This window comes from Gadus morhua, chromosome 16, assembly GCF_902167405.1.
Source record: "Gadus morhua chromosome 16, gadMor3.0, whole genome shotgun sequence".
Taxonomy (NCBI): domain Eukaryota; kingdom Metazoa; phylum Chordata; class Actinopteri; order Gadiformes; family Gadidae; genus Gadus; species Gadus morhua.
This window is the reverse complement of record NC_044063.1, coordinates 25,168,890-25,240,454: the sequence shown is the minus strand read 5'-3', so window position 1 is coordinate 25,240,454 and position 71,565 is coordinate 25,168,890. Positions and strand designations below refer to the sequence as shown.

Below are 71,565 nucleotides of genomic sequence, written 5' to 3'. Positions count from 1 at the left end.
TATGGCAAAGGTAGGTTTTTCCCTATCCAAGCAGTGGCACGCCAACCAGCAAACATTTCCTCGACCTGCGTCGAGGTGTAGGCCTATAAGTCTAATATACGCCGGGTCACAACGTTACTTTATTTCAAACATTTGTCGGCATGAAAACATATAGGCCTAGGGAAATGGTGATTTAGAGGACAGCTTGTTTGACACTTTTGTAACTGTGGCTCCCTCTCACTCCTTTCCACTGTGTATTTATATCGATTGAACCAGAGGATGTAACGATAACTCCATGAAAATAAAGGCTCGATGGCTATAATAATTTAAATATAATTAACTTATAAAGCGTGTTACAAGACACCAAGATGATCTGGCTGGCTGACTAAAAAGGCACTGTCTTTGGAACTTATAACACAGGAGGTCTGGCTTGCCGACGAAAAAGCATTGCGATCATAAAAGCGTGACCATCTGACAAAAGCAGAAATACGGTAATAAATGGATTCGATCCGACAACTTCCTGCCTAGTCCCTACAGGTCAAGCGTCTCTATCAAATGGGCCACGGGAACCACACATTTACAATTGCATTTACTAATATATATATCTAAATGACGCTACAACTAACGCCAAATGAGAGGAGAAATTCTCAAAGCAGATCTGTGCTGAACTGATTTGGTCTGCTTGTCTTGGTCAGCGATTGGGCGCAAACACTTCAAATGCATTGGCTGAGAGAAAAGAAGGGCGGAGATTATTAGCATACTAGAGGAACGCCGTATTTTACGCGCGTTTTGATGTTCAAAACGCGCGTATTTTACGCGCGCTCTTGAAAGGCTTAAATTGCGGCGTAAAAAGCGGCGCTTTTTTGCGCATGACGGCGTAAAATACGCAGTTTTTCTACATTTTACGGCGTATTTTACGGCGTAATGAAGGTGATACGCGTCTAAATGATGCCGCTTTATGGCGGGGATGGCTTGCCATACGGTTCAACGCTTCCAACGCGTCAACGCGCCAACGCAGCTAGATGAGTCCATGTCCATGCAAGTGAACGGAGCGTTCCCTCTTCGTCATAACTATCAAACCAAACATCCTTCATCATTCACCGGGCGAACATTATGAAAGTAAAATGCACATTTCTCGCTAAAAATGTTTCCATAAACGCATTTAATGGCGTAACTATGTTACTATTTCCACCCAGAATAAAGATAGTTGTCGGCCGTGGCTGCGCTGGAGTCCGAGGTAGGAAACACAAACGCCGCCGTGTTTGGGTGATAGAGTTTAGATCGGGTTAGATTAAATAATCTCTGATATAAATAACAATAATCGGGTTGAATAACTTCACATGGTGTGTCTGGTGTGTTTCCAGCATTCGTAGTGTTGATCAGCAGAGAAATAGTCCGCCAAGACGTTGAGGTTGCTCAGCATCCAGAGACTCTGTCCATGCAAGTGAACGGAGCGTTCCCTCTCCGTCATAACTATCAAACCAAACATCCTTCACATTCACCGAGCGAACATTATGAAAGTAAAATGCACATTTCTCGCTAAAAATGTTTCCATAAACGCATTTAATGGCGTAACTATGTTACTATTTCCACCCAGAATAAAGATAGTTGTCGGCCGTGGCTGCGCTGGAGTCCGAGGTAGGAAACACAAACGCCGCCGTGTTTGGGTGATAGAGCTTAGATCGGGTTAGATTAAATAATCTCTGATATAAATAACAATAATCGGGTTGAATAACTTTACATGGTGTGTCTGGTGTGTTTCCAGCATTCGTAGTGTTGATCAGCAGAGAAATAGTCCGCCAAGACGTTGAGGTTGCTTAGCAACCAGAGACTCTGTCCATGCAAGTGAACGGAGCGTTCCCTCTCCGTCATAACTATCAAACCAAACATCCTTCACATTCACCGAGCGAACATTATGAAAGTAAAATGCACATTTCTCGCTAAAAATGTTTCCATAAACGCTTTTAATAGCGTAACTATGTTACTATTTCCACCCAGAATAAAGAAAGATGTCGGCCGTATGCTTCTGTCCAAGCTCACTACTCTCTGCCAGTGACGTCGGGTCAAGCTCAACGCTGATTGGCTATCGCGGCCAAGCGTCACGCGTTGGAGGGTTGAAAGTTCAGATTTCTGAACTCCGGGCGTTGGCGCGTTGGGCGCGTCCGACGCTTCATCGCATGTAACGCGTCTACGCAAGTGCCCCTGACTGCAGCCCGCAGATCGAGGAGGAGCTAAATGTGGGCGGGGTTAAACGTTTAACCCCGCCCACATTAAAGGACCGCGCAGTATCATACGTTCTCCCGCTTTCGAGCGGAGGAGCTAAATGTGGGCGGGTCTAAACGTTTAACCCATGTTTTTTTCCTCTCGGGCGCCATCTGGTGGCGGAGATCCGGCAGCACATTCTCAAACATCAATACAGCACAGCACAGCACAATGACTTACGGTACGGCCACACCAACCGCGTTGCTCGCGTTAGGGGCGTTGAAAATCGGCATTTTTGCATAGGGAACCATTGGTCTAGGCGCGGTACACGCGTTGAAGCGTTGCGTTGGGGGCGTTAGGCGCGGCAGTTGCACGTAATTACGCACGTAAACGCAGTAACGCGCCCAACGCACCAACGCCCGGAGTTCAGAAAATTGAACTTTCAACGCTCCAACGCGTGACGCTTAGCCGCGGTAGCCAATCAGCGTGGAGCTTGACCCGACGTCACTGGCAGAGAGTAGTGAGTTTGCACAGAAGCATACGGCCGACATCTTTCTTTATTCTGGGTGGAAATAGTAACAAAGTTACGCCATTAAATGCGTTTATGGAAACATTTCTAGCGAGAAATGTGCATTTTACTTTCATAATGTTCGCTCGTTGAATGTGAAGGATGTTTGGTTTGATAGTTATGACGAAGAGGGAACGCTCCATTCACTTGCATGGACAGAGTCTCTGGTTGCTAAGCAACCTCAACGTCTTGGCGGACTGCTTCTCTGCTGATCAACACTGCGAATGCTGGAAACACACCAGACACACCATGTGAAGTTATTTAACCCGATTATTGTTATTTATATCCGAGATTATTTAATCTAACCCGATCTAAACTCTATCACCCAAACACGGCGGCGTTTGGGTTTCCTACCTCGGACTCCAGCGCAGCCACGGCCGACATTTGTCTTTATTCTGGGTGGAAATAGTTACATAGTTACGCCATTAAATGCGTTTATGGAAACATTTTTAGCGAGAAATGTGCATTTTACTTTCATAATGTTCGCTCAGTGAATGTGAAGGATGTTTGGTTTGATAGTTATGACGAAGAGGGAACGCTCCGTTCACTTGCATGGACATGGACTCATCTAGCTGCGTTGGCGCGTTGACGCGTTGGAAGCGTTGAACCACCACACACTGGTCAAGCGTCAGGTTAGGCGCGTTACTCGCGTTGTCCAACGCGAGTAACGCGGTTGGTGTGGCCGCACCATTACCAGTAATATGGAAAAGGGTTCATGCATTTGATAGACTTAGACATTCCTACTTTTAACTTGTCATTTCAAATGTCTTTTTTAGTATAGACACATATTATTTCGTACACTCGTACACAATTATATTAGCTAAGTCAAATAAACCAAAGACAGAAGCGGGAGAACGTATTTCCCTCTGGTCCATGATACTGCGCGGAATTTTCCTTAAATGTGGGCTGGCTTAAAGGTTTAAGCCCGCCCACATTTAACTCCTCCACTCGAAAGCGGGAGAACGTATGATACTGCGCGGAATTGTCCTTATATGTGGGCGGGGTTAAACGTTTAACCCCGCCCACATTTAGCTCCTCCTTGATCTGCGGGCTGCAGTCAGGGGTTACTCCGTCTACGCGCCTATACCAATGGTTCCCTATGCAAAAATGCCGAATTTTGACGCCCCTAAAGGTGCGGCCACACCAACCGCGTTACTCGCGTTGGACAACGCGAGTAACGCGCCTAACCTGACGCTTGACCAGTGTGTGGTGGTTCAACGCTTCCAACGCGTCAACGCGCCAACGCAGCTAGATGAGTCCATGTCCATGCAAGTGAACGGAGCGTTCCCTCTTCGTCATAACTATCAAACCAAACATCCTTCACATTCACTGAGCGAACATTATGAAAGTAAAATGCACATTTCTCGCTAAAAATGCTTCCATAAACGCATTTAATGGCGTAACTATGTAACTATTTCCACCCAGAATAAAGAAAAATGTCGGCAGTGGCTGCGCTGGAGTCCGAGGTAGGAAACCCAAACGCCGCCGTGTTTGGGTGATAGAGTTTAGATCGGGTTAGATTAAATAATCTCGGATATAAATAACAATAATCGGGTTAAATAACTTCACATGGTGTGTCTGGTGTGTTTCCAGCATTCGTAGTGTTGATCAGCAGAGAAGCAGTCCGCCAAGACGTTGAGGTTGCTTAGCAACCAGAGACTCTGTCCATGCAAGTGAACGGAGCGTTCCCTCTTCGTCATAACTATCAAACCAAACATCCTTCACATTCACCGAGCGAACATTATGAAAGTAAAATGCACATTTCTCGCTAGAAATGTTTCCATAAACGCATTTAATGGCGTAACTATGTTACTATTTCCACCCAGAAAAAAGGAAGATGTCGGCCGTATGCTTCTGTGCAAGCTCACTACTCTCTGCCAGTGACGTCGGGTCAAGCTCCACGCTGATTGGCTACCGCGGCTAAGCGTCACGCGTTGGAGCGTTGAAAGTTCAATTTTCTGAACTCCGGGCGTTGGTGCGATGGGCGCGTTGCTGCGTTTACGTGCGTAATTACGTGCAACTGCCGCGCCTAACGCCCCCAACGCAACGCTTCAACGCTTCAACGCGTGTACCGCGCCTAAACCAATGGTTCCCTATGCAAAAATGCCGATTTTCAACGCCCCTAACGCGAGCAACGCGTTTGGTGTGGCCGTAGCATAACGCGAGTAACGCGTTTGGTGTGGCCGTACCGTTATAGCGTTTTATGGCGATTCCATAGGCCGCCGCTAGATGCCAGTAATGTACATGCAGTTGCGTTAGAGAAGTGGGTCCATAACAATTTAAGCCAATAATAACTTAAGTGTACAAAATTGTGTGCCTCCCAATGAGGCATTAGAGTAAATCAAAATTCAACATTTTGATTAATAAGGAAGTTGCATATAATCAGGTTACAATTTGTCCGCGCCACTGGAAGCCACCGGGCTTAGACATGATCATTATCTGTAGCTTTATCCTGGACAACAGCAATACAATTACCGGTATCTTACATGTGTATGCCAATAAACAGTACCTGGAGCGAGATAGTAAATAACATCACAAGAATAACAGGTATAAAAGCAAGGACAATAAAACATTTTGCTTTGAAGAAGTTTGGAAAAAGCAACATCTGAAAGTCCCAGACTCTAATTCAATTCAATAAAAAATGCTTTATTGACATGAGAAACAAAAGTGTACAATGCCAAAGCAGGTGAACAATAGAGAAGTCAAAATGTAAAACGTTCAATACAAAATATATATGCATATCAGATATTACACTATTAAATAAAGACAAGCAGCCTATCTCCTAAACAGATACATTAAAGAAACACTGTACACACAGTATTAACAATATTTGGAGGACGTGTGCAAAAAGGTGAAAATGCGAGTCCAGTGGGATTTCTCTCTTGCCAATAACGCTCAATCTGAACCCCCATTCCGGGCGTCCAGCGTGGGACGGGGTCAGGTCAGCTTGCCGCGCCCCATGGATGAATCAGGCGTCCAGAGTGGGACGGGGTCAGGTCAGATAGCCACGCCCCGTGAATGACGTAGGCGGAAGTAACGCGCCCCCCTGAGCTCATCCAAACAAACAGCGACGCTGCTCACATTGGAGGGATTGGGTTTTGGTTTGGGACAAAAACAATACAGCTCTGTATTGCAATTCTATTATTTCAATATACAGGACGGAATAATCAAGGTAATCACTGCAGTCGGCTAATTATTCGTGAATGTATACACGTAGAAACTGTCTTTTTTAGGAATGCAGTAAGTTACTTACATCACCTAGTGTAACAATTGCGTTAGCTAGTCTGTCAAGCTAGCGTGTAGTCAAATATAATTAATCTAAAAGAAAAACGCATTTGACGTTTAGAATATTTACCTTTAGTACTCATGTAAGCCTACTACTCCTGCAAGTACCATAATGGGACAAGAGAAGATGAGGATGAAATTGAGCTTCAATATGCATCATAACAACTTTCCTCTAAAGTCATGTCTTCATAAAGCAGATGCTTCATGATCCATCACTATAGAGTAGCCAACAAGCTGCAAACATTGAGGATATAAAACCCAACAAAAACCGAAAGTTCACAATAAAAATAATGATAATATGATATATGATCATAATAACGATGAATGATGCACCTTTGTTGCCCAGATGTCCAGAGAGCAGTCACTGGTGCAGCGGGCCAGGAAGGCTTTCCAGACTGGGAAGAGCAAACCTCTGGAATACCGTCTGCACCAGCTCAGGTGTCTGCACCGCTTCATCACCGAGAGACGCAGGGACATAGCAGACGCCCTCAAGAAGGATCTGTGCAAGGTGGGCCGTGTTCCTAACCACAGGACACACTAAACCATTGCCAAAGGCTTAAAAATAATACACTTTTTAAAAAGAGTGCTGATTTATTCGGGATTATCTGTGCAATGCATTTGTAGAAAATGATGTGCTCTGACATTCAAAATTCACAACTGAGAAGCATTTTTAAAGGTCATCAATCGCAGTCAGACACTCGTCTCAATTTTGGCTTTACGATTAGACATACACTTCTGCACTCCTGAGCATAGAGGCACATTGCACTGTATTGTAGTCCTGCAAACAGCCTGAACATTTGACAGCATTCTTCAGAATAAGAATGTGACCTCACTTTAGATCTGTGAGCTGGGCAGAGCCAACTTTTGCGGTTCTGGTTCTAGAGGTAAATAACAATTCCTACTTCATGGGAAAGATGACTACTAGGCCCAAGGAGCATTTTCATCAAAATGGACCAATATCCAAAATCAAATTGTTTTTTACCCATCCTGGTTCCAAGGTATTCTCTCTCGTCAGAAGACATGGAACAGGGCGCTCCAAATTTGTTATTGGTGAGAGCAACTTCCGAGCATTCTCTTGCTCAATTAACAATCTTGGACTGCATTTGTAAAATAGAATTAAAGCCTGCATAATTCGGTTTCTTTACTCCGTTTTAGATCATAACAAAAATAGATTTCTTGCAAGACAATGCAAGCAAAAATACGTTTTCTGTTGAGCTTTGGTAACTGTGTACAAGGCATTTTTACATTATTATTGACATTTTGTAGAATAAAGGATTTAGCTTTTAATCAGGATTAGGCAAGATTCAGCTCAACTGAAATGGGATGGCAACCGCTGAGTTGGGCTGTTGTTTAACCAGAAGCTCCAAAGTTCAAGCCTGATTGGTTATCATTTAAGACAAAAGGTTAAACTAGCTTGGGAACCAGAGGAATCTGCAAGCTCATGTTTGATTTGCTCTAGCAGATGCATCTGGCCCCACTCCCATTCAGACAGAAGTAAAGCACATCTAGTCTGAGTCTTGCCAATCACAAACATTTATCTTACATGGGCCAGCCAGGTAAGATATTATTACTGTACAGACGGACTCTGTAGAGGCATTTTTGTAACCAACCAAGATGGCTACCCATAATGTGGATTGGTATATGTTTGGTAGCTTAGTGCTACGTCACATTTCTTTTGACTGGTTTTAAGGCTATCCAAATCCATCCAGAGGTTCAATACTACTAGGTCTGGTGAGGTCAAGCTACTGATAAGAACCTGTACTCAATGGTGAGCCAAAGACATAGCATTCCTCTAAGTAAAAGGAGACCTATTCAAAACAAAAATTGGAGTGGGAGGATTCCTAATTCACATTTCTCCCACACCTTGTATAGGCCTACATGTAGTTCCTTCCATTGGTTTGAAAATGCCCCTGTTACAGATCATCACAATTATATCATATTATGTGTATTGCAATAATCTCTGAAGCCACTAAATGCTGTACTGGTGTAGTAGCACTGTTTGTTTTTTAAGGCCACATTTTTCCATAATATCAACCTGCAGGGGTAACAATGTTAAGTATGTCAAATTAAATATATAGCACCTTCAAAGGAACAAGTCACATAGTTGTTTACAACATTAGAATAAATACAATATAGCACCATTTGTCTGCTTCATATATATATATACAGTATATATATATTGTGGTAATCCGGCACGGTGAGCGAACCACCACCTCCCGAAACAGGACACAACTTTGCTGGGCAAAAGCCAAAAAGGCATGTTTAATCCAAAATCAAACAAAGTCTCATACTTTAAATAATGCAGCAACGAAAAATCCTGGGAGGAATCAACGGTCCTATCCCCCGTGGGTGGAATCCCGTCACCCACAAGGACCAGTCTCTCCGTACAGGTGCTCCAGGGCTGGGAGATCCCCGAATGAGTGGAGAAGCAGGCTATTTAAGCCCTGCTTCTCCACCTGTTCCTCAGGTGCTCTGCATGTTCTTAATTGGCCCGGGCAGAGTTGCCACAATATAGAGAGGACCGGTAACCTGCACTTTACTACATGATAACACGTTAGGGCCCTTCCCCCCTCTAGAGTGACAATGGCACTGAGCTGTTCGAGACGATGTCGTTGGAGGGAGAGATCAACCTGGCAGTGGAGCGGCTGGCGGAGTGGGCAGCCCCGAAGCCCGTAGAGAAGAACCTTCTCACCATAGCAGACGAGGTGTACATCCAGCCAGAGCCCCTGGGAGTGGTGCTGATCATAGGGGCCTGGAACTACCCCTGGGCCATCACCCTCCAGCCCCTAGTGGGGGCCATCGCCGCTGGTGAGGCCCTCCCTGTCCACTAGTCATTAAAGGTCCCATGACATGCTATTTTATGTATTCTTTAACATAGGTATTAGTGGGCAACTAACACAGTATTCAAAGACGTTCCTGAAATTCAGCCGTGGTGCAGAGTTACAGCCACTCCGAGCCAGTCGCACATTGAGCTTCCCCCAAATGCGCTGTTTCGGTGGGCGTGTCAAGGAGGAGGGTGGGGGTGTGGCCCTGAGCAGCTTGCAGCCACGTGCGGTACCATGCGCTCTGTTTACAGTGGATGTATCGCAATGGCGAGGCGCACACAGCCTTTAGCCGTGTTCTGTAAATATTCTAGAACACACGGGAGTCCTGGAGCTCTATATCTAAATATTATCATATAGCCTACACAGATATCTATATCATATAGCCTAATATATATTATCACGGCCAAAAGCTGTGTGAGCCGATATTATGAATCTCAAACGACCGCGTTGGGTTCTCCGACGTTCCTGGTTCTTCAACGTCCACATCAATGTGAATACACACACTGTAACGCAAGTGTTGTACACTTCCTTGTTATTTGGATAACCGTTCTGCTGTTGGTGTGATGGCGCATAACACGTCGGACTCTCGTCTCTGGTATTTCTACAACGAGACTCGTATTGGGGGTTATCTCAGCCAAAGTTGAGAATGAATTGGGGGGAAGGAACTTTGGCTTTGACTCCCTCAAGAACATGAACCACGACATGGAGGAGAAAGGGATTGTTGGCGGCGAATGTCTCCCGCTTGAGCCCCGCTGAGGGACCACCACCGGAGGCGGAGGTGCCTAAGCGCTGCCCGGCAACAATCCCTTTCTCCTCCTTGTCGTGGTTCATGTTCTTGACTTGAGGGAGTCAAAGCCAAAGTTCTTTCCCCCCAATTCATTCTCAACCTTGGCTGAGATAATCCCCAATACGAGTCTCGTTGTAGAAATACCAGAGACGAGAGTCCGACGGGTTATGCCCCATCACACCAACAGCAGAACGGTTATCCAAATAACAAGGAAGTGTACAACACTTGCGTTACAGTCCTGGAGCTCTATATCTAAATAATATCATATAATACATAGATATCTATATCATATAACATATTGTGTGCGCCTCCAGACGATATTATGAATCACAAACAAATTTGTCGGGTTCTGCGACGTCTCTGGTTCTTCCACTTTCACATCAACCTGAAGTCGACTGAACCGCGCGCTGCCTGCTGCCGGCTGCCCGCTGCCGGGCGATGGTGCCTCGCGGCAACCGGCGGCATGTCACAGTTCATGTACTTCAGCGAGTCAAACCAAAGTTCCTTTCCCCCAATTCCTTCTCAACCATGGCTCAGATAACCCCCACGACAGTCTCGTTGTGGAAATACAAGACACGTCAAAGAACCGACAAGAAACACTTGCGTTACAGTGTGTGTATTCACACACACACGTGCCGCTCGCACGGTCGAGTCTCATTGGCGGGCCAACGACTCTGGGCGGGCCAGGCAGAGTAAGGGGAGGAGCTGAGATTCCTCATGACGTCATGAGCACAGACATTCCAAATCAGCGCGCTTGAGCCTCCGTTTTTTCAAAGGCGAGCAGAACAGCTAGTGCTCGTTTTACACCAAACGCAAGTTTTAGCCACTGGGGGACCATAGGCAGGCTAGGGGAACTCATATTTATGTTAGAAAACCTCACAAAGTGAGATTTTCATGTCATGGGACCTTTAAAGGACAATCTATTTATTTAACTTCTATTCAGTTTTAATTCCACTACATTCAGTGAATCAAACTATGTGGTGGTATAGAAAATGGATGCTGGTTCGTTAGGAGTATGTTGTTGCACTAATGATTCAGCTAAAGGGGTCAGACAAATCACAATGTTAGATAATATGATCAAAATGGTATCAAAATCATGAAAGGGTTCATGAGTGTGCAAGGTTAAGAGGCTTCATAACAGCAATAGACTGGAAACATAAATATTAACATGAAAAAATGAGTTTCATCCATTATTAATGATCCATGTGTTATTCTTTTTTTTTCTTTAGGTTTTCAAGGGTTACATTCAATAAAAGCTGTATTAGCATAATATCCACTATTTGTATACATTTTTGCTGAGGCTTCAAATCAATTCCTCCTTGATCAATTACGTATGCACTACGCCTTTAAGTACTACTAATGCCTCTCTTACTCCCTCTTTCTGTGTATGACAGGTAATGCAGCTGTGATAAAGCCATCAGAGGTCAGTTTCCACTCTGCGAAGGTCATGGAGGAACTGCTACCCCTCTACCTGGACAGAGTAGGAACAAGCTACCTTAACACTAACAACAGCAATTGGATGTCATTTTAATTCATAATTGAAAATGGGTTTTAAAGGTACCCCTTCAATGCAGTGTAAACGGTGCTCGTTGCCATGCATCTTCATTGCATGTATGGACACCACTTTGGTCTTTAATGGCTAACCCCTCTCCCCGCCCTCTCCCCACTCCCCCCACTAGGACCTGTATCCAGTGGTGACCGGCGGCGTGTCGGAGACTCAGGAGCTCCTGAAGCAGCGCTTTGACCACGTCTTCTACACCGGGAGCGGCTCGGTGGGCCGTCTGGTGATGGAGGCGGCATCCCGCCACCTCACCCCCGTCACCCTGGAGCTGGGAGGGAAGAGCCCCTGCTACATCGACAAGGACTGTGACCTCAGAGTCGCCTGCCGGTAACATCAATCAAAGTCCCCACATTGAATCACAGCATCTTTAACTCAGCAAAGACAATTCAAGGTGCTGTAGGTAAGATTGGGGACTTGTAATGAGAGGGAGAGAGAGAGCAGAAAAGAGTGTAAGAGAACAAGATTTTGAACTAAAAAACCAAGTGAACGTCTCCTAAGTTTCTCACAGGCAGGTGCAGTTTAACCAAATACTGATCGTTTCACAGCTCATTTCACTCAAAAATAGCTAGGATATCTGCCATTCCTAACAAGTTAAAATCAAATAGTAGCTCTTAAAACTTATCTGCCAAATCTTTTTGTAAGTAGGCATGCACGGCGCAGACCTTTTTAAGGTTTGTTTTTTTGTGATTTCTTGTGTTACAGCCGAATAACATGGGGGAAATTTGTTAACTGTGGTCAGACCTGCATCGCCCCGGACTACGTCCTGTGTGAACCCAGCATCCAGAGCAGAGTGGTGGAGGAAATGAGGAAGTGCATCAAGGTCATTCACTCAAATCGATGTGTTGTTAACACCACCATGTGTAGTCAGTGTTTGTCATGATCTCCATTGTCTTGGTAGATCTCCTCCATCTTGGCGCTTGTGTTTACAGCTATTTGTGTAATTAATGTATCAGTAGTTGTGTGCTATGTGTTTATGTTCATGTTTATATCCTGTGTTATTTTTTGCCAGGAAAAGCTTAATTTTTTTAGGCAATAAGGCATTAAAATTAAATAACCCTAATAAAAGTAGCAGACTATAAACCTAGGCCTCTTAGGCCTTGAACAATGCTTTTGCCACAAATGATCCCTGGCTCACTTCATGCCAGCTTTAATGAATCCAAGCCTTTTCCACAATCCACAGGAGTTTTATACAGACGATCCAAAGACCTTTGAGGACTATGGCCGCATTGTCAACCAGCGACACTTCAAACGGGTCATGGCACTCATGGAGGGCAACACCATTGCTATCGGTGGAGAAAGTGATGAGACCGAGTGCTATATAGGTATTTGGTTATCTCGTTTTTAGCCATTAGTTTAATCACTTAGAAACACACTGACGTGCGTTTGAAATTGGTGACTATCCATAACAACTCAGTCTAGTGATGAGCTTACATAATTTGATGTCCAGTTGTTATAATACAGCCCAATTAGCATTTGTCTTTCAAATGCAATGACTACACGATTATATCGTTCAATATCTCCCGTTGTTTTTGAAATCGTTGATAAATGCTAACACAATAAATTAGTAAATCTGCATGATTTACGATAGGCTGTGGTTTTAGAAAAGCCCAAGTATTGGTCTTCTATGCTTGCTAAGATCTTCTATGACGTGCCGCCCAGCTCCCACCATCTTGCGGGACGTGAAGGTGGAGTCCAAGGTGATGCAGGAGGAGATCTTTGGGCCGGTGTTGCCCATCATCACCGTGAGCGGCGTGGATGAGGCCATCCAGTTCATCAACGAGAGGGAGAAGCCCTTGGCCCTCTACATCTTCTCCCATGACAAAAAGGTCAACATCTGTTTTGTCTTTTGTCTTGTATGTCCTTTTGAGAGACTCGATTACAATTTTGAGAGTAATAGCCCAAATTCAAAACTTGGATTTAGATTGAAAGAAACTACAGCATTTGTTTGTTTGTGGGCATGTTGTATGCGCTTACCTGGGTAGGATAATTCAAAGAGACAGCTATGGGAGTTGCTAGACACTCGGGTAATGGATGTAAATGGTTGGCCAACTGCCCAATTTCCGAGCGCGTATTCAGTGCGAGAGTAGGCGAGTTTTACAAAGTAATCATGGCTGCTTTACATCCCGAAATCGACAATGTCAACAATTAATCTGGACTATTCAAACCGGCCAAATCCATGAAGAATTCTTCTGTGTTTTATTGTTCGTTTAACTTGTGTTGTCACTCTTGTTGCTTCGTTTAGCTGATCAAAAGGGTGATAGCGGAGACCTCCAGCGGGGGGGTGCTGGCCAACGACTGCCTGGTTCACTTTACCATCAGCGCATTGCCTTTTGGAGGAGTCGGTTAGTATTTGCTGTATACGGTGATACCCCGAGCATAAACATGTTACCATCAAAAACAGATGATATATTGATCTATCAACGTCAATTGATTATGAGACGGTATAGACCCTTCAGACAAGCAGCCGTACTCTGGAGAGTTTCCAAGGATTTCCTGCATGTGTCTTGTGTGAATGGGAACCGGGATGGATAATCTAGGAAATCGGCAGCGGCACTTTGAAGCTAATGACCTAGAAACATATCCGGATCATTGCGGAATGACCGAAAGCAGCTTCTTTTGTTTACAAACCAGCTCCTTTTTCAAGAATTACTGAATCCGAAATATTGTCATTCTCTCAGTCTGCAAGTTTTATAGTGACCGAGATCCTTAAGTGTTGCATTACCGCAACCTGTTGGACTTTCAGTTTTCCCCATCCATTCCTTAATATCTATGCCATGTGTGAAAGGTTGTAAGACTCAAACCTTCCATAACGTCGCTGCAAGTGTGACTTGTAAAAATCAACAGCACAGCCTGAAAGCTTATCCCACTCATCTACAGTGAAGTATGTTTGAAAGGGATTGAGTGTCTCTGACTCTAAAATGTCAGAATTTAATTTTTTGGGAAAACACTGAAATGCGTCGATCTGTCGTCATACTTTAAATCACAAGATGCCAGATTTGCTACTGTTATAATTCGGTTTGCACCCATTGTCTTTCACCCATTGCCTTTTGAGTGTGAAAATGTGTAAACACCAACACGACACTCTTGTTAATTCAACTTGTGAATCAGTTGAATCTCATGTGATTAAGCTGTTGCATGAGGTACATTGCATGATGACTCTGGGAGTGTTGATCACTTAATTCTCTGGGAATTAATCAAATAACCGAATTGACCTAGGGGGTTCAAATCATTTCCTTTATTTAGTTATGATCAGTTTATTATTGTACAAAAACCGACACCATTGTAAAAAAATGTCGCAATGTTTTTTTTCTTTTTTTTTTCAGGCAACAGCGGTATGGGCCGGTACCATGGCCAGCACAGCTTCAACCAGCTCAGCCACATGCGCAGCTGCCTCATCAAGAAGCTGAACATGGAGGGGGTGAACAGCATGCGCTACCCACCGCACACCTCCAAGAAGCTGAGCTGGGCTCGCTTCTTCATCCTCAAGCAGATCAACGTGGGCAGGCTGCGACGCCTGGCCATGCTCACCGTGTTCAGCGCCTTGGCTGCCTTCGTCGTGCAGGTACAGCACAGCCACGCCATGTGTTTCTCAGCCCTGTTGGCGACCGAACCGATGCTAAGTGATTTCATAAGGGCCTGCCTCGCAGAAGACAAGGGTGCATTTTACTCACTCAAAGGAAGTACAAGAAGACAAACAAACAATTATAAAGTATGATGGACTGCAGCGTAACTTTGTCTGTTCTAATCTATTTGGATGATTGGATGTAGCTACAAGCTATCCTAAAATGACTGAATAATCATTATAAACCATAATGATGATCCCAAATAGTTATTATGAATCATCATCTCAGATGCATAAGGCCAGTAAATGCATATGCACGTTTTCAGTATATTGAGTTTTAACTGGAATAAACTTTGGTCATAAAAGGCATGTTTACATTGCATAAAGAGATCATGACATGCATGATATGTGGTTAAATAGGTTTACACATTTGATTTGAAAAGTGTCGTTCGTCCAGCACAAACATATTAAACCACAGTGAATTTAAATGGGGGAGCATCAATTAGCTCTAAATTAAAAAATAGAATAAGTCTGACAATGTGATTTCCATAGCGATGAAAATCCCATTCCCGAACCCTGGCAGTCAGAGTGAATAGGCTGTGTCTCTGTTGATGTTGTGTGGCCTTTTAAATACATTGTCCCTTGGAGTCAGATAAGAGTGTACCTCCCAACACCCACAATGCTGCAGTCTTGTGCTCTGGCACAAGACTGGCATTGTCCCTTGCAAACAATGTGTGGTGTTGTCCTGGACATCTAACCACAAAATGCTCTGTGATCAGTCACCCTTTTGATTACCCAGCATGCCTCACTCGTGCCTGCTTAATAGGGCTATTGTTTTTTGTCTGGGATTTACCTTTTTTCGTCAACATCTACACTGTTGTCCGAATGAGATCCGTTTTGATAATTGCTGGTAACACAAGTACCGATAGAAAATGTTCTAAATCTAATTCACGTCTTCGGTTGTGTCACGTCACCTCTTTCCTACAGCGGTTCCTGCGATGAGCTGGCCCAACACTAGGCAGACAGTCCTTCAGGCCTTGGTTAGACCCTGTATTGGTGCCAAGGACGAACAGACCACTCTGGACATCAGCGACATCATCATGCAATGTCCTCATACGTTTGGTTCGTGGTTAGCAAGAGCCCCTCCTCCTTCGAGTGGATGTAAATGTAGTTTAATTAATACTTTTCATTGTGAAATATTCTGCCGTTTAACCTTTAATTAACCTGGCCATATACAATTTCATTTGAAGATGTTTTAAAGGTAACTGACACTAAACTGTACCTCCCTGTCCTAACTATGCTAATGAAATGTTCAGACTGGTCAGTAAAACTGCACAAATATATTCACTCTCAGCAATATAATGTATAATAAATTCCTATTTTCTGATTAAATATTATCATGTAATAAAAACGTTTGTATGTCTTAGCTTTTTGTGAGAGGGCCTACACAATATTTATTTGAGTACTGCCACTATACTGGTTATGCCTACTTATTAACAAACTCAAGGTTGGTGCAGTTATTACGGTTTATGATTCTTAAGATATTATGATCGGGAGCCTACCTTATAGACCAGTTGTAAAATGCTGACCTTCATGACTAACTATCTTGCCAAACTTTAGAGAAAAGACAGCTATTTTTATGTGGAATTATCTAAAGTTAAAGGTCCAGTGGGGGGGTTATTTGGAACAGGGGCGGCTAAAAAGGGGAGGGGGGCTCGATAAGTGATGCATTATCTTGGCTGAGCATTGTGCAGCTTTTATCTGCCTGTAAACTGAAACCAGTGCTACTTGGGGGCAGAACAGACGCTGATTGTACGGTGAGACGCCCACTCCGAGTCCACCCAGCCAGCCCGGCAGAGCGCTGCATGAAGCCCTGACTAGTTGAATGCTGGTGGAATGGAAGCGCGCTACGCATGTTGTTGTGACATCTGAACTCCTGTCACACGTTGGAGGTCTCGGAAAGACCGAGTGTTGGATAGGTATTGGACATATGATACTTTGCCTGAATCTGTAACTAGGTAAGTAAGGCTACATTTTAAAAGTGTTTGACTTAGGACTATAAGTCGATATACACCTTGCACTGTTTTTTATTCTATCAATGTAAGACTTGATAGAATAATTATAATAAAAAAGGATTGATAGAGTATATTACCGTAGCCTTCTTACGTCTTATTGTTTTGCTCTACTCTGTGTATTCCCTACTCCTCCCTATTTAGATTGGAAATAGCTATTGATTGCAAAATAGTTAAATGAACGATTCTTTCTCATCTTTCCATTGCCATGTAATTTCCTCAATTAACATAATTATTTTTAAAGTCAATATAAAAAAGAAAAACGGGAATATATCTTTACAACACTTTTATTGCATTGTAAGTACAAAGGTATGTATTATTACTATTGCTCCATCCACAGAACCTGCCTCGTACTGCAGGTGTCTCCTCGTCGACCATGGAAAGGCAGGCGGTGAAGAAGGCCCGGGAGGCCTTCCTCAGCGGCCGGACCAGGGCGCTGGAGTTCAGGCTGCAGCAGCTCACAGCCCTCCAGAAGATGATCGCAGAGAGACAGACCGAGATCGCTACAGCGTTAAAACAAGACATCAACCGGGTGGGTACTGGTAGTTCAGCAGCGCTGAAAAAAAGTTTTAAAGAGCAAGGCTAAAGCCTTTTATATTCCCTTGTGTGTGGTAAACCTGCCTTAGGCTGATCTATGTTACATCTTGATGTCATGTTAAGCGTCTTAGAGTACCATATTAAGCGCTATATAAATTTCATTTATTATTATTATTATTATTATGTTTAAGATATATTTTACTAGAGGTGCTTTACGAGTATGTCGTTGTTGTCTTATGTTTAATGCACTGTTAAGCATCTTGGAATTGTCGCCCATGAGTAAATTTTGCATAATAATAAACGCAATTTATATTATTATCTGGGTTCCACATAGTCACAAAACACATATGGGGATGTAACAATGCAGCATAGAGTTGGCGGGGGGAGGGTCTCCATTTTCTAAACCTCTGGGGGGGTTGTTTCATGTAGAGCCAGTACGACACGCCGCTGTTGGAGCTCATCGGCCTGGAGAACGACATCAGCCTGGCCATCGCCAAGCTGGCAGAGTGGGCAGCCCCCCGGCCTGTAGAGAGGAACCTGCTCACCATCAGAGATGAGGTGTACATCCAGCCAGAGCCCCTGGGAGTTGTGCTGATCATAGGGGCCTGGAACTACCCCTGGGCCCTCACCCTGTCGCCCCTGGTAGGGGCCATAGCTGCTGGTAGGAAGCCTCCTTTATACCGTCAACGTGTCGTCACAGCAGTGGTTCATATTGTGTGCGGGTTGTTATTATCACCTGGAACCAATGTATGACACTGAAATATTGTTTGCCTTCATCTGTGTTTCATCAATGGTTGCACTGTTCCTGAGGGTTGATTCTCATGTGTTAGGTGGGGGTTTGTGTTCTCCATCTTCCACGTACAGTATGTGTAACTTGTTTTTTTTACATAAACATCGGCTTCTCTTGCCCATGATGCAAGCAAATACACACGCGGTGGCTGTCCTCGTCTACCCACTCCGCTCGCAGTCACCCCTTGATGACCTCATTCCATTCATCCCGATGCTTTCTCTCTCTCTCTCTCTCTCTCTCTCTCTCTCTCTCTCTGTTTCTCTCTCTCTTTCTCTCTGTTTCTCTATGTCTTTCTCTGTGTCTCTCTCCATTTTCTCTCTCTCTCTCTCTCTCTCTCTCTCTCTCTCTCTCTCTCTCTCTCTCTCTCTCTCTCTCTCTCTCTCTCTTTCTCTCTCTCTCTCTCTCTCTCTCTCTCTCTCTCTCTCTCTCTCTCTCTCTCTCTCTCTCTCTCTCTGTAGGCAATGCAGCTGTGGTGAAGCCCTCAGAGCTCAGTGAGTGCTCTTCACTGCTCCTCCGGGCTCTGCTTCCACGTTATCTGGACCAGGTGGGCACATGCACTGAAGCCATTGTAGATACAACTTTCCAGGATATGCAGATAATGCTATCTGTTATGAATCAGTTATTATGTATAGTGCCCTACCTAATAAAACCCTTGGATCAACACGATCAATGACTATTGATCTCTATATGAACTTTGGATTTTGAAATGATTCCCTAATCATGAATTTCCATAGTGAGTGTCAAGAGCAAGGACGAGTTAAGAGATGTACAACATAAAACATCTTGTTCTGTTCCCTCCCCCCACTAGGACCTGTATCCAGTGGTGACCGGCGGCGTGTCGGAGACTCAGGAGCTCCTGAAGCAGCGCTTTGACCACGTCTTCTACACCGGGAGCGGCTCGGTGGGCCGTCTGGTGATGGAGGCGGCGTCCCGCCACCTCACCCCCGTCACCCTGGAGCTGGGAGGGAAGAGCCCCTGCTACATCGACAAGGACTGTGACCTCAGAGTCGCCTGCCGGTAATTTGGACCGTATGGACGTTTGGGGAAACATTTGTTTAAAGCTGCACTACGCAAATTAGCCAATAGCAGCCTCTAGTGGCTTGAGTTATAGCTACAGTTTTATAGAGTAATGTTCCCTTATAGATTGCCTCGTAGATGGAAACGTTTTTTTCTTGAGAAACTTTCTAGTTCAGCTATTTATTTATGTGGTAAATATCTGTATTAAGGGAGTTGGGGTTAGGATTGAAAATCCTGATGAAAACACTCAGTCAGCCCTCTTACCTACTTGATTGATGCATTGATTTGAGTGTCAACCTACTCTGTTAGGGTTCCTGTTGATTTGTCTGTGTTTGCCTTATGCAATCTGGATGCATTGTTGTTACTTGTCATGTCCCACTGGAAAAAACAAATGCCACAGACACATGTGTGATGTTCCCCAGGCGTATTACATGGGGCAAGTTCACCAACTGTGGTCAGACCTGCATCGCCCCGGACTACATCCTATGTGAAGCCAGCATTCAGGGCAAAGTGGTGGATGGCATTCGACAGACCCTGCTGGTAGGAACACAACACATAGCAGCCATCAATCTTCGACATCATCAGACACAGAAACAGCATTGATTACGTTTTAGAAGAACTCAAGATGTAGCCCCCAAATTTGCTTATAAACACTGTTGATTCCCAATCCTAGGAGTTCTATGGTGCAGATCCAAAGTGTTCGGCGGACTATGGGCGAATCATCAACCCGAGGCATTTCAACCGAGTGATGAATCTCATGGAGGGCTACACGGCAGTGCTCGGGGGGCAGAGCGATGCCTCCCAGCGCTACATTGGTAAGGGACCCCGGTGCAGCCTGTGACACTTATATTATATAACAATTATTATGGTGATTACTGTTAAACATTACAGAGTTACTATCATTACTACTATAACTATTCTATTTAACCTTAAAGTGTAAGCTTACCGCCTTTTTCTGATCAAACACTTTGAAATATGAATGTAATTTGGGCTGAGAATTTTATTCATTTCTAAACCAGAGTTTTCTAAAACAGATATTTCCATGTATATTGGATAATCACCACGTGCTGACTGCCTGAGTGGTTCTTTATAAAACCACTTGTTTTCGGCGTATAAGACTTCGATGAGCGAACATAGTTCACTTATGTGCACCCCCTTTTTCCTCCAGCTCCTACGGTGCTGAAAGACGTGCCCCCCCACTCCCGGATGATGCAGGAGGAGATCTTTGGTCCGGTGCTCCCCATAGTGACGGTGAGCGACATGGACGAGGCCATCCGCTTCGTCAACGAGCGGGAGAAGCCGCTGGCACTCTACATCTTCTGTTCAGACAAGTTGGTAAGGTGCTCTCCTGGCGTTTTTACATTCATATTTTGGCCTTCTCAGAGCCATACCGTGCCACGCTGAATTGCGTGTTCACTACCAGTGAAACCGTACTGAACTGTGCCGAGCCTCGTTTGAGATGGACCGTCTCTGAGGCCAGGCCAAAGAGAGCCCGACCCGCCTCCAAGCGGGATGCGGTGACGTCATCCCTGGTTTCTGTTCATTGCTGGAATATAGAGCTATACAAAAATACAATAAACAGCGCTTTCTTGCGTATAAGGAATGGTTGTTTTCAGATTAGTGATGGTCTAAAGACTGGACCATTTTTCACAGTGTTGGATCGCTGTTCTCAATGTTGTGGCAATTCCTTTATGAGATATTGCTTTTGGGAAAGATGAGACTTCTTAATGAAAAAAACACACATTAGTCGAGAAAATAACCTATTTAATGTATACATACACCAGTCTCCTATCTAACAGACGCTGTTTCAAAGCGACTTTTAACAGTTTCACCCCCTCCCCACAATGCTATTGTCCTTACGCCAAAGGAGGGAGATGTTACCTGAAGGTCAGAGGCCCCTGCGTCATTTTATATATGCGGAAACTCTATTTGTTTGAATATTCAATCTGAGTTAACTAAATAGGCAATAAAGGTGTGTGTGTTGTTGTGTCAATGAACCAAGACAAGCGCCTCATAATTTAAAGACACGCCTTCAAGAGGAAAGCCAAGTTGTAATGGAACTGCAAAACGGTTAGGTTGTGGTTCGTTGGCTTCAGACTACTTTCACCAAGTTATTTCATTTTTACCCATTTAATACAATTGTACAATTTGTTATTGTTTCCTGTTACATGTAAAAAAAACTGTTGTCTCCCTTAGGCAGTAAAGAAAATGATAGAAGAGACCACCAGCGGAGGGGTCACGGTCAACGACGTCATGATGCACTATACGCTCAGCTCTCTCCCCTTCGGCGGCGTTGGTATGGCTATTTCCACAGAACCTAATTTATATGAGCCACGACAGACTCTGCTGTATGTGGTAACTGAAGATTAAAAAAAACACCTAAACTGTGAAAAATAATATAGTTATATTCAAATTGTACAAAAATACATAAGGAGGTTCTTTTTTTTTCACAAAAGCAATTTTACAGTGTTCCATAACAATTTAGCGTGTTGCTTTTTACATACAATCTTCAACAGACCCTTTTCACAGAGGTGTCATCTTGGGACAAACCAAGGTGGTGTCACTTATAATACTAATGATGGGTCTGGTACTGTTATGTACCAGGGCCAATGTAGTAGACTTTCCTAAATGTGGGAACATTAAAGGATGTGAAAAGGGACAATTGGACTAACAAGCGGAACCAACTCTTGTTTAACCCCCATGATTCTCTCTCTCTCCCCTCTCTACCTATCTCTCCCTCCAGGTCAGAGCGGCATGGGCTCTTACCACGGCAAGCACACCTTCGACCGGTTGAGTCACATGCGGGCGTGCCTGGTGCGCTCCCTGGGCATGGAGAGCTTCAACCTGGCCCGCTATCCTCCCCAGGACCGGCAGAGGGCCCGCCGGGTCCGGATGGCCCTGCGCTCTCCCATGATTGACTTCTCTAAGAGGACCTTCGTCTGGGCCGTCGCGGCCAGCGTGGTGGCGTTCGGCCTCTTCGTCACCCTCCTGGTCATCCTCCTCATCGCGTCCGGCCTCAACTGTACCTGCTGGTATTGGCAGGGCTTTTATAATTAGGAACCTACCTCGGCCCTCTTTCCCCCTATTTTCGACATATTCTCAAAATAAATAAATTCAAAGTTGAACTGTGTTTTTATCCAACTGAGTCGATTCTAAGATCGATGGTGGACAAAGTATCGGGATGTTGGAATGTAAAATTGAGTGTAATAGCTGCACATGCTATGGAAGGACCTTTTTGTGCCTACATTTGTCGATAAGAAGTTGTTCATGTTTTGACACATCTTCAGGGACCTCTACAAGTTATTTGGTAAGAACAATAAAATCCCTGAATATCCCATTTCAGGGATTCCTTTGGGCAAGGACCAAATATGGGTCTTGTCTACTCTCCACTCTCCATTATTTGAAACACAGGCCGAAGTCTTTATCAATATATGAGCAACTCCGATCAATTTAGAAAGTTCACTGACGGACTTGCCTTGCATATATTTTTATGTTGGTAATAATGAATTAAAATGTAAACAACTCCTAGTTTTGCTTTTTTATCAATAAAGAGATCTATTTACACAATATCCATGTTCTCTTCCATGTAATTATTTTATTATTTTGTTCCTGGACATTTGAGACAAGTCACCTTTCTAAGAATTTACCAGAAATGAAATAAAACGTTACACATCGCACCCCATTCGCTAACTATAAATTTTACCTCTGTGGGGCAGCCCTTAACCAGAGCAATTTTACTGAGATTACCATTAAAATCGAAATGTGGTGGAGTGGAATTTATTTATCGGAATTTATTTAGTTATCTATGTATTCCATCAGGGGGTATGGTCTACCTGCAGGTCCCATGTCCCGTGTCTACCTTTTATATGCATTAGTGTGGATGCAAAACATTCCTGTTGGAATATTATTTTGATTGTTACAAAAGTACTTAGATTGGTTATACCTAACTAGCTGAGATGCTTGCAAAAGGGCTTCATCACCTTATTCTGTCACAATTTGCATCCAAATGCAGAAGTCATCCGTAAAGAGTTCTACAGCATAAATGTAATACACATACATAGTGGCCAGGTGGCAGCACTGGGCTATTTTTAATTGTGATTCTGAACGCTTTAAATGTGTTTTGTATTTTAATAGCTTTAACATTTATATAAAATAGGCATTTTTCAAATGTATGTTTCAATAATAAAAAACAAAGTGTATGATACTATGATAAGGAATTAAATGCAAGACATTAATGTATATTCTATCGAATGTATTGAAAGTATTCACCCCTCCAGTATAATCATACACGTACCATATTTTTTCGATGTCCTTATTTGAATTGCTTCTCTTCTCTCTGGCGCTGTCAGCGACTTGATGGCTACAACTCTCGGACGAAACGGAGCACACTGAATCACTGCAATGTTTTCATGAGTTCACAACCGAGTTCAACATTTCCTTGTTCCAGGGTGGTTAAGAATGAAAGGGATAGACGGTTAGGGGAAGGTTGTGTGTGTGTGTGTGTGTGTGTGTGTGTGTGTGTGTGTGTGTGTGTGTGTGTGTGTGTGTGTGTGTGTGTGTGTGTGTGTGTGTGTGTGCACACACACATGTACGTATTGTCTATTCTGTGCATGTTTGACTCAAGTACTGCAACATGTTGTTTCGAGGATGTAGGGCATCTAAAGCAACTGAAAATATTTGTGCCCTTGCAATGTATTTTATAAATGCGGACACAAATAAAGACATTGAAATGTGTGTGATGTATATGCTAAGACATTTCCTTTAATTTCAAAGTCAAGAGCATGCAGACTGAATAAAACCCATCTCTGAACTTGAAACACGGAAACCGACTCTAGAACTTTGTTCTCAAAGAACATCAGCACATCTGGCCTTCCCTCTGGGCATAACACAGCCTCTGCCAAAAGAAGTTGCTTCCTTCGCTTTATTGCACAACGCTGGCAGTCAGTCCTTAAAAACATGTTTGCTAATCTTCTCTGAAGGGTAGAAAAATGATCCAGTCTGGTGTACGACTGTAAGCCTGGCCTGGAGGCCGTGTAGACGCTACAGCTTTCTGCATTTTTCCCGGGCTTTTCCAACCTGGTTTTACAATGTCATGAGTAATTTTGTCTGCAAATATATGAGAGATTGTATCTGTGTGTGCTGGGTTGCTCTGAGATATAATAGGCCTAGTATAAATAATAAATAAGTCACAATATTATGCCTTTACACCCTGACCCATTGACAGGCAAAGGCCTTGTTGGACCCTAGCCTGTGACCGTAACATTATGGTTTAATTTACAGACTTAAATCCATCCTGAATCAACATTGTAACTGGTATGCCATCAAATAGCTTGAAAGAATATGGTGCTGTATACTGCATTCATTTGATTTAAATAATATAGCATTTAAACTGCATTATTGGGCAGACATCTTTTTGTACATCCAGTGTGATGATAAACGGTTCTAGTCAACGGAGGTTCCTTTCATGCATTTAGGTGCTGTTGCTATAGTAACTGCCTCCCTTCTCTCAACGCCAAAGAGATGGAGAGCAGCGGTCTGTTTGGTCCTCCCACACAAACTACTCCAATTACACAAACTACTCCAGCAACACAAACTGCTTTAGCCACACACAAACACTAGCGATGGGGGGATTGTGTAAACGAGGAGAAACCCACACAGAGGCCAATATTCCGTAAACATATAACCAATGTGACATCTCTTAATCGATGTCCCTTGGGCCTAAGTCTACTGTTTTTTCATGTTTTCTTTTTGATTGATGGAAAGCCACAACACAGTAAGTTGTTCCATCAGTCGGTCCTACATCTGGGAGAAGCGACAGTCTTCAGATGTTGACACAAAATAAATTCTGTCAGTGATACCCAGAGCTACTGGGAAAGATAACGTTATAACGTCAATGTTGCCAGATTGGGCCAGATTTCCCACCCAGCCTGGCAAAACTGGCTGCAGCGCGCGGCTACTGTTTTGCCATTTAACAAGGCTGAAGGACGAGTTGGATTTCTCCATTGAAAATAATTTTGGGGTCAAGCAGCGAAGCTGCGAGACAACCATTGTTATTGTACGTTTTCCTATTAGTATGCTGCCATGGGAGTCTATGGCAGCCCATAGAACGCCATTGTCAAAAGTTGTGAAATTTGGCACACTGATTGAAGACAGTCCCATTATCCCATGAAGATAATTTGTGGTCGCTAGCTCATGAGCTCTAGCGCCACCAACTGCTCTAAGTTGGACATGCATTCATGTTTATAACTTTAACCCATTCATCCAATATTCACAAACAAGGTAGCCTATCATTGGAATCCTTGGGCCAAGCCGAGTTCAACTCACCTTATGACGTCATTTTGCGCCAATATGGATTTCCGCCAATATCGGTTTACGTCAAAAACCTTAAAAATGCATCTCCTACCACAAATTTTGTCCAATCATCTCGAAACTTGGCCCAGATGATGGTCAGACAGCCAATCAAATTCGACCGCGAAGGTGCCAAACAGGAAGTAGGCCTAAGCCAATTTCTCAGCAGCCCTTGTCATATCATAGCCAAATTTGTTATATTCCGGCCCTTAGAAAGCAACTTCAATGTATTTTCATTGTGATAACCATTTGCCAAAAGCTTTCATTGTAGGTGAAATCACTGAGACGGTCATCATGTAGTAGCCACCTAACCGATTACTTCTTTCCAGCAAAATTAGTTTATGGAGTCTTATTGACCCCCACATTGCTGGTCGCAGCTATATTTTAAATTGATTAATTTAATTATTTACTCCGTTACATGCCTTGTGATTTGTAACCGATCATTAAGGACAATACACAGGTGTTGCTCATCACGCTAAACGGCGCATCTACTTATTCCTGCTGGACACCGCAGCAGCACGTGTGTGTGAATGCTTGTTGTAGCCTACCGCCGGAAGCAGTCCTGAAGTCTGCAACAATGCCGTCCAGACAGCTTCTTATCGTTTCGTTGGTCTTTGCATGCACTGGACTCCGTGATGCCAAATCCCTTAAAGAAAGAGTGGAATCCCGCATGGGAGCCGACCCTGAGAGACCCGGCTCCAGGGGGCCGCCCCACCGATATGCTGGTTCCCGACCGCCACAAGCAGTCGGACAGCTGTCATCATGGGCGTATCCCAAGGAACCGGCGGCACCTGTGGCTTCTATGAACCCCCCGATGTTTCAGCTGAGACCTCCTACGACGACCAGGGACAATTTAGCCGTGCGCTGTGGAGAGGACTCTGTGGACGTGGAGGTCAGCCAGGACCTCCAAGGGACCGGTCGCCTTGTGCAACCGGATGAGCTGACGCTGGGTGGTTGTGCAGCCACCCTGGCCGATGACTCTTCTCAAGTGCTCCTCTTTCACTCCCAGCTGCATGGGTGCAACAGTAAACTCATAGTATGCTAATGTTTTTATTCAAAGTGTTAAAGGGGTGATATGATATCATGCTTTTTCGACTTTTCCCTTCTAACTATAATCTGTATTCCCTTCTAGCTGACAAACGATAAACTTGTCTATGCCTTCAAGCTGCTCTACAAGCCCAAGTACCGAAAAGGCATCACTATCGTGAGAACCGTGGCCGCTGTGATCGGAGTGGAGTGTCACTACTCACGACTTCAGCTGGCTTCAATTAGCCCGTTTTAGCCAGTTTTGGGTCCTTTTTAAATAATCTGATTCTCTTAAATGTATGTATTCAAAATAAAATGTATCTGTATTCTTAAACTGCATCATTAATCATTTTAGGTTGAATGCTGGATATAGGCTATGCCTAATTAGTTTACATCTGTAAATGTATCTGTCTTTTTATTCAGAGCCAATCAATGCAGGGGCCGTTGCGGTTTGTATGAATCTGTTTACAGTAAATGTGGAGTTACTTTTCCACAACTGAGTTCTTGGAAGACATTGGTGTCTCAATTCCTCTGAAAGGTTTACTGAATGCATTCTCCAAGTGTATGTGTGTCATATCAATACCAAATAATGTATAGAACATTCAGCCATCACTAATGAAATCCTACATTGTCTATTTTCTAAATATGCAAATGAATGTTAAATTAAGCTGCTGGTTCCTTTTTAAATTGGCATTTATTGAATTGTGATGCCAGTCATTCATGTACACGGCATACTTGCAAATGTTAACGTAGCTTGTGAGTTGGTAATTTGGCAACTGGGTAAGATGTTCTGAACACCTGTCTCAATGCAGATTTACTCTACCATACACTTTAACTGTGGTGTTTGATGACAAATCCTCAATCCCCCTGATTGCAGTAGCATCAATAGTGTTTTAGCTCCAGCAGGCATGCATAGAAAAGCAGGGTCTGTCCTGGGAGCTAGCCTTGCCTCTCGAAGAGTGGATACAAAGAGGAGGATGGGGACCAAACTGCTGGCCATCATGGACAACGCCTCTCATCTGCTGGTCAGGCAGAGCAGCATATTCAGCTGGGGACTCATTCTGCCTCGGACCCCACCGAACAGCGCCGGAGGTCCTACTGCCATCAGACTTATCAATGTGTCGTTGGCCGAGCCCCCTGCCTCTGCTTCTTGCACATCACTACAACTTGCACATAGCGCCACTGTACCTTATTTGTCATATCATACACCCTTTATGTACGCTAGTTTCCGTGCGCAAGCTGTGGGTGCTCATCCTCTAGTTGTAATTAAACCCATAGCAATAATGTTGAAACCCAGTTGATAATGTAACAAATTTCTGAGCGCATAATATTTTGCCTATCATTTAATAACACATAACATTCGTTCACCACAAATGACTCAAAAGTAGTGCCGTCATTTTATTATTTTTTAACCATTCAGCGAACAAAAGGCAACAGGCTGATTATCATTTAGGGGGCCACTCAATGACATGCAGAACCGTCATCAACGCGCCCACTTTCTAGTCCCCATTCACATATAAGGTAATTTACATTTCCTACAGAGAAAAAAATACCTCAGGGGTAGTATTATTCAGGAGATTTTCAGGGTACAAATGTCAGGATATGTTGTTCACATACGGCCTATCAGGAGAATATCAGGACTTACACGTGTGTCTGAAAGCAGCTATGAGCATTTGATTACATTATAAAATTTGTCAATTATGGTAACGGGTAATTGTTCAATGGAAAGTGTAGTATATTATGCATGCAAATCAATTATTAAATAGCATTAACTGTTATTCAGGAGGCTCAAGGAGAAGAGTAATATTACATTTGAGCAACAAAGTGTAGTCTTGTGGTGGACTCTATAGACAATAATAGATAATTCACCATACTGTTCTATTGACATGTTTCGTTTTGTGTTATAGGGTGTTAAGCTGAGATGGGGCGGTGACTCCTCGTCTCTGGCGTGGTGAAGAATAAGCAAAGCGATAAATTCTCTTTAGCCTTTATGGCGTATTTATCCTCTGGATTACTTGACTGACTACTGTCCAGTCAGTTCAACGACAATGTACAATGTGACAGTTTGACCTTTGCGTTACTTCACTAGAACGTAGTGACATCATCTCATTATCCCTTCAGAGTAAGGGCCCAATCATATATTAACACTTAACATAGGAATCACGTGACTTCTGTGTTGATATGCCAGTCGGTGCGATGTTTGAAATTAAAGTTTTTTGTTGGACAATGCTGTTAAAGGACAAATTCACCGGTGGAAACCTGAATCTGTATTGAAATCGGGTCCTTTATGTAGTTGAATAGTAACATTTATTTCTAATTTGATGCCTTCTTGACCGAGAAAAGGCAGTAAAAGAAAGTAACTTTTTGGCGCTTGTGGATTGAAGACAACAACTCCCACCATGCACCACGATGCACAGCTCCGCAGGCCATACCATACCAAGCTGATACCGCAAGACAGCTTGAAAATCAATTCACACAACATTTCTAGTGAAGAGTATTATTTGGTGAACTCATTAGTGAATTACTCCTCGTTTGTATTTCTTTCGAAATGGTGAACTTTTGCATGGTACCGGATGTTCAAGCAGGACAAGGAAAGGACGAGCAGTAAGATTTCATCTCATCACTTTGCTGTTATCGATGTTTCACGTGTGGTAGTTTGATGTTAGTAAAACCTTTATTGAACGTATCGCATTTCAGAATCAAACGACGTCTGCTGCAGCTTTGTTCTCGTCGTCAAAAGATGATGAGGAACAGCAATCAGCACCAATGATGTCAACACCAGTCAAGAAACCCCCTCTGTCCAAGCAGAGTTTGTACAGCATATTGTCTCTTATGGAATTACAAAACTACTGTATGATTTAAGTGTGTGGAATTTAACATTGAAAATAAACCTTGTTTGTTTTAAAGTCACCATACCAAAATACACCAGGCCTCAATGCCAGTGCCAGTACGTTGGTGAAACTGACGAAAGCTTCCAGCCTGAGTCAACCCTCACCCCCACATCGGCGTCATCATCAGAAGATGAAGGTGTAAAGGACTGGCATGAAAAGAAGATCATTGTCAATGAATTCACCCTTATTCAAATGTTGCCAGATGTGTAGGAAACCGATTTCATCGAAGACCACCTTTGATTCTGGGGCACAGAGGAAGGTGAGATCTTTGATAGTGCTCTCCTTAAATACCTCCCCAAACGCCAGGCCTTCTGAAGGAATGAGGGAGAGGTGCTACCTCGCTATCCTAGAGCACAATGAAAACATTGTGAAAAGAAAACAAGCCACCACAGTGACAGGTGTGTTACCATGTTCTCTTTGATAGTATAATAACCAAAATTAGAAAGTTCACAGCTAACTCAATAGTAATATGTCACTGAAAGGTTTAATCTATGCCTGGGGAGAGAAGTCCACTAGACAAATCTTCATTCAGATTTTCTGTGTAATCACATTCCTTGTCATCTACAGGAGAACCACGGTTCAAACAGGTGTACTGCAAGAAGTCCAAGCAATGGATATTGAAAACAATCTTCACGCCACACACCACCCAGTTTATCGCACATCTACTCAAGAGGGTCATGGACAGAAGACATGACCCTAACATCAAGTTCAAAGTCCCAACCTCCTCACTCACCCTGCCACAACCTGCTTTGACACCCAACATTTCCCCTGTACCTAAACCACCAAAGGAGGCTGCCACAACTTTGTTCCAAAGCCGCTTCTGAGTCCTCTTCCCATAGCACCCAACTCCATCTCTCTCTACTCTGCTCTTCTGGGACACCTCCAGCAGTGCCTTTTTAGATTCTGCCTCTACTGTGTATATATATTATTTATTTTACCCTGTTTATTTAAATTTGTTGTCTACCCATGACACAATTCATTTGTGAGTAATATATAATGTAACTCCTGCTCTTCTGTCTGTCTACATCGAAGTTCAACATTATAAACTTGGAAGGAGGTAACTGATATGCAACTTATTAGTAATGCAATTTAGACTTAATAATATAAAATGATGTATGACCGTTATGCTATTTACATCTAAAGCAACAGTAGCTTAGTAGCTCCACTTGTGAAATGTTGGTCGTCCAATAATATAACTATTTCTCGAATATACACTTGGAGCAACACTACTAAGGACTACAACAACGTGAATCTCAACCATTTATTTCAAGAAATATCAACAAAAACAAATATGTAAACAATTAAACTTATTGTTCCTCCTGAGCGTCGTCAGCTTCTTGGTGCCTGCAGTACTGGCCGTCTGGAGCTGGATATTTTATTTGGATGGTCTGAACGACACAAGTAGGTGAAACAACACGTCAGCCTCTGCCCAATCTCTCGCCTTGCAGGACCCATTCCAGAAAGTGTCAGTAGGCTATTAGGCGATATTGTCTAGACAAAACATTGAGCACACAGTTAGCGATAGATTGTCTTTATGCAGTTAACATGCCAGGTTAGAAAATAATACACTCACTTTACAGTCAGACGTCCGTTCGTCCCTGCAGGCTTTGGTTGACGTTTCCAGTACACCTTTGGGATTCTGAAATAGGTCTCCAGGATGCCGCTGTCCATATGCAATGCGAAACTAGGATGCTCCACAACACATATGTCTGTGTCCTCGTCTGATTCAGAGTTTTCGTCCAGAAGAAATTTACATCTTTGAAATTTTTTGCAGCAGACGGACTCTTCCTCTGTGTCCATAGGCGCACAGTGAGAGCACAGGCGCCACCAATCCGCCCCAGCTCGAGCTCAGACGCTGTGGATGTTAGTTTCTGCTGGTGAACTCCCACCCACTGTCACTGATGTAATAGGTCTGTAGCGTCAGTGGGTCCCACCCCACTAGTGCTTGTAGTCTTACGAGAATCCTCCCCTCTTACACTTCCTGCTTTAAATGATGCAAAAATCATCATATTGCGTCATTTAAAGCAAGTGTGTGAGATCGATTTGGATCTCTCTGGTCTCAGGGGAAAATAAGGGAAATATGCACGACCATTCAAAAATATGAGTGGGTTTCTAACGATACAAAGCTTAATTCAAATGAGTGAAGATTCCCTTTAATGAGTCAAGCTATTGTTCCTTTATCCTGATTGTATAATGACGTTCATCTCACCCTGAACGCTCACATAAGGTTAGAGTCCCGACCCCCTTCGGGGTTATCTTTGAATCATTTCACAACTGAAGAGCCACCACTGTCTGAAAGGCCCTTCGTGTTGGAAGGTAGAGCACTGTGTGGGGCGAGATTCACTTTTCACCTCTGGTTCTATTTTCTCCCATCTGCCCGACACCTCCCAGAGCCCATCAGGAGCCGTCATCAAGGGCAGTGGGAGGCCAGAGCCTCTGATCCAGGTCTGCTTAGCTATCTTCTGACCATTCTCCTATACGCCAGTCAGTGTCCAACTAAGTGTTAGGCCTACTATTGTATAATAAAGGAATAAATCGATGAAAAATAAGTAAGGCAATGCCATTTTGACTGGTCAGACAGCCTGTTCTCCAACCATAAATGACAGAATAGGTTTTTTGTCAATATCACCCAAAACGAGCAATAAGACCATTCAACGTTCCAGCGCCCCCTATCCAGTGGCCAAAGAAATGGCAAAACGCAAACCGTCACCTTGACACACGTGAAGTTTTGCTGTTTCGTCTGCCAGTTGATAAGGGGTGCTAGACCAGCGAATGGTCAAATGGGACTTTTTGGGCCATATTGACAAACAACCTATTCTGTCGTTTATGTTAGAGGTCACGTTGCGTCAGCAATGATCGAGGAGGGATCCCAAATCGAATTAGTATTCTACAGAGTTAGACATAGTTAACCAGAAGAGCTATTATCACATTTCTAAATTACCCTGAAATAATAGCTCTTATATCTTACCTATTGTGCAGTGTTAAACAATATTTCAACAGCCTATAGCTCACCAATTTTCAGCATTATTGGGATCTTACAGGCTTGCCTAAATACCTCATATTATAGATCTATACCTGGATATATTTTGATTTATTTTGGTAAAAGATACCATGTCTAAACACAGACTCTGTCTAATGGCTCTGTTTACCTATGTTCTTTCTAGTCGCAGCACTGCTATCTAAAACCAACAAGTGTCTTACGTCACATGAATTACTCATATGGATGGTGCCTTGTCACTGGCCTTTCCGTGATGTAAAAGTGCCACATTGTATTGTATTGATTGTAGATGGCCTTAAGCAACCCAGAGACACATGGCACTATTTGTATAATGACCCTAATCAAAAACCTACGCAAAAAAAAAGATTGTTCAAGAGATGACTGATGTAATGGATGAGGGGTAATTGGGAGTCATTATGATGAGGCAACATACTTTTGTTACACAAAAATAATAAGCTTTCCTAAATAATAATGTACAATTGTGCGTGCCTGTGCTTGTCGAGCATGTATTTACAAACACACACCCACACACACACGCACACAAACATACACACACATGTGTTTATGTGCACCACAATGTCATGAGTTTTCCGTATACAAACCCCTAGCCTCATCAAGCCCTGATTTGGCCTCATTTCAAACAGGGATATTGATTGGCTGAGAAGTTCACCATTGTTTACCATCTGTCAAAGCTGTAAACCATTACATGCTCCCGTGGACAGATGGGCTGTATTCATAAAAGCATTGATCTGGCCAGAGCACACTTGTTGGTCAAACATTTCCAACTTCCAGTATAATTATTTCCACAAGGAGCTTGGCTTTTCATCGGAGCATCATTTGAGGCTCCTGCTGCATATGCTGTATTATTATTCACAGCTAGGATTAAGGTCGCCATTAAGCACTAAGTCTTTGGTCTACTTATCAGAGCAGGTTGAGATCACAGGCTGTGTCCGTAATAACAGACTAGGTAATGATTGAGGAAATGGTGTTTAAAGATGATCATTGGTTCTTTTGTGGCTTTCTGACATTGACAGAGAGAGTCAATTGTACATTTAAGTCACTCCAATTTCATAGGCTTCATTAGAATTTATGTTGGAAACATACAGTTATAACGTTGTTTACAAAACAATGATTTTTGCATAAGAAGACTTCACTCAACATCTGGTTGAAGTTTACAAGATGTTCTTTGTTGCATTTATTTTGTGGCGAAAACAGTGCAGGGGTATCATCTGTTACTCGAAGCAATGCTTCATTCTTTGTCCCAACAAGAGACACTCACAGGCGAGGCCCTGTACTCACAGGCGAGGCCCTGTACTGAGCAACCGTACAGGGCCTCGCCTGTGAGTACAGGGCCTCGCCTGTGAGTGTCTCTTGTTGGGACAAAGAATGAAGCATTGCTTCGAGTAACAGATGATATATTTTTTCATGATAACTTTCTTCTGTGCTCTAAGTCTCTATGTTATTAGGCTGTATCAGTGTCTGATAGCTTATATGAATAGCAAGCCATGTTGTTTTCCTATTTACTGGTAGTGATTTTAGTATGACTGTGTATGAATGTTTTTAACCAAGCGATGATGATCCATTGGAAAGACGATATCTGTTATTATAATAATGCAGTCATAATGCATACCATGTATGATGTTGTTGATGTTATTCCATGTTTGACTTATAGGAGTCAAACATGTCAGACTCATTGGTAAAACAACCAGGTATTTGAGGAGCGGGGTTGCGTAACAGTCCGACATGCCCGTTCCTGTTCACCAGACCCATCTGCCGCCCCGCAAGGCAAAGCATTGAATAAAGAATTTGTACTTCTTTGTTAAGATTTTCTTGATTCATTCCTGGGTCAGTACACAAAGGGAAATCGTTTTCAACCTCTCTTAAAACTCTGAGCATGTAGGATGTGTTCAAGTGATGGGAAAGCAGACGAGCAGACGAGTCAGCGCGCTTGACTGAGGACTGCATGGGACTTGTCATCAAAGATAGCGGGGAATAATTGAGCCGTGCATCTCCTATCAAGCTGGGGTCCAGAGTAGCAGCAGCAGGGATGTCAGCCAGCCAGTCAGGCGGTCAGTAAGTTGAGTTAACTTAATTAGTCCCCTGTTGCCCACATGTCTCTGATGGTTCCACCCTGACAAGCAAACAGCCTTGGGTAGAAAACAAATGTCATTAGGGATTGGGTGTGTGTGTATATATACACTTGGAAAACAGTCTACCTTTCAAAAAATAACACCAAGAAAACCACTTCCCAAGATAATATTGCCAAGGCGGTTTTCACTTTTCTCAGCCTAAAGCTTCTATCATGTTGGCTCCAAAGATATGTTTAGTAGTGGCCCCGTCCGGTTTAACGAGTGTCTGGATGGCCTCTCCTGAGATTGGAGCTGGAGGCCCAACATGATGCAGCACAATCAGCGGGTCCTTATTGTAGGAATCTATTGTCTTAATTGGGCTCAAGTTTCACCAGTGAGGCACCTCCAGAGCTGAGGTTCCCTCCAGGGCATTAGCAAAGTGGGAGGAAAATACAATAAAGTGTCATGGCCAATTAAACGGTTAATACATTAGGTCCACATTTGAGAAGCTTTGCTTTTGAACCTATTCCCAGATCCTTGTAAATGTACCCACATTTGTTTTCTGTTATGTAAAAAGGGTGTTATGTGTAGATCAACATGGACATTTTAATGCAGGCTCGCTTTATTGCCCTCTCATTGCTTAGTCCATGAAATAGATGCCTAGAATGGGAAAAGAGTGCTATTTTAATGGAGCATAATGGCAGCATTGACTTTCATCAATACATTTAAACTCAGGCATCATCCATTGCAGCTATAAAGCTGTAAACTGCGCAATCACAACAAGCTCAACTGACAAGCATCTAAGCATCTAAGTTAAAGTAGAACATAACAGGTAGATGTATCGATTTCTAAACAAAGGAGTATATGAAGTCTGAGAGGCTGTATACCTATTGTTGTACCTCAAAAAGGAACATTTAAAGGTATAAAAAGACACTGACGCAAACAGTATAAAGAATGGACAGGAAATGGTGAAATGTCCCAAAGTGCTTCTATTAAACTTGGATTTGGTTTCCAGACAGATTTCCCCCAATGTAAGACGTTATGGAAAGCGAACACTAGTCCCAGTATAGCTAATTTGATCCATTTAACAATGCGTTAATCCTCAAATGTTTAATGTGTCTCTACAGTAACACGTAGTATTACCGGCAAACCAAATGAAATGTGAAAAGCCCAATATAAAATGAATGAAGAAATATTGACTCCTTACGGGCAGAGTCAGAGGCAGACATAGAGGAGATACGGATGGAGAAAAGCACATGGGGTCTCATGCAATGAAGAGTGAGTCAACATTTGAGATGTACAATATTATTTTAAACGGTTTCTGCAATTCTGCAAAATGTGGAATATTCCAGAGCTTGAACTACAGACCTGTTCCTAAATTATCCTGATAATCGTTAAGGGCAGAGCTTCAGATAACCAGGCCTGCTGATTCCCATAGAATACATGACAACACTGACAAAATAATGCAAGACATAGCTATAAAGCAAACATATTTTAAGAAACACACCCGCATGGTTGGTAAGTAGGTACAACACACATCCTCATTCTACCCACAACGTGACACAGTAAACTTCTGAGCAGCAAGTGACTTTTTACGTACTGCAATCAGCAAGTGCTATTATGATGATTAATGCTGTGACGTGCGCTGCAGCAGAAAGTTAATTGAAAGGTCTGTTAAAAGGAGAGTATAATAAGTGCCTTTAAAAAACAAAAGGTAGTTATCATCACTGCTGCGTCCCACCAATGTTGGGTTGCAGACACCACTAAATGCTGACATAGTTTGAAAAAGCTGCATGGCAATTGTGGGAATGCATGTTCACATATGTAGACATTGTTATTTCAGCTACAAAGGTCCTGGCCAAATGACCGGCTCAGCTGACCAGTATTAACTCCCAACATCAAGCTGGATGCCAGTTCATATCCTTGCATACTATTTGTTGCATATGGAATAGGCCTTTTTTAAATAAAATGTGTACAGCTATAAAATGCACCCTCTTTAATTGTGGGTGTTATTTAAAAAAAAAAAGAGCCTACTTTGAGGCACATTGTCAGGAATCACGTGTGGCAAGCTAAGCTATTGTTGGGACATTACAGAGGAATGTATGATGCAAATGTAATTCCATTGGTCACATGCATTCCTGTTATATTTCTCCCAAACGTAAAACTGTATCATGAACTTAAACCTTCAACTAATAAAGGTTAAATGAGTGTTTCATAATGAATCCTTACTCGAATGTAAAACACATTTAGCCTAGCATCAAATTTTTCATTTGTCTTTGTATTTGCTGTGTTATACTATGCAGGACTTCAAATCAATCAAAAGGTATCTATGCCAAGACCTGGATCTCTTGTGGTTTTGGCCTCTTAACTGGCAGTGCTTCGTGAGTCGTGGAATAATCAGCCCGGTTGGTCTGCCACTAAGTGGGACCCAAAGGAGAAGCATGCGAGTGTAGCAGCTTGTTAGGCCGCGAGGGGGTTACATGGGGGGCTGCAGCATGATTTATCAGTTAATCTCCATCGAGATGGTGTCTCTGTTTATGGTTTGTGGATGATTTGTGACTATTGTAGATTTGTGGACTTCACATGCCTTATTCTTACCCTTCCCAGATTAATGTGCAGCATTATTTTCAGACAGTGCCGATGACTCACCTTAATCTGTTCCATACGGGTAATTTGTTATCTGCTGTGGGCTTGGACATTGAAGACAGGTGCCTTACAGATGAAGACTCATCTGGAGTAGCAGGAGAGTGGGTTTATTTGGGGTTGCATGAGTTTTGAGACGGAAGTTAGCAGTGAGTCTGCAGAAGCAGGATACTCGGTTGCAATCAGACCGGAACACTTTTGACTTCCTATTTCTGATTCAGAGCAATAACCATTGTTTTAGTCTGACGTATTCTCCTAGTCACTTAGTTACTTAATTATTAAGGGGTAATGTAATTCATTTTGACTTAATGGACACATAAAAAAATGTATTATCAGTACACCTGTGTATTAATGATTTTTTTTTTTTTTTTTGGTGCAGGTATACATTTAAGAGATGAAGAAGCAATATATCCTTAAAGTCCATACGAGTAACAAATCTTAGTTTTCCGTTTTAATGAATGTATGTAATCATATGATATTAAATTCAATTTGCCATCAGTTTGTTTACTGTTTAACTGTTTACAGTTTGTTTACGGATATTTGAATATCTTGTAGTGTTTTGAATTGATATAACCTACATTTATGTATCCACATTTTAAAACACAAATACAAAGCCACCCTTTGCGTGATGCTTATGCAGATTCATCTGCACAGCCTTTAGCCTCGTGTAGCCTCATGTAACAAGAGAATGGACATAGTTCTCAAAAATATAGTTCTCAAAAAAAATAGATAAAATAGAATATTCAAATGCAAATTTAACTACTGAAACAGAGAGCACTCTTTTAAGAAAAAAATATAACACCACGCTCCCCTGGAAACAGCTGGTGGTTTTGTGCAAGCTCACTAACTGAAAATAAAAAATGAAATCACGCATGTAATGGAATCCCAATCTCAACCAGATGGAAAAATTCAAATTCTCCTCATTGCTCAGACACTACTTTACTTTACAGACTCTTCGATAATGGAAGACAAAGATGACATACTCAAAAGACTATGTAGCAAACGTGCTTTTGCAACAATATTTCAACAGGATCACAATTTGGTAAACCAAATGCCTATGTTGAAACGGCTTCCAACATTTTTGATATTTTGTTGCTTTGATGAGAAGAGTTGAATATGTTACGCATTTTGATTATCAGTCACTGCAATAGTAGTAAGTAAAAACTGATTTTTGCTTCACAACACACAGGCACAGAGAGACAAAAACGGATCTTACGAATAGAGTCAGAGAACAACTATATAGACAGAGGGTTGCACTTGGGGTCAAGGACGTCAGTCATGCAGTTTTACATTGATTACATTTTCCTTAAGACCACCTATTCAGGCAGTGTATTGGGGATTCAAGTCTTTCCATGTCCCCACCCCCCCCCCCCCTGCCACCAACAAGCAAGTGGCAGGGTGTTGTTGATTGAGTAACCTTTATCATTCCCCACTCTCCAGTGACTCTCAGTGCATAAGGTGATCTTCACACTGCTTTCCTGAGGAAGTGATTTTATATCCGTCCCCCTCTTCTGCAAAGCTAAATTACCCATTTTGGGGAAGTGTGACGTATTTTTGTCATGAAATGGCAGTCATTTGTTTGATCTGGACTCTGTAAATATTTGGTTTGTACTGTCTCAGTGACCGCTAGTCTGATCAATTTTGGTGGACTTTGGTATAATGCTGGGAACTTTGATAAACACTAATAGATTAATTTCTAGTTAGAAGCATCCACTGTCAACAGAACGGTGATCTACACTTGGACACCTAGTGTATCCTTTAAATCTTGCTTCTCACCTCTTTCTCAATTTGTTCTTGTGTAAGTACTTTTTAAAATCCGTCCTCAGATCTGCTGGTCATTGTCTGACCCATTGTGGGTAAGTGAGATTCCTAGGTTTAGGTTTCCATAGGATTAGAGTTAAGGTTAGAGTTTGCCCTCATTCACTTGAGCTCTTGTGGCATAATTTGCATTCAGTGATATGCGATTATCTGTTTTAGAAATGACAATAACATGGATTAACATGTCAAATGTATTGATTATTGCTTGTGTGACTACAAGGCTCTATATTTGTGTGGCTGTTGAACATCTATTCTTTGTTAATATTAAGAGGATTTTCATTCTGTTTTTATTGAGTGATATTATCCAAGTCAGTCCTGCGTCTATTTTATGCTTTAAAACATTCTTATTTAGAATAGCTTTCGAAATAATTTAAGACTTGATAAACGTACTTGAGGTTGAGGTTTGGCACAGTAGGCTATAACTGCATATTGAGGATATGATTTTTTGGAGAGCTTTAGAAAAAATGCTTTTACTAATGTATTGGTAGACAGTCTTTGAATTCCTATAGATTTGTACATTTTTGAAACATGCGATGCAGCCTTTATTGAAATTCATAAACAAACTGTCGATATGGTAGGCTAATATGAATAATTGCAGGTCCTTTAATTAATTTGGCACTCACGGCAAAATACCAATTAACTGCTTCTTATGCCTTTAATATATTCACTCACATACATAGGTCTACTCCTGGGACATAAAATAAAACACGGTAGGCCTACCCTTATAATTTACAACCACAACACGCTGTTTCTTTAAATACGCTATAACCCCGCCCCCTGTCATACTGGACCAATCCGCGGCACTCGCACAGATACGTCTTTGAATTATGGTCCAATATTAACTCGCCTCTCAAGAACAGCAGGACATTAGCGGACTACTGCTTTTTTTTTATTAACTATCTCAATAGTCATCAAGCCTTTTAAGAAACGGGTGATGCGACGCACCACGTCTGACCACCGAAGACGACCCGGGATGTACAGACCGATGCGTGGGACTCTTGGGCAAGGTTCACGTTGAACCCGCGAATCCACGACGGCTCGTGCGCATGAGGTGGGTTTCAGAAAGCGTCCCTCTCTTCTCCTTCCTCTCGAGCCACACAGACTGCGACAATGTCACGTTTCACACGGACTGCGATCATGTAACGTTTCACACAAAACTGCGACAATGTAAAGCGTAACGTTCCACACAAACTGCGACAATGTAACACGTAACGTTTCACACAAACTGCGACAATGTAAACTGAAACGTTTCACAAACTGCAACAATGTAACGTTACAACGTTACACCCAGTCGGAGTGTCTGCTAAAACATATCCATTCAGTCGTTCCCCAATGTTGCCCATGTCAGATAGGATTGATGATAATACATACAAATACATGTGTTGTGTGACTGTTGAAATGTGAGTCTATTTCTCGGTTATGGCTGGTCAAGTCGTGTCCTATGGACGAATAATGTCATTCACTGGTAATAGTTAAGGATAGGCTACATATCAACTCACAGAGGACGTGTTGTATTCTGTGGTCCACCTTTCCTATTTCTAAACGAATAGCCCGTCTATAGGTCTCTTCTCTACTCGTTACTGTGTTGAGGAACTGATGGCTTGCATGTATATTTTCCTAATAATGCGTGGCATACATAACTGGGGATAATGGTCACCATTAACGTCAGCCTGACGCTTTAGTCCCCTTCATTTCCTTCATCTTGGGCTGGGTCTTCGTTAGTATAGTTGGATTCACACTAATTTCCAGATTCGGATAGTTTTTTAAGAGAAATTATGTTTTTAGTATGCAAATAACAGCTTGTCTTCGCTGGATACATCCCCTGAAATCCCAGTCCGATCACTAACATAACAGTACCATCAAAGTATATATTGCAGTCATTGGGCGCCACTGCAGCTGTTGGTGAGCATAGCGTGTGCGCCGGTTCGATTGAGACACGCACATCTGCTCTGTGCAGGTGGTTAGTTTAAAGACAGAAGTCTCGTTTAGACCGATTATTTCCTTTTTTCACTTGTATGGCTTGGCCCTACAGTGACTTGGCTCCACAGCTGCAGAAACTCAAGTGTTTAGACTCTGGAACGATTGCCCTGATTTCCTGTTTTGAGGAAATAACCCGCCATCGCATTATAAGTATTATAAGAATCCGTTGTGATGTGCACGTCTAAGAGCTTACAGCCAGCCCAGCTGACTGTGAACCATTCGGCTGTCCAACAACTATTGCCAACAACGAGAAAGTCAAATGACAAATTGTTTACTCTTTTATTATTCATGGTGAATCCCATCCTATGCCCTTCTAATCTCATCATGCTCATGCTGTACCCAGCTGGTCCGCGGAGACACCCCACTACACTCGTTCAGTTAATAACTACGAATAAGAAGAGTATCTTCAGCAGGAAGCATTATTGGTATTAGTTTATATAACATTTCAGATTTATGGAATTGCCTTTTTCTTTCTAGTATTGATTGGGCTGTGCACTTTAGATGAACTGTTCGTGGCTGCTATCCTTACATGTGCTGCACATCGTAATTACACACACACACACACACACACACACACACACACACACACACACACACACACACACACACACACACACACACACACACACACACACACACACACACACACACACACACACACACACAAACACACACACTCTCTTTAATGTATGTGTCCTGCTGCTTGTTAACCAAGCCAATTCAACATGTGTGGTCATTTAGACAGTTGATAAGTGACGGCCACTTTCATCAGAAAAGCTAGCAACACTGTGTGCAGAAGAATGGAGCGCAATGGGTTACGTTTACATATTTAGTTTATAGTGTAGTAGTTTGCCCTTTCCCCGGCTTGTTCACCTTGTGACTTGTTTCCTCAATGTTTGAATGTATTGTAACCAAACCTTCAATCCAACCTCTGGGGCAGATCCAATATTGCAAGTGAACACACAATGATGAACTTATTGTAACAGGGTGTTGCCTTGTTGTATAAAAGGAGATAACATAACTTCAACCATCAGAAACAAATGGCTATCGCTTAACCTTTTGTTATGTATGGTCCCCCTGTGGTACGTAGTATCTTTTCTATATTAATTTTGAATGAATAAGACTTGGTTCATGGCCCTTTCACCCTACTGTGCTTTTCTGTTTGGGTAATGTGTGTGTGTCTGAGCTAAGTATTACTGTGCTCATTGTGTTGTTGATTGGTCCAGCTGTTGTGGGTCAGCTTTGGAATGTGCCACACCATTGGACCCTAATGAACGCTTATTGGAAGGTAATTTGCTTGAACGTATCAAGTGAGTGACCTATTAATGTGGTGCAATGTGCTTGGTTTTGAACTATAACGTTTGCCGGACTAGGGAGATCGGGTGGTGTTGTTTGTTAACTTGTAACGACTGTTCTTGTAATATGTGTTGTATTTGGATATACCACTTGATATTTGCGACTTCAAATATTAATGGAGATAATGTAAGGGATAAGTTGTGGACCTGCATCTCCCTCTTTATTTTGCAAGCAATAATGTGCAATAATACACCTATTACATACTTACTCAAGAAATCAATAATTTGACACCAAATATAACGACAGCAAAAATATTGTATATTGTATTGTATTGCTTTCGCAAATCAATGTTGTCATAGCAACATTGTCTGTTATTCATAGCAGTTTGTGCTTTTCAGAATTGAGGATTCAACCAAGCCATGTAATACATTTGATAAATACATTTAGGAGGCTTTCTCTTCATGCGAGTACTGACAGGAGAAGTTCCCTGTTCCTTCCAGTTCTCCTGCTCTCCCCCTCTAACACACTAACCATCCACATCTTTTTCACTGGCGCCTTGCAAAGCCGTATTCCTTCTCCCTGTGATGAAGTGAGGTTGAGGTGGTTGAGTTACGCACGCACGCACGCACGCACGCACGCACGCGTTAAGGGATCAATGGAAAAAATATCATGTGAGGAGCTGGAGAAGAAGGCGGATACAGTATCAGTGATGGGAGAGAAGAGCCTCAATTAATTTAAACCCAAACACATTCTTTTATTTTAGCCCCTAGTGGAAATGTGTAATATGAGCCTTGGCCGAAGGCTAACCGCATCTGAAAAACACTACGTTAGTCCAGCTATCAAAACATGCACTTCCACCTTTCCTAAAGCTATAGGGTAAGGTTATTTTAGGTTCATTATTTTGTCACATGTTGAAATTCTGATTTAAATTCAGACGGCAAGCAATAAATCAAATGCGCTGACCAATTGAAAAAATCTGGTATCTGGCTGTCACAGGCCTTTAATATGCCCCTCCAATCATTTTATTCACCCAGAATGAAATTATTATATGGCATTCTCGTCAGTCTACCTACTGACCAGAGTTACTAGTCCACATGACCAAAAGGCTATGCGGTCCTATTGCTAAAGCTAGCGAGCTAGACATGGGTTTTGGGAGTTGCTTTGTAGGAAGGGGTGGAATTTTTCGGGTTAGATACTTTCAAAATCCAGTACACTCTGGCTGGTGTGTCCGTATTGCTTGCCCTAGCTTTTACATCAATTTGTCAACCATTATTTGCTTTTCCTTACTGATCATTCCAGTCCAAGGCCAGAGGATTCTTGAGAAAACCCTGAATTTTAAGGTGTATGTTATGATGACGTCATGGGTTTTGTACCAACCGATTGGATGGAGGTAATCTCTGTTTGCTCTTAACTGTCAAAGATGGCTCGGTCCTGCCTTACTTTTGTTGCATGCTGGGTAACTACTTTTCTCATTGGCGGTCAATAATTTTTTAAGTGAAGCAGTGGAAAATGTCAGAGATGCCGGATTTGCAATAAGAGCACTAACTTTCTAACTAGCCGTTGTAACTTCTAGGATGAATGCAATGTACTTAGTTGATCAAAAAACAGGCTGAACTATGATTACTGATTTATTTCAAGAGTATTGTCCTTATTCTAGTTTAACACAATATGTGCCACACGATAAATAATTTGGCCACAATCTAAATCATGTCTTTTTAGCATTGTTGCTCAAGCTAGAAACTAGACTGTTTCTACCATGGAGTTTTTTTCTTTCTCTGTTGAAATTTGTCATTGAGCAAGAGTGACAGAAGTAGGGCCCGACCGATATAGATTTTTGAGTGCCGATGCCGATTATTTTCAGAGAAAAATTACGATTACGATTTTAATCGGCCGATTTAAAAAAAAAAAAATGAAAAAAAATAAAATAAAAAAAAAGCATATAAAACATAGTTTTTGATACCTTAAATATACTTTAAACACTTTTGACAAATATGTGAATTGAATGCAGAACCTTTGAGTGTTTTAGAATACTTTTACAGTCAAAAATGAGTGTAATGTAAAATGTAAAATAAATAACTAACTCACAATGTGCTGCGCTCGTGAGCAGTGACTAACAAGTGTGTGCTGAGCAGTATGGTCTCACCGTTAGAGTCTACAGTATAACAAATTAACATGGCCTGGGACCTAAAGAAAAACAGGCACAACATGCTCAAACAACGCGTCTTGTGTACATTGGTGAGGTGAGCGCGCTGCCTGAGCGAGCGTGCTTTCATGTTGTACGGTAAAATTCAATCTCCTCTTTTTTACTCCAGCTAAAGTTGTTAGTTAGCAAGGCGAGTAGGAGCGCAATCTGCAGGATACTAAGCGCAATAACATTTATAAATAAAAAATATATATATTTTCAAAAAGGCTATAATCGGCCGATTAAATCGAAAGGCCGATGAATCGGTCGGGCCCTAGACAGAAGGTCTGATATTTCTTGGGCATACTGAAATAATCTTAATGTGAGAAGAGACGATGACATAAGCCTTCCAAAAGGAGATAAATGAATGTGTACTGCTTTCATGTGGCTTTTTTATTTTTATCTCTCTTCTTTATATCTCTAAGAAAAATAAAAAAACCCACACAGAGCTGCGTGTTGGAAGGACGGCCTGGGGGCTGCTACTAGGCCTATTAGGATGCAGATGAGCTCGTCTTGGAGGCGTTCTACATGGTGATAAATCTGTCTGCACATTCTAATGTCACCTTGTGAAAACATCGTTTGGCGGAGGGGGTCTGACTCGCCGATATAGGGCAGTTTGCTCAGATGTAAGGACAACCACTTGGTTCCTCTGTTTAAACGGGCCCGCTGTGGAGGGGCCAGCTCATGTCGGAGCCGAAGGGGAAGCAGTTAGCAGGAGGCAGCGGCGACTTGGCCTGCTTGATCCAGAGCCGGAGACAGATGTCCTCAATGTCGCTTTCAAGCCTTTGAATTACACTGCAGTGCTTCGTGGTCACCCTGTTGACAAACCTGCATAAAATATGGATCCATAGCTTCTACACCGGCCAGCTGAAATTACACAGACCAACTGAGAGAGATTGATATTACGGATGGAGTAGTAAAAAAAAAAAAAAACGTATTGGAATACAGCCAAGGTCTACCATGGAGCTGTGCATCTGAGAAAAATATGCATAATTGGCCTAATGCATGCATACAAACCTTGTGTTAGGACTTATCGTCATGAGTGAGGTTGGAGAACTACCCTCTTAAACTAAGAGATTTGAGTTAACAGATTTGTGCTGACATGTGTGTGAGGTCGCAAAGGAAAACAGAAGCTGCAAGGACAAATGAATAGAACTGCAGCTGCCATCTTAGACTATCAATCCTGGAACTGCTGATGATCAATTTAGATGGTTCAGCCTGGAAATGTTGAAGCTTCATTTAGACTATCAATCCTGGAATCAACCATGCTGCTTTTTGTTTAACTGCCTCTTCACGCAGATTTGTCAAAGGCGGTAGTTATTTCAGTCTATTTATATCTCACTTGTGAAGTACAGCAGTGACAGTGTCTGTGTTTGCAATCATCTGCATTTGTAAGAGCGTGACTCCATATAAAATAAACAGGAAGTTATACTCATAGTCAGCAGATCAAATACCATACTCTTGTCTTTGTTGTCTGCAATACAAAGTAACGTGTGTGTGTGTGTGTGTGTGTGTGTGTGTGTGTGTGTGTGTGTGTGTGTGTGTGTGTGTGTGTGTGTGTGTGTGTGTGTGTGTGTGTGTGTGTGTGTGTGTGTGTGTGTGTGTGTGTGTGACATACACATAATCTAGCCACTTAGAATATAAGTATTTATTGCTTCCCAGGCCTTTTTCATGTTTTTTGTCTTTCTGGTCAGATGTTGTTATTCACATCTCTATTACCTAACTGCACAGTGATGCATTTTACCATAGTATAGGTAATTATTTAAAACCCAATAGGTTAGCCATTTTACTTTTTTACGTTACTTTTTTATTGCCTGAATATGCATTTATATCTTGCTCTATGATAGGAAGTTCTTGCAAACCTCTAGTGCATAGGAAAACTGGTTGGGGGTTTCATGTACCACCAGCTATCTGGAACTGAAGACAGCGCTGCTCTGATTCACAGCATGCAAAGCCAACACAATGTGGTTTGTATGTGCTTACAGTGGGATTTAAAGTGCTATGTTAAAGTAGGCAGCTCACCGGCTTGGAGAGTGAGTTGCGGACGGACAAATTAGAGACTAAAGACTGCAGTGTTGTTTCTGTCAGCACTGGAACATAAATGTAGGATATGTAGCATGATGCATAACCCATAGGGTTTAAAAACAGGTAAGTCGCCGCTTGCTATGATTTACCTGTTTCGTAAGCGAGACAATCCATTCCGTGCATCAGGGTGCAGCACATGGGGCATGGGACTTTTTTATTTTATTTTGAAGGCTTGCATGCTACCTTCTAAGCCTTTTCAAAAACACCACAAAAAATCCCTTCATAGAGGTGCGTGTGTGTGTGTGTGTGTGTGTGTGTGTGTGTGTGTGTGTGTGTGTGTGTGTGTGTGTGTGTGTGTGTGTGTGTGTGTGTGTGTGTGTGTGTGTGTGTGTGTGTGTGTGTGTGTTTGTGTGTTATTCATTGAAGCTTACCCAGGTTTAATATTCTCTTTTTCTGCCGTTCTTCAGGCCTCATGGAGTTAGGGACTCAACGACTGTTGTGCACCAGGGATCTTGGTCCACACCTGGTCCACAGAAGCAAACCTTGACACCGGGTGGGAACCATCAACACTCTGCCTTGTTCCTTCCCCCTCCCGCCCCCATCCACATTCTCCCTCCTGCGAAGCTAAGTTGTCCAGGCTGCCCCAACGCAGCCCACCTGTGGACCTGAAAATGCTGGGGAAGCTGAAGCAGAACATGCTGGTGGCCTGCCTGGTCATCAGCTCCATCACGGTGTTCTACCTAGGCCGCCACGCCATGGAGTGCCACCACCGCTTCGAGGAGCACAGCCAGCCGGGCGGCGTCCTCCCGCTGTCTGCGCTGGGGGGCAGCATGCGGACCACCCTGAGGACGGGCCAGAACCTGAGCACCCCTTTCATCTACAATAAGGACATGCCGCTGGTGTTCATCGGCGGGGTTCCCCGCAGCGGCACCACGCTCATGCGAGCCATGCTGGACGCCCACCCGGAGGTGCGCTGCGGCGAGGAGACCCGCGTCATTCCCCGCATCCTGGCCATGAAGCAGATGTGGAGCCGCTCGGGCCGGGAGAAGATGCGCCTGGACGAGGCGGGCGTCACGGACGAAGTGCTGGACGCCGCCATGCAGGCCTTCCTCCTGGAGATCATCGTCAAACACGGCGAGCCAGCCAACTTCCTCTGCAACAAGGATCCGTTCGCCCTGAAGTCGCTCTCCTACCTGGCCAAGATCTTCCCCCAGGCGAAGTTTGTGCTGATGATTCGCGACGGACGCGCCTCGGTCCACTCCATGATCTCGCGGAAGGTGACCATCGCGGGGTTTGACCTGGGCAGCTACCGGGATTGCCTGACCAAGTGGAACCGGGCCATAGAGACCATGTACACTCAGTGCCTGGACGCATCTGACAAGTGTCTGCCGGTGCATTATGAACAGCTAGTCCTGCATCCTGAGAAATGGATGAGGACACTGCTGAAATTCCTTGACATTCCCTGGAATGACGCTGTGCTCCACCATGAAGAGCTCATCGGGAAAGTCGGAGGGGTGTCACTCTCCAAGTAGGTAGAACTTTAACAGCCGGTTTGTTTTTCAGCAGCTGAGTTTTTTTTTTTTCTTGACTGTAGATTGCTTGAATCTGATATCTAGGGGTAGAGTTCCAGGAAGGATTTCACAAAGGAAATAAACTTCCTGTTATTAAATGTCAAATGGGAGCAAGAGAAAGGAATGGAATGTGTACACTATCATCCTGCTTTAAACCCCAAGATGAAATGAATTGAGGTAGTCTAGCCTTTTGCACTTTCTTTGAAATACTGCATGCTTAATCCCTGATGGCAGTTTTCCATTTCCTTACTTTCCATTAAGATACCAAGTCACTTCTGGCATGATGGTGCCATGGCGTCATAGTTTACATGATTTGAGCAATACTTTGAAGCGATTTCAACAGCAAATATAACCGCAAGCAGTGATTAACGGGGTCTGAGCAAAATTAAAAGTCAAGAACACAATAATGGAAGATAGATATGGAAGATTTATAATTATGACATATCATTTTAAAGGATGGATGTTGATGAAGATGTTCCCCTTAATGCCATACTTGCCTCGGCTTTCAGGTGAATGGGCTGCAGAGCAATGGCCAAATATCATATTGTCTTACACATTATATCATAAGCAGATGATTGTGAATAAGCTGCCCTGAGAGCTTAACTTCTGCATGTGTTTATATGCAGGGTAAGTAAGCCCTCAGGACTTTCCCTGCCACTTATGCGTCACCGCGTATTTGACTGGTGAATTGGTCGGACTGGACCACGTTCCTTGTCCACATTCCTTACACAGTATGGCTTCCCAAAGTTAAATTTTGTGTGTGTGGTTGGAACTAATATTCAGTTTCCACAATGTCCTTGGGAGTCTGCCGTCATCTTAGAAAAGTCAATGGTGAATCAAGCATCCTTGTAAGCAGCAGACTGGTTCCCGGCCTGAGTCACAGTGGTTAGTAGAGCATAAACATTGCCTGAATTGTCAAGAGGGCTCCTAGCTGTAGGACACATTCCTTAATCATTCTCCCCCCTCATATCCCTGACCTATGTCAGCTTGGTTTTTGTTAAAGTTTTGGGGAACCCCAGCCCAACCCCCATTCCTTCTTTCCTGCAACGTAGCACTGGAGGCCCATGGAAGATCCCCACAGAGACCTTTGGATCAGGTTCTCTTATTGTCTCCGTGTGAGAACATTTGTGTCCACATAACTTTATATTAATCAGAGCAGGGTTAAAGAACAGCTAAAGGCACTGTTTGTCCCCAGTCTAAACTGGTAAAATGTGCTACTTCTAGCGAGACGTCAGGATATTTTGCAGACACATTGTCAAAGTGTATCCCATAGCAATCCAAGGCAATATAAGATATCAGCCTATATTGTAGTATTGCAGAGGTCAATGCCATCCTTGCATCTAAAACATTCAAGTAAAATCAAAACTGGCAGTGTCTCTTTAACACCATACTCCTCCCGTCTGTTTTCATGTGGGGCATATTTACAATTGGTTTCATATTGCATTATTTTCTCTTATTTTTGGTTGGCTTTGTGCAGCCTTCAGGACATTTTCTGCATTGTTAGAAATTCTGGGTTCAGCTTTGCATCAGCTCCAGATTGATGAGACAGAATTTGAGGCGAGACTGTGTAGTATGAAGTCCTACAATTTCATTTCACTTAGACTGGCTGAAGAAGATCCCTTTAAGTGTCTTATTCCTTTATCAGATAAGGCTTTCTTTAAATGAGAAGCCAGAGTCCCATTAAAAAGAGATACCATGAGAGATGGAAAAAAAAATAGAGTAATTGGTATTTCTTTTTACATCTGTTCAGCTCAAATAAATATAAGCTAGAGTTAATAATGGCCTTCTCTATTTGCAAACCTAGCGAATAAGGGATCCCGGCAACTAAGTTGTACTCTTTCCAAGTGTTAAGTTTAAGTTGATGATGATTAACAACAATTTGTTTTATGATGTGAAAATCCTTGCCAGAGGGGAGACGCATCTGAAAAACATTGCAGATGAGGTCATGGGAATGGCAGTGGAGCTGGAGCAGTTGGACGAAATGGCATCAACTGCTCTTTCAAATACTTCTCATATGAAAACTATGGTGTGGCAGCCATTATGATTTCAGCCTTTATTTATTTTCTACTTCCTCTTCTACTTCCATTATCAAGTTATCCGATCAATCTATTTCTGTATCCCTCTCAACTGAGCATTGATGCGTAAGGGTCTTCAAGCTTTGTAACACTTTATTGCAAATCTCTTTGAATAACAATTTTTTTCTGAAATAAATTACATCACAGAATGCAGCATCTTGCGGCTATTATCAGATGACTCACTGAAACACAGATGTTTCCAACTTAATGGTTTTAGCATGTTTTGGAACGTATGCAAACCACATTCACATTTTTAAGTCAGTGGTGTACATGGATTCGGATTGACTTCTCAGACCTACAAGAAATATTTAAGATTATTTTGTTCAATAGTTAAATGGTATACAATAATTATTTTTACATTAAATAGATTTTGATTATTATATTTTGTTTCCAAGTGTTTGGTTGCCATTGATTATACCGTATACAAAAAAAATTACCATTATGGTTTGACTTTTGAATTGAATGATGATCAGCACTATTAAGATTCAGTGCTTTTGTCCATGCTGAGTAGTTGTCCATGCTTAATGACTGGATTTTAGAAATGAAAGCCATAACCTAAAGGCAAAACACATTGATATCTTGCTTTTATGCAAACTGAAATGAGATGGCCTCCCACAAACTCGAATTACTTCAGCCATAGCCTTGCGTCAAAGCCCTATTTCAGTAATTGTATATGCTTCATAAAAGTTGTTATATTAATTAGTGTTTCAACTTTCCATATGCCAGTAATGTCCAATTTGAAGGAAACTTTGAATTGAGTACTTTCTAGTAGAGGTTGGTTGAGTGGAAGGTTAATCCTGCAAATCATGGAAGTGCTTTGGCGCGCTTGTTAAGGTGCTGTCTGCGTTGGCATTCCTTCGACTCAATGTACTATGGAGTCCTACAAGCACTCTTCAGTGCAGCTTCTGCAGCCAACGAATTAACCATAAGGGTCCTCGAGTCTTATGGGCAGACCAAATCGACCTTGTGTTGCCGTTTCACAAATCCTGCAAACCAAAATACACTTCAAAAGCTTGTGTACCCAGTCTAATCGAATCCCATGGATTCTACCTCAAAATTCTGTAACATTGGAAACTTAGAAAAGTTGTGATCCTGGCAAATCTCGATTCTTTGTCTCTATCCTTCATCCACAAACAACATAAAGGCATTGGGTATCAAGTCAGTGACTGTCTTTGGGACAAGAATAAGAGGCCCTTTCACTGCCCATATATAATGTCCTTTTTATAAGATTTCATAAAATATTAATACACTAGGACCTTAACCAGAGCTTTCTGAGCACCAAAGACATTGCCATTGTTATGAATGTATCCATAACACAGTTAGCCAAGCAGCGACAACAGAAACATCCTGACTGAACTCTTGAACTTTGCCTCAAGATTGGGTGTTAAGGTCATTCATGTTTAAAAATAAAAATAAAATAATGCAAGGAAGTAATCAAAGTATTATTGACATATAGGGGAACCATTTTGACGAGAAAAGCAGAGTAGTGCAGGTAAATCCAATTAGATTTTCTTAGGTACGGTATTTATAGATGTATATATGCGACAAGATACATTTTTCTATTGCTGCAGATAATCTGATGCTACTTTGTTTTATGTACTTTTCTGTATATCTTTATTTTTTTCTAATGATTATTATCCATATTATGTTTGAAAGCAAAGCAACGACCTCTAGGGAAAACCATTGTTTAAGCATATATAAGGCTTTTGCATTCAGCAATGCTCGAACTATTTCTGAAAAGAAATTCAGCGGTAAAGGTTACTTTGTATTTCCTGATTGGTTTTATTAAAACGGCCTCTCCCTTCTATCGCCGTGGTCCACAACAATACCCACTAACTGGATCCTAATATAATTTCCTGAAGGAGGAAATCCATGCGTCGTCCCTCCAGGGCCTCCCACTGGCGCCCCATCTCTGCCCAGAGCCCATAACAGTCAACCCCCATGACACCTAGTGAAGAGTGCCTCTTATTGACCTGCTCCAACTACCGCCACCACCCCTCCCCAGTTCTGCTCTACTCCCAGGTCTCTATCTACGTGGAGCATCTCTCCGAGTGACCGGCCGTGCCCCAGACCACGGCCTGTAGCGTTAACATCAATTACTCTGCCCTGATTTAGTAGACGCAGCGCCTGGCCGGGAGACCCGCTCCATTACTGGGCCGTCAGCGTTCCGTTTCCCTCCTCCCGTTTGTTCCTCACAAGCTCCCTCTCCCCCGTTTACGATCACAATCTCTCTGCTATCCCGCTGCGTCTCATCAACCCTGGGCGATACAAAAGTCCACTTTGGTTGGGAGAGCCCAGCCATAAATAATTGACATGCCACAGTACATTAAAAGCGAGTGCCCTGAAGAGGGAGGGTTATGTGACCAGAAGGAGAATAATTTTTTATTTTCATTAAATTGGATTGAAGGTCTTGAGAAGAAGTGGGCGTGTGTTATTTGCATACCTGAGACTGCAGATGTGATTAATGTAGACGGGAGCAGGGGTCAGTGGCCTGGTGTCTTTGGCTTCTCTACTTGGTGTTAAAGGGATCCAAGTATATCGCCATTACTATGGTTGATGCATCCCTTGCGTATTTTACTTATTATGTTGTGCTGCGGCAATACTTATGCATTTTTACGTATTTACGTTGTTGCACAAAATTGGACAGATTACCTGCACTGAATTAAAATCTAGTAAAAAAAACCCTGTCAATCAAAAAAGACATTACTTTTGTACCCAAGGAAATGTGTACATTTGAATGTATACATTATACTAGAATGTACTTTTTATTTACAAGGTGTATTATTATTTTTTTCTTTTTAATAAATGCTTTTCAAAGCATATTCTCGTATCATGGAATAGGTCTTTGAGATGCTTAATAGTCTTCTGCCCCAGGACCTTTTTTAAATTTACTCCATCCTTATACCCCTTCACTTCGGTCACGCAGTGATCATCTGGAGCTCAGTGTTTCCCCCAGTACTGTGTTGTTAAGGCGGCCGCCTTAACAACAATAGGGCCCCGCCTTGACTGCCAATGTATATTAAACGGATACTATATATATATATATATATATATATACTTTTTTTTTTTTTTTTCTTTAATAAATATTTTTTATTTATTATGCATTAACAAAGTACAAAACTCTAGTAGGGAAAGAAAACATACTTCCATCAGGTGTAAAAAATAAAGATCAATAATGCATCAGTAGTACTGTTACAACAATGGTCGTGCCTTAAGGCTTTTTGAATGGGATTGAAACGGAGACACCCCCCCCACCCCCCCGCTCCTTGACTACCTTGACCACCTTGACTAAGACATTTTCATGGGGAATCACTGGAGCTTGTTGTCTTCCAAAGTGTAATGCTGACCGTGACATTTCACTGAACACTCTGACATGTCATGCTAACCTTTTGTCAGGAAAACAAACATGCAATCTTCATGCAATTGTAAACATTACATTTTTGATTGGTTAGCAATTGTCGATAGTTGCCCAAGGAGGTGATCAAAACATTTCAAACTAATCTGCGTTTGCCCAGCTTTGTCTCCATATATATTTGTCTCCGTATCGGCACTCATGATGAGTTCTTATCAGGCTGGTCTCCCTCCATCTCTACCAGCACACGAGTGGATATTTGGATCGCAGCCCACCTCTTAGAAACGATTTCCACTGTTCTCCTGAGATGAAGAAGTCGGTTTGCTCTATTAATCATGCAGGAGAGTCTCTTCCTGCGCAGTGTAAAGATTAAATTGCAAAGTAAATGGATTAGCGGGAAGTGAATTGCTATGTGGGGGTATACGGACAGGGAAAATGGATGGAGAGGTGTGTATGCCTTTGTGTAGTGCATGTCAGTCTCTGGTTGAGAGAAATCCACCCAGAGACTGAAATAAAAGTTAACACTGTTGTGTAAATGTCTGTTCTTATTAAGATTGCCTTTATGGTTCCCCTAAAGGAGCCTTTTATTTCAGAGAGTAACAGCATTCTGCCATCTGGTGAAGGAAAAAGACAGACTTTAGTAGATCTGCAATCTAGTTCAACGACCCTGTACAGAGAAACTCACCTAATTGATGGATCAGGATGTCCATGATTTCTCTTTTATTCAAGCTGCTGTTTTAATATTGTTAGCTTTGCTTATTATACAGGTGCCTCAGGTCAGAGGCCCTCCCAGACATAACCTATAACCGGCTGGTTCTCAGTAATGAACAGCAGTAGTGTTGCCCCCCCATTAGTTGTAGCCCGATTCCATAATGTCTAATGTACTCTGTTGTGAGTAAGCGGAGTGGTTAGTCATGGGCATCATGGGTCTAAATTTTGTCCAATAAGAAATAAGTTAACCTTGCTCTATCCCAAAAACAAAGGCGGTAGCCTTTCACTTTCCAAATCCAAACGCCTGCTTAGTAAATGATCCATGTTGGCTAATTTCTTGTCTAAATCTTTTACGTTTTCAAGCCATTTTATCTAAAAAAAAGAATCATGCAAAATCAGGCCCCTATAGTTGATGGTAGGGAAGAGCTCAGTATTTTACTTTTTTAAAAGATTATATTTTTTGCATTTTTGTGCTTTATTCATGAAGATACAGTGAGAAGGGAAAGTATGCTAGAGGGGAGGTAATGCAGCAAAAGAGGAATCCAAAGGTTCCGCAGCGACCTGAATCCTCAGGTCGCTGTGATCAGGGCTGAGCCTTAGTGGTGGTACGTGCTCTACCCAGTGAGCCACCCCATTTGCTTTGATTTAAACTGGAAGCAAGGAACTGCTCAAAAACATTAGAAAAACATAAAGAAGGAAGTGATGTCGGGAGGGGGGTTTATCCACTGCCTTTGGGGAAGAGGCTGCCAGGCAGGCCATCTTTAATTGTGCATGATCCTATTAGGGTCCAATTAGAGCTACGAGCAGCTAAGCGGTCTGGAGCTTGTTTTCATAATTTGATTCGGTACAAGACACACAGTATAATAAACTTTTTGTTCTGCTGTTATGCTATGATGGTAATGTAGGAAGGCGTTTTTCAATTGATGTTTGGTGTGAGATAGTTTGCCATGTCATGCATGTTTCTACATGCATTATATTTCATCACATCTTAATTCTTTACTATATTGTCCTACTTCATTGACCACATCAATCAGTGTTTAAGCGTCTGGATGAGGATCAACCTACTAAATCAAGTATAAGAGGAAGCCCTTTTCACTTACAATGAAACACCCCTCTTGAACCCTAAAGTTTTGGTTGCGTGTTGTTCTTGCCCACGCAGGGTGGAGAGGTCCACAGACCAGGTGATCAAGCCGGTCAACGTGGAGGCCCTGTCCAAGTGGGTGGGAAAGATGCCCACGGACGTGCTGCGGGACATGCCGGCCATTGCCCCCATGCTAGCCCGACTGGGCTACGACCCCCATGCCAACCCCCCCAACTATGGACGACCCGACCAAAAGGTCCTGGACAACACACGAAGGGTGAGTACAGGGGTAACAAAACATTGAGATGTACACTAGAACACCGCTTTCGTCGCCTCCTAGGCATCACGCTACCCCGATCTTTGAGCCCCCTCTCAAGATCTGAGCAGTTGCAGACCCAGAAGGGTGATTAAAGCCAAGAAGCCATTGATTTCCGTGCATGCAGTCTGTTCCCGCAGCCACGTCCTTGCCACATGTCAGCCCATTCTCTGAGCGATGGTGAAGGCGGTGTCTATTTTTAGGCGAGAGATAATGTTTTATTTAATCCTTTTTCTCAAGCGGGGCTATCAGGTGATCTTGCCCCCCCTGCCCCAGGACCTTGAGTTTCATACATCTACACATGATTGTACTGTTTCTTGTGTACTTTCATCTTTTCCCTTTTTTCACACTACTAGTTCCTGGGGCTTCTGCACACTTTTTGCCAAACTGCTGGCACTCAGTGAAAATGCAATGGCGTGCAAAATGGACAGTATGTTTTACATTTAAATACATTTGTTCAAAATGTTTCCATTTAAGCTTGCCTTCAAAGTCAAACGTGTTTTTTTCGGTGGTTTTGGGTGGAAATAACCATATGTGGCGCATATCTACAAATTCAACGTTAAAATGTATTTCATATGGCTGCTGCTGAGTTGTATTGCCCCTAGGAATTCTGGGTAATGCCGACACTTGCCAAACAAATCCTGGCTAGAGCAGCCTACTATTGGCAAGTCAATTCTATGACGCTATGCACTCTTTCAAGTTCTTGTTCCTACAGCATGTTTGTGTTAAATGGCTGGCGTCCATGAAAGATTAGTTGTCTCTGACTCCTGGAACGGACAGCTACAGAGCCGTGGAGGGAGTGAGGCAGAGAAGGAAAGGGAGAGAGAGGAGAGGGTATTGAGTACCTCAATGTGCTGCCTCTCGGGCTTCACTGTGTGTGTGTGTGTGTGTGTGTGTGTGTGTGTGTGTGTGTGTGTGTGTGTGTGTGTGTGTGTGTGTGTGTGTGTGTGTGTGTGTGTGTGTGTGTGTGTGTGTGGCCAATAAATGTGCACATGTAGTTTTTTTTTGGTCTGCAGTACTTCCCGTTGCGTTGACACATCCTCATTCCTCACCCACACAACGCGCTAATGTTGTACACATGCGTACAGACCACTCTCCGTGCTTGCACATCTCGACTGCACTCATTATCAGTGTTTGCTTTCTGTGCGGATGCGTGTCCTATTGTCGTGTTTGTGTTTGTGTGTTTTCTCGGAGGGGGCCATCATCTGTTGTCCGTCCGATGCTGATTAGAAATGTGTGGCAGAACTGGGGTGTTTTGAAGTCACCGCTACACATGAGGAAATGAAAGGGTCCATGGTCTTTTATAAGTCGTGCTACGAATGTCAAATGTTTTTGTTTGTGGCTTCATGAGCATTCAACAATAACGATGGTTATCCACTTTCATCATGTGGCATTAATGAAATATGTTTCGTAGCTTGTATAGCCTGGAGCAGCATGTGTACAAGCAACATAATCATACAACTTGGGTGATATGAAATCATGGGCGTCCACGTTTTTTGTGTGTGTGTGTGTGTGTGTGTGTGTGTGTGTGTGTGTGTGTGTGTGTGTGTGTGTGTGTGTGTGTGTGTGTGTGTGTGTGTGTGTGTGTGTGTGTGTGTGTGTGTGTGTGTGTGTGTGTGCGCGCATATGCAGGGAGAATCTGAGGTGCAAAGTTTGTTCTCCCTTGCTCGTGTGTTTCTGTGGAATGTGTTGCCGCAGCAACCAAGGCAACATTGCATGCTTCTCTATCTGTTAGAGAGAGAGGGAGGGAGGGAAGGAGAGTGCGAGACGTCCCCGTTCTGCCTGAAGGAGACGCCAAGGGCTTTTACTGGAGTGCCCTTCAGCCTCCACCCTATGGTCCCTCAGACAGCGCCTGGCGTGGCAGACAGACTCGGGGGACCCACTCACTCAGCAGAACAAGTAGATTATAGCCCTCCCTCCCCCTGCCTCCCCCGTCCCCCCTGCCCTCTGCTTCTCCTGGCCCCGTCTTGGTGGCACATGTAATGGCGCCCAATGAGCAGACGGATCAAGCAAGCAACGCAATAAATGCTGTATTATCTCAATAAATCATTATAAATGAGCTAGATATATTGGATTTAAGGTTATATTGTATTATACTTATATTTTATTATATTTATTGTATTGGATATTGCAGTTGGTTTTGACAATGGCACCATGTGCAATAGAAGCCGGCACAAGGTAGGGTTGTCAATAAACATATGCATGGGGAAATGAGTTGGTAGAGCGCAAACTAGCTGCCTCTCTTGAAATCTGCTAGGCTCTAATATCAAATGCATTATACTTGGATTTAAAGAAGGACTGGGTAAGATTCTCTATGGGCCTCATTCTGTTTGCAAAGTGATTACACAAACATCTACATCACTATAAAATGCCTGGAGTGGAACCAGAGCATATTTATTTTTCGGTGAGCTTACGTACAGAGACCATGAGGGCAGCGTGCGTGTGTATCATGTTTTAGTGCTATTGAGCTCAAGCTGAGCCATGGAAGTCACTAGGTCTGGCTAGAAAGGGCGACGGCGTGCGAATCCCAGCTGTGTTCCATCCTCAGTGGCCATCCACAACACAGCAGTGTGCATCCTCATGCGATAGGTCTAACCCCTACCTGCTCATGGATGCTATCCGCTAAATCACTGACAGCTAAAAGTGGCATTTAAGGTCGAATTTTTAACTTTCAAATAACTAAATATCTGCCATAATTTTTCCTTTCGGCATGGCACCATACTGTGGATCACTGAACTCTTCCAAGTCCCCACTCCAAAGCCAGTGTACAATGCTGTACATGCACGGGCCATCTGTGTAAACCATCGGAACCTGGGTCTGGTCAGCAGACCCCAGCTTCTGGCTCCCAAGTGTTGCACTGCATTCAAAGGAAACCACTAACCCTTACCATGGCTGCACCACATATGGAGAAACGCTCTCTGGAGCCGCCCAGCACACTTTCCCCCGACGCACGCATGTTCCTTACCCAACCGCCTCCCCTGTCTGGGCAGCCACTCTGAACCAACGGCGTGCAGAGTATGGTTGGGCCGCTGTGCGTGATCATAAGGTTAAATATTTAGAGAGAGAGAGGGCGAGACTAGAGTATCTCATTTACTGCCCTCTCATCCTGCTTGTTTACAGTTCTTAAGGTTTAGACCCATCCGGATAAGAGGTAATCCTTAGAAGCAGTCTGCCTTGGTGCTCTGGTTGAGTGTGGCTTATCCAATCTCCCCCAACCCCTTTTGTTGATTCTAGTATGGCAATTTTTTCAAGAATAATCCATAGATGACATGGGGGGGGGGGGGGGGGGGGGTACGCTGTGTGTGTACGCGTGTGTGTATGCGTGTGTTCTTTTCAGTCAGAGCTGACATTTTTTGTCTCCATGATGTCTGGCGTGTGGGGGGGGGGGGGGGGGATAATAATGAAATAAAATATCATTATTATCCAAAGCTAGCTTTTTATAGTGAGTGGAGGAACCAAATCTTGCTCTTTCACACTTTCCATATTTTGGCCGTACATCTTTGTTGTTTTAAACAATACTTCTCAGTAAGTCTTGTGTTAAGGTCTTCCTTGCAGTGGAGATTCTCTGATCGGAAAGTCGTAGTCAACGGGTCCACAAAATGGTTGATGGGGCTCAACCCAGTAGCCCAGGGCTACTGGGCGGCGTCCCTCCCTGGCAAACAACGCGTCCACAAAATGGTTGATGGGGCTCAACCCTGTAGCCCAGGGCTTCTGGACCGGCTCCAAAAGCCGCAATCAATTTTTCTTTAAGTGGCTTTTGCAGTTGTTCCAAATCCCGGGTGAGAAATGGATATTGGCGATCAATACATCCTTGGTGTCTCTCGTAGCAACAATAAAATAAATAAATAATAGATGCGGGAGATATGAGTAGCCATATGTGGGAGGTGTTGGGTGTCTCTTGATAACATGGCTGGGCTTCAACCTGGGATGTTGATGCTAGCACGTCCTTGCGAGGTGTCGGCTAATCATCTGGTATTGATCTCTGAGCCCATGCCTGTTATGATCATCATTGCTTTGCTGATTATGATACTTATTGGACTCATGTTCTTTGACTGGATACATAGATGTAGTGCTCTGCGAGGCTGGTGGATGCAAGTAAGCCCACAGTTATAGGTCAGTTCAGGCCATTGCTAAGCCAATGGTGGCCCAAAATAGTAGCTTTGGTCAGGGTGTGGACCCAGCTGCAAGTGGGTGTTTGTAGCTTTTGAACCGTAACACTGTATTCAGGTTAAGATAAATCCAGGTCACCAACGGGGATTCCTTGGTTGGAAGGCCTGTGTTGCTTGTAGCTTAGCGCACTGCGGTCCCCTCAAACAGCCACCGCACCAGATGTTGCAGATGGGCTGATTCCCCTTATTGACTCCTAATGGACTTCCTTCCCTAAGGACCGTAATCTTTTAATGCCGGTCGCCACTGCCTTTACCACCATCACAGTCCCGTAAGCTGATACATAATGGCCGGGGTCAAGCAAGAAAGATTGCACTGATGCCCACTGCCTATTTCTATTCAAAACCATGTATTAATATGCTAATCCTGCATTAAGCACTAAAAATAACATGAGAAGGTTAACAGTGCAATATTTAATGAGCTATTTCCTGAGTTTATTCATACGTTCCTGGGGTTACATACATAACACATAACATGTTTAAATCCAACATCCAAAGTATTTGAATGTTCAATTATATCCAAATATTTTATCCAAATGTTCTCAATATGGTGGATTTAGCTTTGAATGTGAAACGTTTATGGTTAGCTGGGGATGTTGGCCATCTGTGTGTGAGTGTGCGCGCGCCCCAAGGCAATGTAATGGGGCATAAGGAGATTACAAGCTACAAATCAACGCTTTTCCCTGCCATGAAGACGGGCACAATCTGAACTTTATTATCTGTCAGCAAACCTGATTGTGCAATCTCAACTTTGTTTTCCCATCAAATGTCTTTTTGGTTTCTCTTTCTGTATGAACATGAAGTGGATAACCTTTTTCTGTTCTGAGGGAACACCTAGTGGAATGTACTGACTGGTAGGATGGCACGAGACAACCCTACAGCTAAAACAACCTCGCCCAAACGTTGTCACTTTTTCCAAATGCTTTGCGGTGGTATGGCTGCCATTTTGGCCCGCTCAGCAGAGAATGTTTGACTCATAGGATTTGCTAGGTTTAGTGCCAAAAACAGATCCGCCTTGACTAGACGGAGGCACGGTGCCAGCGTCGTTGTCTGTACTAAAGTGGTTCTATACTGGAAAAATGCAGGGAAGGGACCAAAATAATAAGCGCACTTTAACCAAATGCAAAAATTAGTTGAATAATTACAATTATCAGAGGCAGGACACATGGTGATGACGTGTGTAAGTTTCACAATTTGGTGAATCCATCAAGTCATACATCCCAGTCCAGATCTCTCCTCTAGACCTTGGGAGAGACGACGAGGGGCTTTAGTGCTCATCTTTCTTGAAGAAAAACCTGATACCACCATATTGTCACCATGGTGATCACATGCTAGTTTGGGCAACTCCTCTGAGAGAAGGGACACATGGAGGAAGCTATGACACAATGGAAATACTGGTGACACATTGGTTTCACACTGGATTATGTTAGCTGGTAAAGGTATCAGTTCTGTTGTTCAGAATACACCCCGTACCATCTTGGGTGGTGACTGCTACCATTCACACAGTCAATTTCTATAAAATCCTTGGTTGTAATTTTCAGGATATGGCAAGATAACGTGCCGGAATCACTGCAATTGGAAACCATGGAGGGTCTTTCCAATTTGTAATTTTTGTCCATACTTCGATTTAAAAAGCTGTGTCACTCTCTACATGATCCGCTAAGCCGCCCGATCCACTGTACGAAAAGCTTCACGTTTCACAGTGGTTTACATTTCCGTCCTGCATGTGTTTACACACCAAAGTCTGCAAGGAATAGGTTAACACCTTGTGAACTTTGAGAATATCTCGAAGGGTTGGACAACAAAGCGTCAGATGCCAGTGCCTCCTTCGTTGTGTGAGCTTGTGCCGTTAATCTTAAAGATCCCATGCCATGCTATTTATGGATGCTTTAATATAGGTATTAGTTGGCTACAAACACAGTATTCAAAGACGTCCCCGAAATTCAGCCGTGGTGCAGAGTTACAGCCACTCCAAACCAGTCGCACATTGAGCTTCCCCCAAACGCGCTGTTTCGGTGGGCGTGTCAAGGCAGGTCAAGGAGGGGGGTGGGGGTGTGGCCCTGAGCAGCTTGTAGCCACAGTACAATGCGCTCTGGTTACGGTGGGCGTGTCAAGGCAGGTCAAGGAGGGGGGTGGGGGTGTGGCCCTGAGCAGCTTGTAGCCACAGTACCATGCGCTCGCCGCTCTGTTGACGGTGGATGTATCGCAATGGCTCGTAGAAACCCATATTATACATAGATATCTATATAATATAATATAATATATGATGTATATTATCACCTGGCCCTGCATGCGCTGTTTACGGTGGATGTATCGCAATGGCTCTTATAAACCCATATTATACATATCTATATCATATAATCTATAATATATATTATCACCTGGCCCTGAGCAGCTTGTAGCCACGGTACCATGCGCTCTGTTTACGGTGGATGTATCGCAATGGCTCTTAGAAACCCATTTTATACATAGATATCTATATCATAATATATATTATCATGGCCAAAAGCTGTGTGAGCCTCCAGACGATAAAACGACCGCGTCTTCTTCAGATTGATGTGGAAGTGGAAGAACCAGAGACGTCGGAGAACCCGACGAAGTCCTTTGCGATTCATTATATCGTCTGCACACAGGTTTTGGCCGTGATAATATGTATTATTTGATATAGATATCTATGTATTATATGATATTATTTAGATGTAGAGCCCCAGGACTGTAACGCTGCTGGAGTTGTTATTAGGATCTAAACAACACGTCGGACTCTCGTCTCTGGTATTTCTACAACAAGACTCGTAGTGGGGGTTATCTCAGCCATGGTTGAGAATGAATTGGGGGAAAGGAACTTTGGCTTTGACTCCCTGAAGTACATGAACCACGACATGGAGGAGAAGGGGATTGTTGGCCGCGAATGTATCCCGCTTGAGCCCTGCTTCCCGCCGCCTCGGCAGCGGTCAGCGCTAATCACCGCCTCCTGAAGCGGTGGTCCATCGGCAGCGAGGCTCCGGCGGGAGACGACCGCGGTCAACAATCCCTTTCTCCTCCATGTTGTGGTTCATGCCTACTTCAGGGAGTCAAAGCCAATGTTCCTTTCCCCCAATTCATTCTCAACCATGGCTGAGATAACCCCCACTACGAGTCTCGTTGTAGAAATACCAGAGACGAGAGTCCGACGTGTTATGCGCCATCACACCAACAGCAGAACGGTTATCCAAATAACAAGGAAGTGTACAACACTTGCGTTACAGTCCTGGAGCTCTATATCTAAATAATATCATATAATACATATATATCTATATCAAATAATACATATTATCACGGCCAAAAGCTGTGTGCACGTCCAGACGATATAATGAATCACAAAGGACTTCGTCGGGTTCTCCGACGTCTCTGGTTCTTCCACTTCCAACTGTCGCAGTTCATGTACTTCGATGTCGTTCTGCCATTGCATTCAAAATTCTGTAACTAGCCTGTTACTATGAACTAAGCAACTACCATACACGTATTAGCATTTAGCACTAGCTCAATCACGACTCCTTCAGAATTCTTGTGGGTGGTTACGAACCAACCAAGTGGGCAGGGCCATGAATAATAGTTTGACAACGCTACGTCACAGTGTCACCTTATCCAGATTGGCTCATTTCTTCTGCCTTTTTCCTTTCATTGCCTATTGCATTCAGCAGACACACTGCATAGATTTCAAACTTACCACAGCTCACAAACTTATTCAGACCTATGTTATTTAACAAACAACAGGAAAAATGTGATTTTAATGGCATGGGCTCTTTAAAGCATTGTTCATACATAAGGAAACGCATTTACCAGCATTTCGATACTCGCTTCTATTCACACAAATAACCCCCATAGCGTTGAATTACTGTTAAAGGGGACATATTATGAAAACAACACTTTTCCTGGGATTTGGGTTGTTGTTTTGGGTGTCTGGTGCTCCCACACGCATACAAACTTTGAAAAAAATCTGTACATGATTTTTTTGGGTGAGATATGGATTTCTGAAAGTACCCCGCCTACAGGTACCAAAAGAACGAGTGTCAGTTCTTTGCAATAAGAGCATTGCTAAGATTTTGTGGACCAGCGGACGAGCAGCTCCGGCGGGGGGAACTCGGTGGCAGCTCAGCTCCGGGAGTACAATCCCTTTCTCTGCCTGCGGCACCGCCGGAGCTGCCGGATTGCCGCCGAAGCTTTGGCGGCAGTCAGGAGGATGGGACATGGAGAAGAAAGGGGTTGCACTCTGAGTTGCCGGATAGGGCTGAGCTGCGCTGCCGGATAGGGCTGGGTAAATAAATCGATTTCATTTAAATTTTGCAATTTCGATTCGTAGGGCATGAGTTCGATTTTTTATTTTATTTTATTTATTTTTTTTGTTACCATTATTATTATTGTTGCACTTTAATAAGCAATGCCTTAATGCAATTTGCAGTCATGGAATGTTGTAGTTCAAGTACACTTTCACTTGCAATTCCTTTTCAAAATTGCACTTTTGAGACTTGAGACAGTTTTGCTTACGGCTCATGTTTAAACTGTCCAATTTACAAGTTTGCATTTAAAACCTGTTGTTTATGGTGAAGAGAAAAAAATAAAGTACATTTGTATTTTGTAACACAGTTGAGCCATTTTCATTATTAAAGAGCAGATCGAATCGTGATTAATCAATTCAGAACCCTATGAATCGAAATCGAATCGATTTTAGGAAATTGGCCACGATACCCAGCCCTACTGCTGGACTGCCGCCGAGCTACCCCCGCCGGACTTTTCAGCTCCCGGAGGACACCCGCCGGAGCAGCCGAAATGCTTCAGCAGCAGTTCAGCTCCCGGAGTACATCGCTGGAGCTGCAGGACTGCCGGCCAGACCGCTTTGACGGCGGCCGGACTGCCGCTGAAGCTTCGGCCGAGTTATCCCCCTCTGCGAGTCTTTACTTGTTGACGTCAGACGCAGTCTTTATGATTCATAATGTCATCCGAGGCGCACATAGGTTTTGGCCATGATATTAGATATAATATTATATAAATACCCATATATAATATTATTATTATTATATTATATAGATATAGAGGGCCGTATTCACAAAGCATTTTATCTTACCGCTAGGAGTGCTCCTAACTCGCGCTAAAACATTTTACGTAGGAGTTTTTTCTTAAAAGTTATTCACAAAGCCGCTGAGACCTACTCTTACTAAGGATAAATCACAAAGAGTGAACTAAGAGTGACGCGCCGTTGCTATGGAATACGTCAATTCGCGTGCACGAGTTTAGAGGCGGTCAGTTCGGTGATTGGTTGTTCAGACGAGCCCACTGAATCACCGAAAAACAAGGAAATAGCCTAGGCTAGAAATGAATTCCTATTAAGTAGTTATAGTGAAGTTAGCAGAATACACGCATGATGACAATTTTGTGCAGACCACGATAATGACGTTGTAGCCTGCACGTTCAAGAGAGAGAGAAAGAAAACAATAAAAATACGTAAAATTTAAAAGAAAATAAATGTTATGAACTACCCAACTGTTGACTGATTGCCAAGGTGTTTACCTAAAATGTGTCTTCAAAGTGATCCCTATATGCCTGTCCACTCGGTTCCACACGGCCAAATTCATTGTCATGTTGATCGCCATCATCATCATCATCATCATCATCATCATCATCGTCTGGCTGTGGAATGTTCCTCCGCTTGCAGAGGTTGTGTAGAATGGCACATACAGTGATTACTGTGCTTGCCCTCTCTGGGGTGAGGCGTATTTCGCTATGGAGGACATGAAACCGACGTTTCATCTGCCCGATCCTCTCTCCACAACATTTCGTGCATGTTTGTGTGCTCTAGCGCAGCGGTCCCCAACCCCCGGTCCGCGGACCGGTACCGGTCCGTGGGTCATTTGGTACCGGTCCGCAGAGAAAGATTATTTATTTATTTAATTTTTTTTTTTTTTTTTTTTTTTTTTATTCACTTCGCAATACTGTCACTCTTTTACATGCCATAAGTCTATATGCAGTTGTTAGATTGCATATAACATGTTTGCATTTTTGGCAACCTCTGCGCAACATAACCCAAGTCTTTATGCAGTTATTAGATTGCATATAACATGTTTGCATTTTTGGCAACCTCTGCGCAACATAACCCAACCCCAAAAAGCTGCCTCAGACCGCTCACCATTAAAATGCGCGAATCATGGGTAGCTGAAGATCCAGGCCACTTTGCAACAACATCCAGTTGGCTATGTTAAAATTTGCATCAAAAACAACCTGCGTGTTGATGGAATGCACTTTCTTCCTATTGACGAACACGTCCTCGTCTTTTGATGGCGCAATTATTTTTATGTGCGTCCCGTCAGTAGCACCGACCACAACGGGCATACCTGCAATTGCCATGAAGTTGGCTTTGATCCTGTGTAATTGTTGAATGTCCAAAGGAAAGTTTATGGCACGGCTGACTGATGGTTGCAATAATTTTAAATCGTCGGCATTGCAAAGTTGCATTTCCCCTGTTGCTAAATAACGTAGTGTGGCCAAACATTTTATTTCGGGACTAATCTGATTATTCCTGTTAGTCGGGGATGTTATTGCATTGCGCATTAACTCCACAATAAGTTGAATACCCTAACATTTCGTCTCGCAGGCATTTTACGATTCTTTGTGAATAGGTCTTACTGAGTTAGGAGTCCTCTTGAGGACTTTTAAGCTCTCCTAGACTTAGGTGCTACTTTTAGTCCTAAAATACTTTGTGAATTGCTCTTAGTGAAAAAAGTTAGGAGTCCTAAATTTAAGAGTGACACGCCCATTATTTTTAGGAGTTACTCCTAAATTCGCCAGTTAGGACCTACTTTTAGCCCTAAGATCCTTTGTGAATACGGCCCCAGGTGTCCGCAAACGGAAACAATCCCTTCTCCTCCATGCTGTGGTTCAGTCTGACAGCTCATTGGTCAATGGGCAGCAGCTCATTTGCATTAAAGCTACAGACACCAGAAACAGCGCATTCTGAAGGGACTGAAACAGAGGGGAATTCCTTGAAGCAACCGGCTTCAAATACAAGTTTTCGGGAACTCAAATACTATGCTTACTTACTCGCCATAATATGTTTCCTTTATTATACCTCAAAATAACACTCCGCAGCTGCAAGGTCTCATTGCTGCAGTTCCCCCTGTCTCTGCCTCTTGCTGTTGTTTCCACTCAGAAAAGGGTTCGGGGGAAAGTTATGAACACAGTCTTGCTTCTTCTGAGAAATGACGAAGGCATACAAAATGGCCCCCAAGAGGAAATCAGAAACATGCTCTCCTCTCGCTGTCTTGTGCTCTCTCTCTTGCTCTACTTGGCTTTAGTTAATCAGGATCCTGGCAAGACTGAAGCTTAAGCAGGTCACACAAGCATGCATGCATACAGACACGGAATTAAAGAGTTTTACCTAATTTAACTTCTTAAAATCACGTTCACGCACCCCATTCAGTATACGGAAACCTGATATTGTCTGTTTGACCCAACCAGGGATATTGATATCAGACCGCCAACTTCCGCTCCCCATCTGCATGGCCCATGCAGGCTCCAGGAAAGGACACTGTTATCCCTTGATCTTTTAGCAAGCCACTGAGGCCCTAGTTGTGAGGAAATGGATCCACGTACGCGCGCATGGATAGATAGGGCTTAGGAAAGAGAGGGGTGATGAGGGTAGGACTGCCGACGCCACCCTCCATTGTTTCCAAAGGTTCCCTCATTCTTCATTTCATTTTCATTGTGCCAGAAGGCAGTTGAGGGAAGTTAAACATTGGCAACCATAAAAAACATTAACGTTTCTTGGATACGAAACAAATGCAGAAAAGGATTCATGACCGCTGTTTGCTAAGAAATAAATATGCCATAGTCCATTGTCTCTTCCACAATCAATATTACTCTCTGTCACTATCCATGCGTCTCATCCATGCAACACTCACTCACTCACTCACTCACTCACTCACTCTCCCTATCTGACTCTCTCTCCCTCTCTCTCTCCCTCCCTGTCTCTCTCTCCCCCTCTCCCTCCCTGCCTGCCGGAAATGTATTTTTTAACCATGAACACACCTCCTGCTACATGCTGATATGCTGGCAGCTCTCCAGAAAAGCAGCCAGTAGAAATCCCCCTCTCCAACCCTTTCTCCACACGATCCATCCCACCCTACAACCCACTCATCCAAAGACCGAAGCACACCAATCATAATGTGTTAGAATTAGCCCTACTATTTGGAACGAGTGGGGGAAAAAAATACCCCTCTACATCAGAATGTTGGGTCAATATGGTTCTAGTTGTTGTTGTTGTGAGGGTGGTGCCACAAATGATGTGAAAATCACGCTCTGTATGCTTTGAGTTTAACATTATGCACTCATGCACACACACACGCACTACAACAGGGACCCCTTGAGATAGTGGAAAATCTGATGAACCTGGCCCCACTTGGTATCCCATCATGACCACGTGTCATTTCCGTTGTGGATGCTGATAGGATGACTGGAGCAGAGTGTAACGAATGTGTCTGAATCATGTCTGGTTCCCTCGGTCCTGATCTAGCTGCCTAAGAGGGAGGTCCGAAGTATGTTGTTCATAGCCTCTAAACACCTGGCCCTTTTGTTTTTCCAGGTCTTTAAAGGAGAATTTCAGCTCCCAGATTTTCTAAAAGAACAGTCACAGGTACAGTGCGCATTCTGCCTGTTGTTCTGATCCTTTTATACAGTTTTCATTTATTTATGATTCATGGCTTTTCTGATTAAGTTACTCCATGTGCAGCAAATTAGAAGATCAGACCGCAAAATGTCATCTGCTTAGAGTTATTTAGAGTTATTTTTGTCGTCTTTGCTTATGTTTCTTTAGACCTCACTTTTTAGCCTCTAATTTTGCCTTTCCTTATCTTGCGTTTGGCCATTGTTTCCTGTTTTGGGACACCAGCTTGTCTTTCGTGGAAGCATATCTGTTGTCTCTTCTTATTGCCGCTGAGGTCTCCATCTGTTTGAGACTTTCCATTTCCCAACGCTTTGCAAAAGACCACTGTCACCATCTGCTGGTCGTAAGGGTGTTCTGCACTCAGTGGTGTGTGTGTGTGTGTGTGTGTGTGTGTGTGTGTGTGTGTGTGTGTGTTACGGCCACCCTTTAAAACATGGCTCGCGGTTCGGCGGCCAGTAACATGATAGGAAAACACAGAAACCAGAATTAAAGTTTAAATAATAATGTCTCTTTATTAAACGAAAGTCGTTCCCAAACTCCCAACAACGGGAGGCCGGATTAACCAAAAAACAAAAGGGGTGGAGGAAGCCTGTGCCAGCCGCGCATTGGGCCGTCGAAACCAGGACTTTACCTCCTCCTACCCTACAATTCCCAGACTCTGCTAACCACAGAAAACACGAAAAATACCTATTCTAACAGAGATCCGAACAGCTCAGGACAGCGTGACAATGCCAATGGTGAGAGAGAGACCCGTGCGGGAACACAGGCCACGCCTTAAGTAGCAGTAGTAGTAGCAGCTCCACCCCCGAATCAGGAACACCTGAGAGACAGAAGAGAATAGAGCAGGAGGAATAAGCAAAAAGGGGAAGCGCGTAACAGTGTGTGTTTGTGTGTGCGTGTGTGCGTGTGTGTGTTTGTGTGTGTGTGTGTGTGTGTGTGTGTGTATTCTCAATGTCTTTACATCTTCTATTAATCCATTTTTTTTTCTTTCTCAGGGCACTATGCTATGCTGTCGATTTTTTTTAATATATACTACAGATGCGTTAGCAAAGAAATTGCCATATTGTGTAGTTCCTGGATCTTGTCTTAATGATTGATTATCACTAGGTCACATAGTAGCATAGTTTCCTGAGTTTCCTGTCATCTACAGGCTAAATTCCATGATTCACTTAACAACATGACTAACTGCTTTCAAGAGAAATCTGTCAAATTTGGGCGACTGTTTTTAGTCTCTTTTTTTTTTTTACTTAAAATGCAGGATTACAGGGCTTAATTGTGACCAAAGAAGACGGATGGACCTTTTTAAAAGTGTTTTTACAAATAAAATGGCTGAAATCTCACAAAGGCATTCGTGGACAGTTTTTCTATTGAAAGCACAGAGCTTAACCTTATCCTCTCACCCTGCAGATTAGTGGGTGTGTATGTAAGTGTGTTTATCTCATAGATTAAACTTTAACAAGTTTTCATTTTTTTCCCTCTCAAATCCTTAGCTTCAGAAATCTCCAGAGAAGCCCAGTCCCACCTAGAGAGACGAGGCGTATTGCGTCACCACAGGTACAATGGGCCTCTGTTTATCCTCCTCTACGGTGGACGGCTGACGTCTAAGCCATGGTCACGTCTAATGCCGCCTTTTCTCAACATTATCTAGAGTCGTCTTGGAGATCTGCAGCCTGTTACCCCCTGATACACTCATCGGTGAGTTACAAACCCCTCGCCTTAACACACAGGCCCCTTTTTTAGCTGTCAGCTTTCCAGGTTATTTAGAATTTCTACTTTTTTTCCCCTAAATCCTTGTATGTGTCAAGTAGTCAATCAATAAAACCAATGTTGGAACATAGAAAGGTTTTGTGTTATCTGGTAAAATCTGAAATCATTGATAGAGGTTTTTTTTTTTTCTCTTTTTTCAAAACATGCTGCTTGTAGGAGGGACATAAGCAAGGACGGACATGCCATGAAAACACCGCCTTGTTCACCGCCTTCCATGGGCCTCTCCCGGCCCCCCTCTCTCCTCTATCTGTCGCTACCGTAAAGCCGGACGAGGACTGTGCTCATCTGGGGTCCTGCTGCTGGCCCTCACCATACTGTCTGCGCAGAACTCTTTGCCTTGGGTGTTGTAGTGTAAAGGAAATGTTTATCACAACAGTGACCACAGAATGTTTTATTTCAGCCCCACGTCATGCTCATCGGAATTACGTTTAGACATTATTAATGTGCTTTATAACAAACCTATGATTCTGTTATGAGGAACTGCAGCGAAGTAAACACTGCAGGATGTATTTATGGAGAAATGTTAGCTTTTTAAAGAGGCATTATCTATTTTAATGTTTAATTTTTTCATGCTTTTGTATCGTGCAATTTAATTGGTACAGTTTAATTATTGACTGTGATAAACGAATGGTTTTAAAATAATAACATTGAGTCCATTTCTTTCGTAAACCAAGAACTTATCTTTAAACCAAGTTATCGTCCCAAGATGCAAAATACCAGCAGCTGCAAGAGATGTTCAGGTAGGGTTGGTGAAAAGTGTAAGTTCAAGAATAAAGTGATGGATGAAACATGAAGAGACTATGGGGAAGGAACTGAATCCATGTATACCGTTCACATATGTACAATGTTGGTGCGCGAAGATGGTTCTAGCACATAAAGATTTACTTTTAACCTGCACATTCTTTAATTCAACTAAACACTTACTGGTATGTTAATGTTAATCATGAATTGGCACGTTTCAAATGTATGTCTTTAAATTGAGTCTGCTGTTATTGTCCCTGTTTGCCAATGCTGTCATTTGAAGTAAGGAGAAGCACATAATTGAACAACCTTTTTAATAATACGTTACATTCAAGGCAAATAATACATCCTTAACAATACATACTCAGCAATGCAAATGTTGGCTGTCTAAATAAATAGCTTTAAAATCTTTGTCAGTGCACAACATTGAGAATTAACACTTAACAGTCAACGTATAACAAAGATTTCGGCACACATTCTGTTGCACAGTATACAACTCAAACTAGTAGGCATTCACAAGAGTGCCATCAAAACAAAAGTAAAAAATAGATCTTAAGATAACTTTTTATGCTTTCTTCTACTGTCCTCATAGAAATATTGGGCTCTTCGGTCGTATTTACAGCGAGAAAGAC

General features: G+C 42.9%; 4 protein-coding genes across 7 annotated transcripts; all 4 read left to right on the top strand.

The window, feature by feature from the left end:
- The first annotated feature begins 5,764 nt into the window (after positions 1-5,764).
- Positions 5,765-16,184, top strand: LOC115561562 (aldehyde dehydrogenase family 3 member A2). Its single transcript, XM_030381704.1, has 11 exons — positions 5,765-5,921; positions 6,381-6,542; positions 8,611-8,842; positions 11,041-11,126; positions 11,326-11,534; positions 11,910-12,027; positions 12,388-12,529; positions 12,867-13,033; positions 13,450-13,549; positions 14,531-14,769; positions 15,757-16,184. The coding sequence occupies exons 2-11, from the start codon at positions 6,381-6,383 to the stop codon at positions 15,769-15,771; spliced, it is 1,470 nt and encodes a 489-aa protein (XP_030237564.1). The 5' UTR covers positions 5,765-5,921; the 3' UTR covers positions 15,772-16,184.
- Positions 16,185-16,550: 366 nt separating this feature from the next.
- Positions 16,551-22,754, top strand: LOC115561561 (aldehyde dehydrogenase, dimeric NADP-preferring). Its single transcript, XM_030381703.1, has 10 exons — positions 16,551-16,787; positions 17,182-17,373; positions 17,808-18,039; positions 18,627-18,712; positions 18,977-19,185; positions 19,608-19,725; positions 19,859-20,000; positions 20,354-20,520; positions 21,382-21,481; positions 21,929-22,754. The coding sequence occupies exons 2-10, from the start codon at positions 17,218-17,220 to the stop codon at positions 22,240-22,242; spliced, it is 1,524 nt and encodes a 507-aa protein (XP_030237563.1). The 5' UTR covers positions 16,551-16,787; positions 17,182-17,217; the 3' UTR covers positions 22,243-22,754.
- A 3,291-nt stretch (positions 22,755-26,045) lies between these two features.
- On the top strand, positions 26,046-26,893 carry LOC115561525 (zona pellucida sperm-binding protein 3). The gene is made up of 2 exons (XM_030381657.1): positions 26,046-26,569; positions 26,666-26,893. The coding sequence occupies exons 1-2, from the start codon at positions 26,111-26,113 to the stop codon at positions 26,813-26,815; spliced, it is 609 nt and encodes a 202-aa protein (XP_030237517.1). The 5' UTR covers positions 26,046-26,110; the 3' UTR covers positions 26,816-26,893.
- An 11,916-nt stretch (positions 26,894-38,809) lies between these two features.
- Positions 38,810-71,344, top strand: tpst1 (tyrosylprotein sulfotransferase 1). 4 transcript variants are annotated; one of them, XM_030381902.1, is made up of 7 exons: positions 38,810-38,958; positions 46,929-47,989; positions 55,330-55,528; positions 68,345-68,395; positions 69,916-69,979; positions 70,074-70,120; positions 70,349-71,344. In XM_030381902.1, exons 2-5 carry the CDS (start codon positions 47,133-47,135, stop codon positions 69,949-69,951), a joined length of 1,143 nt encoding a protein of 380 aa, XP_030237762.1. In that variant the 5' UTR covers positions 38,810-38,958; positions 46,929-47,132; the 3' UTR covers positions 69,952-69,979; positions 70,074-70,120; positions 70,349-71,344. The 4 variants fall into 4 exon arrangements, with proteins under 4 accessions (XP_030237762.1, XP_030237763.1, XP_030237761.1 ...); XM_030381903.1 differs by lacking the exon at positions 38,810-38,958 and adding an exon at positions 38,996-39,016; XM_030381901.1 differs by lacking the exon at positions 38,810-38,958 and adding an exon at positions 39,768-40,029.
- Positions 71,345-71,565: the final 221 nt, after the last annotated feature.

Bases quoted from the DNA above. Each gene is read 5' to 3' on its own strand.
- LOC115561562 (XM_030381704.1), top strand. From the start codon at position 6,381: ATGTCCAGAGAGCAGTCACTGGTGCAGCGGGCCAGGAAGGCTTTCCAG. The intron at 8,843-11,040 runs GTGAGGCCCTCC...TGTGTATGACAG, and splicing joins AGTGGGGGCCATCGCCGCTG to GTAATGCAGCTGTGATAAAG. The intron at 13,034-13,449 runs GTCAACATCTGT...TGCTTCGTTTAG, and splicing joins TCTTCTCCCATGACAAAAAG to CTGATCAAAAGGGTGATAGC.
- LOC115561525 (XM_030381657.1), top strand. From the start codon at position 26,111: ATGCCGTCCAGACAGCTTCTTATCGTTTCGTTGGTCTTTGCATGCACT. The intron at 26,570-26,665 runs GTATGCTAATGT...ATTCCCTTCTAG, and splicing joins GGTGCAACAGTAAACTCATA to CTGACAAACGATAAACTTGT.
- tpst1 (XM_030381902.1), top strand. From the start codon at position 47,133: ATGCTGGGGAAGCTGAAGCAGAACATGCTGGTGGCCTGCCTGGTCATC. The intron at 55,529-68,344 runs GTGAGTACAGGG...TTGTTTTTCCAG, and splicing joins TCCTGGACAACACACGAAGG to GTCTTTAAAGGAGAATTTCA. The intron at 68,396-69,915 runs GTACAGTGCGCA...TCAAATCCTTAG, and splicing joins TTCTAAAAGAACAGTCACAG to CTTCAGAAATCTCCAGAGAA.
- LOC115561561 (XM_030381703.1), top strand. From the start codon at position 17,218: ATGGAAAGGCAGGCGGTGAAGAAGGCCCGGGAGGCCTTCCTCAGCGGC. The intron at 18,713-18,976 runs GTGGGCACATGC...TCCCCCCACTAG, and splicing joins TTCCACGTTATCTGGACCAG to GACCTGTATCCAGTGGTGAC. The intron at 19,186-19,607 runs GTAATTTGGACC...GATGTTCCCCAG, and splicing joins GACCTCAGAGTCGCCTGCCG to GCGTATTACATGGGGCAAGT.